Consider the following 72089-nt stretch of genomic DNA (forward strand, 5'->3'; position numbering starts at 1 on the left):
TGCTCTTTCACAATGCCGACATATCAAACACACTCTTCCTTCCTTCCTCTCTAGCACGCTCCACATGATCGGGTAGTGGTTCCGGTTGTTTGAAAAACAATGGTGGATCGATACACGGTGCGGGTGGTTCAACATACTCTGCCTCGTCATGAAAAGATGAGGCATAGTTAATATAATCAACAGGTTCATAATAAGGGGTAGCCGTGCGTCCGTTCATCACATCGTCATATTGCCGCCTACGGTTATCCCGTACATAATCCCGTTGCCTATAATACTCGGTTAAATAAAGTTGAGCTCGGGCGGTCTCAAGAGCTTTAATACTATTTTCTTCCATTCGAACCAACCTTTCCTCATCAACCATCACATACCGCCTTCTTCCCCTACTAGTACCTTCCTCATTCGGGTTGTAATCCTCGTCACTAAAATCATCCGCCCTCCTAATACCTTCCTCAATACACTCATCCGTATCCATCGAACGTGCTTCCTCTTCATCCGGACCTAGAACATAATCATCATCTAACCCATGTAGATGAATTTCCTCATTTTCCCTATCTTCTATCGAATACACGTTACCTTGACGATTAAAGGTCAATCCAATAACGTTATCTTTCATTCCATATATCTTTGCATTAAGCGGTATTGTATTTGCCGGAACTCCTGAATTTCTAAACAAGAAATACGACAAAAACTGGGCATATGGAAGAATAGACCTCGTCTTTACCAAATCTCGACATTCTCAAATCCAATACATCATTAATAATCTCAAATATGGCACCATAGAATTAGTAACCATGGCATATAACAATGGAAGCTCATAGATTCGGACCTCGGTCAAATCACTCCTCTGAGGCAATATGTTGCTCGTGATCACTTGCAAAAGAAGCTTTGGCACTATCTTCAACCTCTTCCTTTCTAGAGTGAACCTATGAATTGACGCATCATTTGGAACATGAAACAATTCCCGGACAATCTCTTCATACTTATCCTCCAGAGGCTCAAACAACTCTTGCCTTGTCGGGTAGTCGTGCATGGTTCGGTTGCGCAAGTCAATAGCCGTATCATATTGAAAATTCGGATTTGCCAAGTGATTAAATGTTTCCATTGTTAACGGAATTTCCTTACCATTTACCTTTCCTACTAACCTCAGTGTTTCCGGAAAGTCATCACCTTCTTCCCACTTTAAAGTCGACATCCACTTCAAAATGTCGATGTGATGACCCGAAAAATTCTGACCAAATTTAAACTTAATCTTTAACGTTTTCGACACGATAAGCAAAGTCTATGAAGTTGAATCTCAAAATTTTGAACTATTCAATTACCTTTCGATTCTTCTCAACGATTCGCGAACAATTATATGTAAATAGATACATATACTATAACTTGAAAACGTAACAAAGTGTTAAGTAAATGATACTGTGCATTAAACTTATTGGTTTGATTATCTGATTAATATATTTAACTACAAAGTTAAAAGATTATGCTAAACGATTGAATTAAAAGATATTTACTGAGTCCCTTAATGATTATAATATTATTACGGGTCTCTGTTGTAAGGTCCACGTTGATTTGGAAAATCATTCATGTTTAACGGTATTCGGAATTAATGGTAAAGTGTTTGTTTAAATAACGTAATTTGGACACATACAATAATAAGGAATATTAACTGTTAGAATTAGATATATGAATAACTTGCAAAGTATATTTAAAACGTGTTTATATATATATTAGATATATTTGATTTCAAATTAATTAAGTAAACGATTGTTACGCTCTCTTATGGATTCGATTGAAATTTAGATATGTCATATAGTACATAAAGAAGTAATAAACGCTAGTACATAAATGAACTACCTAGTTAAGTTTTAAAATAAAAACGTCATATGATATAATAAATTTGAGATTAATTTAATTATAAAACGTTTTGAGTAAAAAGGATACTATTATATATATATATATATATATATATATATATATATATATATATATATATATATATATATATGTATGTATGTATGTATAACGAGGCGATAATTTATAGAAGTAAATGACCAAAACACTCGAAAGTTTAAGATATACTCTGAGTGGTATAGTTTATGAATAACTTAAGGCTATATTTTGACAAAGGTACGTGACACGAAACGTAAAATGCAAGTTTTCTAAATGTATGAAAGAATGTTCAAAAAACTGGAACTGGGACATAAGTCGAGTGATGACGTACGACTTATCGGAACTAAAATTACAAATCAACTATGCACGTGAATTCAATATAATATATAATTAATTATTTAAATTATATATATTATATATTTATTTATTATGTCGACAAGCTAGATTACAAAAACAATTTGAGCTGGCAATTGATCTCATGCGATCGCATGAGTATTGCACTACAGAGTCATGTTATCGCATGACTACAGGGATCAGCAAACATCTATAAATTCGAGCGAGTTCAGGCTTAATCACACACACATATATTCATTTTTACTCCGTATGTATTTATTAATTATATTATTATTATTATTATTATTATTATTATTATTATTATTATTATTATTATTATTATTATTATTATTATTATTATTATTAATATTATTAGTAGTATTATACATAAAATATTACGACAAGGTCATGAGCGTGTCACTTTCAAAATGAGTTTTGAGCGGGATAGAGCTAAGGAAATTATGGGTATTGTTCACAAGTCAAACCAAGTGTTTATCATCTCCATTGCGTCTACGTACTTTCCTGCAATATTGAATCACAATATTGATACGTTGAGATCTACGGTTATTTGGTATTCCGAGTTTCGGTCATATTTCGGTGAACGACTTTATGTGCTACTAAGTTGAGTTTCATTTGCTCCCTTTTTAATTGTTTTTGCAATCTATATTTTTGTGCTGAGAATACATGCACTTTATTTTAAACGCAATGGATACAAGTACATACTAAATTCTACACTGAGTGTGAACCGAAAATCCCTTAGCTTTGGTAACTAGTAACTACCAGTTATAAGAACTGGTGGGCGCGAGTAGTTATATATGGATCCATAGGGCTTGATATCCCCGTCTATTCCAGGTATAGAAACCCTAGCCTGAACTATAAAACAGACGTATGCTATTTGAGGTTAGTACACGTTGGTTTGCGTGTATTGTACATGTTGGTTGCATGTATGTTAAAACAGGGGTACTTATTATATAGACGTTAAAGTTTAGTTACCAGGATGCTCAATCTTGTAGAATATTTTGATAAACGTTTCTGGATGAAACAACTGAAATCTTGTGATCCACCTTTATATACAGATTATTAGAAACATTAAAAATATGAACTCACCAACCTTTGTGTTGACACTTGTTATCATGTTTATTCTCGGGTTCCCTAGAAGTCTTCCGCTGTTTGCTTAAATGTTATACAAGATATGTGCATGGAGTCATACATGCTTTATTCGAGAAAACGTTGCATTTACAAATCATCACCATCTATCTTATTTTGACTGTATTGTCAACAGAAGTATTATTGTAAACTATTATATTACAGTGATTCTCTATATGTAGAAATCATTAGATGTCGAAAACCTTTGATTTAAATATTCATTTATGGTGTGCCTTTTCAAAAGAATGCAATGTTTACAAAACGTATCATATAGAGGTCAAATACCTCGCAATGAAATCGATGAATGACGTGTTCGTCCAAGTGGATTTGGAGCGATCGTCACAGTTGGTATCAGAGCGTTGGTCCTAGCGAACCAGGTCTTGCATGATTGTGTCTAACTGATAGTTGTTAGGATGCATTAGTAAGTCTGGACTTCGACTGTGTCTGCATGTTAAAATTTTTGCTTATCATTTCTTGTCGAAAATTACATGCTTATCATTCTTAAGTTTAGACACGTTTTCCTGCATTTATTGCATAAATAGTGTATAGACAAAAATTCATATCTTAGCGTATCTGTTACTGTAAACTTTTCCTGACATCTTTCAAAAATTTCTCCGTGATTTATGAAATTTGGTATTATATATACATATGTAAATTATGTATTGAAGAATACCAAACTAAATTCTATAATCTAATTCATATCAAAAATCATCTCCCTAATTATACAAGATGGATCTCGTATCTAGTTCAAATTCCTTAAACTCTGACAGCTATTCCGATATGGATATTCACCTGAATTTCGAAGACAGTGTAATCGGAATGGATCAACCAATCAGCCATCACCTATTCTGGATGAATTGGGGATGGGTTCGTAGCCTATTTAATCATTGGAGACAAGAAGAAGGTGATCCCTTCCATCCACCACATTCCTCTCTTGGCGAAGAACCTGAAGCACTTACCGGCGAACCTGTTCGAGACACCATTTTCTCTCTCATTTACAGAGTATCTCGTCACGATAATATACTATCTCAAATTCCAAATCTCATTCACCCGCTCGTCCGAACCGACAATCATCCCGGTGTAATAGAAGAAGTCAACGAGCTTCGCGCTTGGGTAGTGGCTTTGGAGAACATGGTGCAAAGGTTACAAGCACCAGCACCAGCAGCAACAGTACCACCATCAGCAACACCAACAGTACCATCACCACCACCAACAACAACATCTGCATCCCACACCTCAACATCACAATCTGTACCTCGAACGTCAATGTCATACGCACTATAGGTACCAAGGAGTACCAACAACAATAAACGATGAAGTATTGATTCATAACTTCATCGGAGAAATATTCTACGGCGATTAGGTAATCTCTAAAATCTTAGAGATTATTTATCCCAGTTCTAACCGTAAATGAATAGAGATGAAAGAAGGAAGAATAGAAACCCTGACAAGAATGGTGCGTAAGGTACAAGCTAGACTTGTTTTACCAACAGCATCAATAGTACCCTTAGCCTCACCAGCACAGTCAGTGCTGTCAACATCGCCTCTAACATCACAAGCTCCGCCAGTTCAAGAAAGCACCGTGGACATTATTACGAGTCAACAACGAGTTTATTGTATCAATGAGTTATGAAGTAATAACTCAATTCCTCTAAAGAATTTATATGTATATCTTATATATATAAATTTTAAAACCATCATAAATCTTTTCGTACTAAGCTATTATGTATGAATTGAAAAAGGGTAAATATTACTCGGATAATTCATATTACTAATATGCTATGATGTACATTCTTCGTTAACGACTTAACCATCGTTAACTACAATCTCTGTTTCAACTCAATGAATTCCATTTCATAATAAATCAAGTGTATTATTCAATTACATAATTGATTTTACATTTTCATTTTCGATATACTCGAAACTTTCTGGAAAATATCATATGTGCCTTGCAAAGTTCATAAGAATTCCACGAGCACTAATATCATTCAACGAGGAAATATCAATAAAAATGAATAACGAAGTATTGATTCATAATTTCATTTGCGTTGAAGAGATAATCCACGAAGATTACGAAATTTCTAAAGTTTTAGAGATTATTCATTTCTAGTTCCAGCTGAAAATCAAATGAGTTTAATATGATATTAACTCATTAAATCTGTATTACATTTAAAGAAAATATACATACTAATATTTTCATAAAAATTGTAATAAAATTCTCTAGTACAAAATATTATTGTGAAACTTTTAACGGGTAGGTAATACCCAAAAGATATATAAATTCACAAATAATATGTTACATTCTTCGATTTTGATTCAAAAAATCATCAACTATACTCACTACTTTCTCAACGATATACATTCTTTCCTAGAAATCAAAACAACCATTCGCATTCAAATTTGATTACATATTCTGATTTTGAAAAATCAGAATCCAAGTCAAGATTTAACAGAAAACATCACTCTTAGATCTCTACATCTTTCAAATCTATACTTTGACTTCAAAACTGTGCAAGATCCTTTAGCGTTGTTTTTATCGAAAATAACCTTGCAATTTCTTTTTCAAAGTATCCAGTTTTACCCCACTTCCAATCAGTCAATTTCGACTTTTTATATTAGCCTTATTATAACCTTGACATATACATTTTTGTTACCGGGGAACCTTTTATGTTCCACCACATTAGCAGTAAATTTACCAACAACTTCATTGATCCTTGACCTTCTGAAAAATCCTTATACTCATTGAAACCCTATCATGTACTCATCCACATCTTGTAACGGTAATTGCCATACCAACTACCGGGAATTAGCAATCAGTATTTTGAATCTCGCAACATTTTCTACGACAACAGTTATATATAGATAACATCTATCTTCTAGACTTACATACTTCGAATGTGAAGTTTCTGAAAAACATCCCAAACTATGAACTAGTTCTCTGAAATTGGAACAATGATGATGAAGCAGCAAAAACGGTAAACGACCTTAACAATCAAAAGTTTGATGATAAAGAATAGTATGGTGGTAAAGCTGAGAAAAAGAGAAGGTTTGGAACTGAAAAACGGATTGAGCAGACCATGAAGGAGGCTGTGGACAAATCATAAAGACTAAATCTACCTTCAAAGAATCCAAATGATTCAGTGTCTGCTGAAATTATTAGCGAATACCTTGCTCCTTACTCTAAAACCTTTGCGGACAATATTCTTCATCATCATCTTATCTTAAATATTCTAAGATATCATCGTATCTCCCATTATAAATATCCTCCATATTTCTGAAGATATTTTTCGAAACCATTCTTATCTGAAATCATTACCTCTTCAAGCTATCTGTGTTACATCATAAAAGAAACTATTTTAGTTTCTAAAATCTGAAAAATTCGAAAAAATGGATGTTTTGAAGTAATGTTGGGAACTGAAGCATGAGTTAGTATAATATAATGACACTTGATCAACGTGATTATATTACAGTAAGTCATGTTGAGTTTCTAATGGAACGTGAAAAAGGTTCACAGATCACACCCTCATCATGAACCATGTTACATAACTCTTTCATTCTATATAATCTCCAAATATATCAAGAAAATATATTTCTTGATGATTCGGTCTTTTTCGGATATTCTGGTAATTTGACAAATCAAGATCGTGTCATTTCAATTTCTTTCTTAGAACATTAACTATGTTCATTCCGAAATCCATACCTACGAATTCTGGACCATTATTCGCTTGACTTAAAATGGGTAAGAGAAATCGAAAGCATGTAGCTCTGAAATATAAAAGAGAATATAAGCCCGATAACAACCCCGAAATTTACAAATCGTGTATATCAATGCGTATAGCAATATAAAGACACGAGAGAATGAAAAACACTATAACCCCAAGGTAATGGTAGAAGAAAATAACTTTCTCTGGCAGTAGATGAAAAAGAAGAATGACAGATATGAAAGTTAGGAGTATATCAAGAATCAGAACTGGGTGAAGCATTTCACAATATTTTGGAAGTATGAAATGAGGAAGAAGATATAGGAGTGGTGAAAATAATGAAACGAAAGAGGTCAATTTATAGCGAAAAATCAGACATAGCAATCGAGGAAGATTACACATTTAATCAAAGAAAATCCTAATTTCCACAAATTCCGGAGAATCAAATCTTATTTAGATTATGAAGATTTTCTATTCCTTAAATTCCGGAAATCAATCGTTAATACGTCAAAAGTTAAAATGAATCTCTATTCCCTCATTTCACTCTTTTATGATAACTTCTCTCATACGCTTCGAGTAATTGGATTGTTTTATCCTTATTATTCAACGGTAATAAAACTCTATTTATCAACTCATGTCCGTCATGAAAACATTTTTATTGTTAGCCACGACGACCTCACACAAATTTCTGGACGAAATTTCTTTAACGGGGAGGTACTGTGATGACCCGGAAATTTCTGACCAAATTTAAACTTAATCTTTAACGTTTCCAACACGATAAGCAAAGTCTATGAAGTTGAATCTCAAAATTTCGAACTATTCAATTACCTTTCGATTGTTCTCAACGATTCACGAACAATTATATGTAAATAAATACATATACTATAACTTGAAAACGTAACACAGTGTTAAGTAAATGATACTGTGCATTAAACTTATTGGTTTGATTATCTGATTAATATATTTAACTACAAAGTTAAAAGATTATGCTAAATGATTGAATTAAAAGATATTTACTAAGTCCCTTAATGATTATAATATTATTACGGGTCTCTGTTGTAAGGTCCACGTTGATTGGGAAATCATTCATGTTTAACGGTATTCGGAATTAATGGTAAAGTGTTTGTTTAAATAACGTAATTTGGACACATACAATAATAAGGAATATTAACTGTTAGAATTAGATATATGAATAACTTGCAAAGTGTATTTAAAACGTGTTTATATATATATTAGATATATTTGATTTCAAATTAATTAAGTAAACGATTGTTACGCTCTCTTATGGATTCGATTGAAATTTAGATATGTCATATAGTACATAAAGAAGTAATAAACGCTAGTACATAAATGAACTACTTAGTTAAGTTTTAAAATAAAAACGTCATATGATATAATAAATTTGAGATTAATTTAATTATAAAACGTTTTGAGTAAAAAGGATACTATTATATATATATATATATATATATATATATATATATATATATATATATATATATATATATATATATATATATATATATATATGTATATATATATATATGTATATATATATATATATATATATATGTATATATATATATATATGTATATATATATGTATATATATATATATATATATGTATATGTAACGAGGCGATAATTTATAGAAGTAAATGACCAAAACACTCGAAAGTTTAAGATATACTTTGAGTGGTATAGTTTATGAATAACTTAAGGCTATATTTTGACAAAGGTACGTGACACGAAACGTAAAATGCAAGTTTTCTAAATGTACGAAAGAACGTTCGAAAAATCGGAACTGGGACATAAGTCGAGTGATGACGTACGACTTATCGGAATTAAAATTATAAATCAACTATGCACGTGAATTTAATATAATATATAATTAATTATTTAAATTATATAAATTATATATTTATTTATTATGTCGACAAGCTAGATTACAAAAACAATTTGAGCTGGCAATTGATCTCATGCGATCGCATGAGTATTGCACTCCAGAGTCATGCGATCGCATGACCATAGGGATCAGCAAACATCTATAAATTCGAGCGAGTTCAGGCTTAATCACATACACATATATTCATTTTTACTCCGTATGTATTTATTAATTATATTATTATTATTATTATTATTATTATTATTATTATTATTATTTTTAATATTAATATTATTAGTAGTATTATACATAAAATATTACGACAAGGTCATGAGCGTGTCACTTTCAAAACGAGTTTTGAGCGGGATAGAGCTAAGGAAATTATGGGTATTGTTCACAAGTTAAACCTAGTGTTTATCATCTCCGTTGCGTCTACGTACTTTCCTGCAATATTGAATCACAATATTGATACGTTGAGATCTACAGTTATTTGGTATTCCGAGTTTCGGTCATATTTCGATAAACGACTTTATGTGCTGCTAAGATGAGTTTCATTTGCTCCCTTTTTAATTGCTTTTGCAATCTATATTTTTGGGCTGAGAATACATGCACTTTATTTTAAACGCAATGGATACAAGTACATACTAAATTCTACACTGAGTTTGAACCGAAAATCCCTTAGCTTTGGTAACTAGTAACTGTCAGTTATAAGAACTGGTGGGCACGAGTAGTTATATATGGATCCATAGGGCTTGACATCCCCGTCTGTTCCAGGTATAGAAACCCTAGCCTGAACTATAAAACAGACGTATGATATTTGAGGTTAGTACACGTTGGTTTGCATGTATTGTACATGTTGGTTGCATGTATGTTAAAACAGGGGTACTTATTATATAGACGTTAAAGTTTAGTTACCAGGATGCTCAATCTTGTAGAATATTTTGATAAACGTTTCTGGATGAAACAACTGAAATCTTGTGATCCACCTTTATATACAGATTATTAGAAACATTAAAAATATGAACTCACCAACCTTTGTGTTGACACTTGTTAGCATGTTTATTCTCAGGTTCCCTAGAAGTCTTCCGCTGTTTGCTTAAATGTTATACAAGATATGTGCATGGAGTCATACATGCTTTATTCGAGAAAACATTGCATTCACAAATCATCACCATCTATCTTATTTTGACTGTATTGTCAACAGAAGTATTATTGTAAACTATTATATTATGGTGATTGTCTATATGTAGAAATCATCAGATGTCGAAAACCTTTGATTTAAATATTCATTTATGGTGTGCCTTTTCAAAAGAATGCAATGTTTACAAAGCTTATCATATAGAGGTCAAATACCTCGCAATGAAATCGATGAATGACGTGTTCATCCAAGTGGATTTGGAGCGATCGTCACAGTTGATATCAGAGCGTTGGTCCTAGCAATCCAGGTATTGCATGAGTGTGTCTAACTGATAGTTGTTAGGATGCATTAGTAAGTCTGGACTTCGACCGTGTCTGCATGTTAAAAGTTTTGCTTATCATTTCTTGTCGGAAATTACATGCTTATTATTCTTAATTTTAGACACGATTTCCTGCATTTATTGCATAAATAGTTTATAGACAAAAATTCATATCTTAGCGTATCTGTTACTGTAAACTTTTTCTGACATCTTTCAAAAATTTCTCCGTGATTTATGGAATTTGGTATTATATATACATATGTAAATTATGTATTGAAGAATACCAAACTAAATTCTATAATCTAATTCATATCAAAAATCATCTCCCTAATTATACAAGATGGATCCCGTATCTAGTTCAAATTCCTTAAACTCTGACAGCTATTCCGATATGAATATTCACCTGAATTCCTAAGACAGTGTAATCGGAATGGATCAACCAATCAGCCATCACCTATTCTGGATGAATTGGGGATGGGTTCGTAGCCTACTTAATCATTGGAGACAAGAAGAAGGTGATCCCTTCCATCCACCACATTCCCCTCTTGGCGAAGAACCTGAAGCACTTACCGGCGAACCTGTTCGAGACACCATTTTCACTCCCATTTCCAGAGTATCTTGACACGATAATATACTATCTCACATTCTAAATCTCATTCACCCGCTCGTCCGAACCGACAATCATCCCGGTGTAATAGAAGAAGTCAACGAGCTTCGCGCTCGGGTAGTGGCTTTGGAGAACATGGTGCAAAGGTTACAAGCACCAGCAGCAGCACCGGCTGCAACAGTACCACCATCAGCAACACTAACAGTACCATCACCACCACCAACAACAACATCCGCATCCCACACCTCAACATCACAATCTGTACCTTGAACATCAACGTCATACGCACCATAGATACCAAGGAGTACTAACAACAATAAACGATGAAGTATTGATTCATAACTTCATCGGAGAAATATTCTACGGCGATTAGGTAATCTCAAAAATCTTAGAGATTATTTATCCCAGTTCTAACCGTAAATGAATAGAGATGAAAGAAGGAAGAATAGAAACCCTGACAAGAATGGTGCGTAAGGTACAAGCTAGACTTGTTTTACCAACAGCATCAATAGTACCCTTAGCCTCACCAGCACAGTCAGTGCTGTCAACATCGCCTCTAACATCACAAGCCCCGCCAGTTAAAGAAAGCACTGTGGACATTATTACAAGTCAACAATGAGTATATTGTATCAATGAGTTATGAAGTAATAACTCAATTCCTCTAAAGAATTTATATGTATATCTTATATATATAAATTTTAAAACCATCATAAATCTTTTCGTACTAAGCTATTATGTATGAATTGAAAAAGGGTAAATATTACTCGGATAATTCGTATTACTAATATGCTATGATGTACATCCTTCGTTAACAAATTAACCATCGTTAACTACAATCTCTGTTTCAACTCAATGAATTCCATTTCATAATAAACCAAGTGTATTATTCAATTACATAATTGATTTTACATTTTCATTTTTAATATACTCGAAACTTTCCAGAAAATATCATCTGTGCCTTGCAAAGTTCATAAGAATTCCACGAGCACTAATATCATTCACCGAGGAAATATCAATAAAAATGAATAACGAAGTATTGATTCATAATTTCATTTACGTTGAAGAGATAATCCACGAAGATTACGAAATTTCTAAAGTTTTAGAGATTATTCATTTCTAGTTCCAGCTGAAAATCAAATGAGCTTAATATGATATTAACTCATAAAATCTGTATTACATTTGAAGAAAATATACATACTAATATTTTCATAAAAATTGTAATAAAATTCTCTTGTACAAAATATTATTGTGAAACTTTTAACGGGTAGGTAATACCCAAAAGATATATAAATTCACAAATAATATGTTACATTCTTCGATTCTGATTCAACAAATCATCAACTATACTCACTACTTTCACAATGATATACATTCTTTCATAGAAATCAAAACAACCATTCGCATTCAAATTTGATTACATATTCTGATTTTGAAAAATCAGAATCCAAGTCAAGATTTAACAGAAAACATCAATCTTAGATCTCTACATCTTTCAAATCTATACTTTGGTGCAAGATCCTTTAGCGTTGTTTTTATCAAAAATAACCTTGAAATTTCTTTTTCAAAGTATCTAGTTTTACCCCACTTCCAATCAGTCAATTTCGACTTTTCAGATTAGCCTTATTATAACCTTGACATATACATTTTTGTTACCGGGGAACCTTTTATGTTCCACCACATTAGCAGTAAATTTACCAACAACTTCATTGATCCTCGACCTTTCGAAAAATCCTTATACTCATTGAAACCCTATCATGTACTCATCCACATCTTGTAACGGTAATTGCCATACCAACTACCGGGAATTAGCAATCAGTATTTTGAATCTCGCAGCATTTTCTACGACAACAGTTATATATAGATAACATCTATCTTCTAGACTTACATACTTCGAATGTGAAGTTTCTGAAAAACATCCCAAACTATGAACTAGTTCTCTGAAATTAGAACAATGCTGATGAAGCAGCAAAAATGGTAAATGACCTTAGCAGTCAAAAGTTTGATGATAAAGAATAGTATGGTGGTAAAGCTGAGAAAAAGAGAAGGTTTGGAACTGAAAAACGGATTGAGCAGACCATGAAGGAGGCTGTGGACAAATCATAAAGACTAAATCTACCTTCAAAGAATCCAAATGATTCAGTGTCTGCTGAAATCATTAGCGAATACCTTGCTCCTTACTCTAAAACCTTTGCGGATAATATTCTTCATCATCATCTTATCTTAAATATTCTAAGATATTATCGTATCTCCCATTATAAATATCCTCCATATTTCTGAAGATATTTTTCGAAACCATTCTTATCTGAAATCATTACCTCTTCGCGCTATCTGTGTTACATCATAAAAGAAACTATTTTAGTTTCTAAAATCTGAAAAATTCGAAAAAATGGATGTTTTGAAGTAATGTTGGGAACTGAAGCATGAGTTAGTATAATATAATGACACTTGATCAACGTGATTATATTACAGTAAGTCATGTTGAGTTTCTAATGGAACGTGATACATGTTCATAGATCACACCCTCATCATGAACCATGTTACATAACTCTTTCATTCTATATAATCTCTAAATATATCAAGAAAATATATTTCTTGATGATTCGGTCTTTTTCGGATATTCTGGTAATTTGACAAATCAAGATCGTGTCATTTCAATTTCTTTCTTAGAACATTAACTATGTTCATTCCGAAATCCATACCTACGAATTCTGGACCATTATTCGCTTGACTTAAAATCGGGAAGAGAAATCGAAAGCATGGAGCTCTGAAATATAAAGGAGAATATAAGCCCAATAACAACCCCGAAATTTACAAAACGTGTATATCAATGCGTATAGCAATATAAAGACACGGGAGAATGAAAAACACTATAACCCCAAGGTAATGGTAGAAGAAAATAACTTCCTATGGCGGTAGATGAAAAAGAAGAATGACAGATATGAAAGTTAGGAGTATATCAAGAATCAGAAGTGGATGAAGCATTTCACAATCTTTTGGAAGTATGAAATGAGGAAGAAGATATAGGAGTGGTGAAAATAATGAAACGAAAGAGGTCAATTTATAGCGAAATATCAGACATAGCAATCGAGGTAGATTACGCATTTAATCAAAGAAAATCCTAATTTCTACAAATTCCGAAGAATCAAATCTTATTTAGATTATGAAGATTTTCTATTCCTTAAATTCCGAAAATCAATCGTTAATACGTCAAAAGTTAAAATGAATCTCTATTCCCTCATTTCACTATTTTACGATAACTTCTCTCATACGCTTCGAGTAATTGGATTGTTTTATCCATATTATTCAACGGTAATAAAACTCTATTTATCAACTCATGTACGTCATGAAAACATTTTTATTTTTAGCCATGACGAGCTCACACAAATTTCGGGACGAAATGTCTTTAACGGGGAGGTACTGTGATGACCCGGAAATTTCTGACCAAATTTAAACTTAATCTTTAACGTTTCTGACACGATAAGCAAAGTCTATGAAGTTGAATCTCAAAATTTTGAACTATTCAATTACCTTTCAATTGTTCTCAACGATTCGCGAAATAATTATATGTAAATAGATACATATACTATAACTTGAAAACGTAACAAAGTGTTAAGTAAATAATACTGTGCATTAAACTTATTGGTTTGATTATCTGATTAATATATTTAACTACAAAGTTAAAAGATTATGCTAAACGATTGAATTAAAAGATATTTACCGAGTCCCTTAATGATTATAATATTATTACGGGTCTCTGTTGTAAGGTCCACGTTGATTTGGGAAATCATTCATGTTTAACGGTATTCGGAATTAATGGTAAAGTGTTTGTTTAAATAACTTAATTTGGACACATACAATAATAAGGAATATTAACTGTTAGAATTAGATATATGAATAACTTGCAAAGTGTATTTAAAACGTGTTTATATATATATATTAGATATATTTGATTTCAAATTAATTACGTAAACGATTGTTACGCTCTCTTATGGATTCGATTGAAATTTAGATATGTCATATAGTACATAAAGAAGTAATAAACGCTAGTACATAAATGAACTACTTAGTTAAGTTTTAAAATAAAAACATCATATGATATAATAAATTTGAGATTAATTTAATTATAAAACGTTTTGAGTAGAAAGGATACTATTATATATATATATATATATATATATATATATATATATATATATATATATATATATATATATAACGAGGCGATAATTTATAGAAGTAAATGACCAAAACACTCGAAAGTTTAAGATATACTTTGAGTGGTATAGTTTATGAATAACTTAAAGCTATATTTTGACAAAGGTACGTGACACGAAACGTAAAATGCAAGTTTTCTAAATGTACAAAAGAACGTTCGAAAAACCGGAACCGGGACATAAGTCGAGTGATGACGTACGACTTATCGGAACTAAAATTACAAATCAACTATCCACGTGAATTTAATATAATATATAATTAAATATTTAAATTATATATATTATATATTTATTTATTATGTCGACAAGCTAGATTACAAAAATAATTTGAGCTGGCAATTGATCTCATGTGATCGCATGAGTATTGCACTCGAGAGTCATGCGATCGCATGACCACAGGGGTCAGCAAACATCTATAAATTCCAGCGAGTTCAGGCTTAATCACACACACATATATTCATTTTTACTCCGTATGTATTTATTAATTATATTATTATTATTATTATTATTATTATTATTATTATTATTATTATTATTATTATTATTATTATTATTATTATTATTATTATTATTATTATTATTATTATTATTATTAATATTAATATTATTATTAGTAGTATTATACATAAAATATTACGACAAGGACATGAGCGTGTCACTTTGAAAACGAGTTTTGAGCGGGATAGAGCTAAGGAAATTATGAGTATTGTTCACAAGTTAAACCTAGTGTTTATCATCTCCGTTGCGTCTGCGTACTTCCCTGCAATATTGAATCACAATATTGATACGTTGAGATCTATGGTTATTTGGTATTTCGAGTTTCGGTCATATTTCGGTGAACGACTTTATGTGCTGCTAAGGTGAGTTTCATTTGCTCCCTTTTTAATTGTTTTTGCAATCTATATTTTTGGGCTAAGAATACATGCACTTTATTTTAAACACAATGGATACAAGTACATACTAAATTCTACATTGAGTTTGAACCGAAAATCCCTTAGCTTTGGTAACTAGTAACTGCCAGTTATAAGAACTGGTGGGCGCGAGTAGTTATATATGGATCCATAGGGTTTGACATCCCCATCTGTTCCAGGTATAGAAACCCCAGCCTGAACTATAAAAACAGACGTATGCTATTTGAGGTTAGTACACGTTGGTTTGCGTGTATTGTACATGTTGGTTGCATGTATGTTAAAACAGAGTTACTTATTATATAGACGTTAAAGTTTAGTTACCAGGGTGCTCAATCTTGTAGAATATTTTGATAAACGTTTCTGGATGAAACAACTGAAATCTTGTGATCCACCTTTATATACAGATTATACGAAACATTAAAACTATGAACTCACCAACCTTTGTGTTGACACTTGTTAGCATGTTTATTCTCAGGTTCCCTAGAAGTCTTCCACTATTTGCTTAAATGTTATACAAGATATGTGCATGGAGTCATACATGCTTTATTCGAGAAAACGTTGCATTCACAAATCATCATCATCTATCTTATTTTGACTGTATTGTCAATAGAAGTATTATTGTAAACTATTATATTACGGCGATTGTCTATATGTAGAAATCATTAGATGTCGAAAACCTTTGATTTAAATATTCATTTATGGTGTGTCTTTTCAAAAGAATGCAATGTTTACAAAACGTATCATATAGAGGTCAAATACCTCGCAATGAAATCGATGAATGACGTGTTCGTCCAAGTGGATTTGGAGCGATCGTCACAGTTGACTTCAAAACTTGGTTCGGATAGCTTATAGTGTAACTACATGGTATTTTCCAAGAAACTGTCGGGACTAATTAATTTCTTGATCCCCTCCCACACTTAGAGCAAAGCATTGTCCTCAATGCTCTAAAATAGAGATAGTCCATAAGTTTAACCCGACTCCCTCATAAATGTGGTCCTTTTTCCACCCGTATGTACAAAAAAAAAAAAAAAAAAAAAAAAGCTTACAAACTTTACAAGCGGGTGCGGTATTTATTTCCAAGTCGCCCACTCGACTCATCTTCCACTATTTAGCAATCGTCGGGGTCCTCGACTCCGATGGTGCTAGATCCGAATCCATCTTCCATATGGAGAGTGATCATGTTATCTTCATCTTTAATTATCAATGTCCCCGTATCAAAATCTATTGACATCCTCGCGGTTGCAAGAAATCCACGTCCCAACACAATTGGAGTGTTTTTATCCGGTTCACAATCCATACTGAAGAAATCTTCTTTATAACCAATGTCTTGGATAATAAAAAGGACATCTACCGCAACCCCGATTGGGTTATCAACGGTTTGATTTCCAAATCGGATACTCGTATTAGTTCGAACCAACTCTCGAATGCATATTGATTTTGAAACTTGGGCCGGCATCATATTAACACTTGAACCCGAGTCTAACAACGCCAAGTAAGTCTTCTTCTTTTTAAATTGACACATAACCGAAAACTCACCCGGATCTCTATATTTTATACGAGGCTTGAATTCACATTGTGGTTTAGACTTAACGTACTCAACTTCAATTGTCCAACCCTCATCATCAACAAAAGACATTTTGGTGTTGTTCATGAACTTTTCCATGTTTTCTTTACCCCACATACTCTCAAGTGTCTTACGAATCTCTTCTACATCCACATCCGGTTCTTTTTCTAATTCGGGTGCTTCCTTAACCATGTTAACACAAATGGTTTCAACTTTGCTTGAATTCTCATCACTCTTCTTCTTCTTCAATTATCTTTCCAAGTAGAGGTGGAATGACTTTTCTTCTTCAATAATCTCTAGAAGTACATCACGTTCTTCTGGTCTTAACTCGAACAACATCTTCTCAGTTACCTTGTGGTCACCCCTAGCTTTCTTGAACTCTTTATACTTTCATTTCATGGAATCATACAAAATTTCAGCTTTTTCATCTTCACTCAACTCGGAGTCTAAGCGTTGATCGAGGCGAATACCCCCGCACTCAACACTTTGATAGATCTCGTCCATGTCTATAGTATCCTCTGCCATTTCTTCACTAACCACTTCATTCGTGTCAACCTCTTGTACCCCAAGCATCATGCAATAGTCATCATCAAAATCTCTCTCAACTATATATGCCGAGGGAAACCGCATGTTTTTCGAATTACAAAATCTAAAAGTTCCGTTCCCTCCTTCAAACGTGATAGCACCCGCCCCCGGGTCTATTTTACCACCCGCGGTTGCAATGAATCCACGTCCTACTAACAATGGAACATCTTCATCCATTGGCATATCAAAAATGGTGAAGGGTACCTCAAGGAAAATACCTTTCACACTAACCATCACATTACGAAGTACCCCAAGTGCCCTACACTTAGTATTGTTGCCAAGTGTGATTACCGCATCGGATATAATCAACGAAACATAATGTGCACTTGCCATGAAATAATCGCTTGTACGTCACGTATGACATGATATTAATTGAAGATCTCGTATCGACAATCACCTTAAATTCACGATGATCGTTAGCAAAGTTGGGTAAGACCCCAATGAAACTTAATTCGAACAATACTTCACCCGGATCTTCTTCTTGGCGAAGGATCTCCGGCCTTCCCTTAGCATCTTCTTCCAATGATAACTTTTCATTAAACTCATCAAAACATTCATCCGAAATAACCTCGGACAGCGCGCCATCCGTTGCATCATCAAATCGCCCATCATCATCCCAAGCGTCACAATTGGGCGTACGACTAATAATAACATTTTGATCAAGCCACGCATCAATGCTCTCTTTACTAACATGATTTCTTGATTCCTTCACCCGAATTGTTCTAAGTTGATAGACTTTCATGGAACCATTTCAACTACCTTGGAATCTTCAAGTGATGAATTTAGAGCAATTTTCAACCGTTGCCCATTAACCAAAAATGGTTCTCCGCCTTTTAGATCTTGTATTTCAATTGCCCCATGTGGAGTAACCTTGGTGACAACGTATGGCCCGTTCCATTTACTCTTCAATTTTCCCGCAAATAACTTCAACCTTGAATTAAATAACCACACACTTTGTCCTACCACAAACGTTCGCCTTACGATTTGCTTATCATGAAACGCTTTCGTTTTCTCTTTGTAGATTTTTGAACTTTCATAAGCACCGCATCTAACTCATCTAACGCCGATAGTTCTAACTTTCTTGCTTTTCCCGCATCATCCATGTTCATGTTCACCTGTTTAATAGCCCACTCTGCACGATGCTCAATTTCAACAGGTAAGGGACATGCCTTCCCATATACAAGTCGGTAAGGTGAAGTACTAATAGGGGTTTTATAAGCTGTCCGGTAAGCCCAAAGTGCATCATCTAGTCTTAATGACCAATCTTTGCGATTAGGATTTACGATTTTTTCTAAAATCCTTTTTAATTCCCTATTAGATACTTCCACTTGCCCACTTGTTTGGGGATGGTAAGGCATAGCAATTCGGTGATTTACCCCATAATCCCTTAAGAGTTTAGCAAAATGGGAGTTCTTAAAGTATGAACCCCCATCACTAATTATGGCCTTAGGTACACCATGACGACATAAAATATTTTTCTTAACAAACTTAAGGACAACTTTGTGGTCATTGGTCCGAGTAACCTCAGCCTCCACCCATTTGGAGACATAATCAACGGCCACTAATATGTACTCGAACCCGAAAGATGATGGAAAAGGTCCCATAAAGTATATGCCCCAAACATCAAAAATTTCACAAATCAAAATTGGGTTCATGGGCATTTCATTACGTTTATAAATTCCCCCCATCCATTGACACATAGCAGAATTTTTAACATAGTCACATGCATCTTTGAAAATAGTAGGCCAAAAGAAACCTAAGTCGAGTACTTTGCACCCGGTTTTCTTTATTCCATAATGCCCTCCACATGCAAAAGTATGGAAATGAGCTAGTATGTCTTTATGCTCGTATTCCGCTACACATCTCCTTATAATTTGGTCGGGTCCAATTCGGTAAAGAACCGGGTCCTCCTAAATGTAATGCTTAACCTGTGAGAAAAAGTAATCCTTCTTTTGCTTGTTCCAATGCTCCGGCACTTTTTTAGTCACCAAGTAATTAACAATATGCGCAAACCACGGAACCTGCACAACACTAAACAAACACTCGTCCGGGAAATTTTCCTGGATCGGTTTAGCAGGGTCAAAAGGTGGCGGGGGTATCCTAGATAAATGGTCCGCCACCACATTCTCTATTCCCTTCTTATCCCTATTTCCAAATCAAATTCTTGCAACAACAAGATCCACCTAATTAATCTAGGCTTGGTCTCCTTTTTCTCTAACAAATGTCTCAATGCACTATGGTCCGAGAAAACAACTACCTTAGATCCCCACAAATATGATCTAAACTTGTCTAAGGCAAATACTACCGCTAATAATTTCTTTTCGGTTGTGGTGTAATTCACTTGGGTTTCCGAAAAAGTCTTACTAGCATAGTATATAACTACCAGTTTCCTATCAACCCTTTATCCTAAAACAGCCCCAGCTGCGTAGTCACTTGCATCACACATGATTTCAAACGGTTTGGTCAAATCAGGTGATTGCAAAATGGGTGCCTCGGTTAACTTACGCTTAAGGGTGCTAAAGGCCTCCTTACATTGGTCATCAAAGTCAAACGGTGCATCTTTTAACAACAAGTTGCACAATGGTTTAGAAATCGCACTAAAATCTTTGATAAACCTACGATAGAACCCCGCATGTCCCAAAAATGACCTTACCCCTTGACATTGGTCGATGGTGGCAACGTTGAAATTAGTTGCACCTTGGCCCTATCTACTTCAAATACCCGTTCTGACACAATGTGTCCCAAAACCACCCATTCCCTTACCATAAAATGGCTCTTTTCCAAACTAAGGACGAGATTGGTCTCGGTACACCGTTTTAAAACCTTTTCCAACATTTTTAGACACGATTCAAAAGATTTGCCAAATATTGAGAAATCACCCATGAAAATTTCTAAAGACTCGCCTATTAATTCTGAAAAAATACTCATCATACACCTTTGAAAAGTAGCAGGTGCATTACACAAACCAAAAGGCATTCATCTAAAAGCGTAAGTTCCATATGGACAAGTAAAAGTTGTTTTTTCTTGGTCATTAGGATGGATAGGTATTTGGTTGTATCCCGAATACCCATCCAAGAAACAGTAAAACTTTTGACCTGACAACTTCTCAATTATTTGGTCAATAAAAGGCAAGGGAAAGTGGTCTTTTGATGTCGCGGCATTTAACTTCCTATAATCAATACATACCCGCCAACCTGTCACGGGAGGAGTTGTGATCTTTTCTCCTTCCTCGGTTTCCATGACCGTGTTTCCAGCTTTTTTGCACTGTTTGATTGGGACTCACCCACTGGCTATCTGAAATAGGGAAGATAATCATAGCATCCAACCACTTAAGTACCTCTTTCTTTACAACCTCCTGCATGTTCGGGTTTAACCTTCGTTGAGTGTTACGAGAAGGTTTAACCTCAGGATCTGTCACTATAAGATGCATACACACTGAGGGACTTATCCCTTTTAAATCAGCTATTGTCCATCCCAATGCAGCTTTATACTTATTGAGCACCTCCATTAAAGCTTGTTCCTGCACACCTGTCAAATCTGAAGCAATAATAACTGGCAAAGTGCCATTAGTACCCAAGAATGCATACTTTAAATGGGACGGTAACGGTTTAAGCTCAAGGGACGGTGGTGACTCTAACGAAGGTTTTGTGTTGGTATCTATGGACTTGGGTAATGGCTCATATTTATGAGTCTAAGGTGGTAACCTAGAGTCCATTGTACTTGCTATGGCCAAATCAACCGCCTTAACTTCCTCACACTCAATGTTATCCTCATCTCCTAAGCAAAATACTTCCACCACATCATTTATTATCAAATGGGAGGTATGTTTTTCCACCTCCTCATCAACTATGTCTACTTAGTAGCATTCATGGACATATGGGACATGAAGAGGATTAAAGATATTAATCCTCATTTTCCTATTTCCGAATGATATGTCCATGGCACACATTCTACATTTTATATGGGCATTTATAGTGGCCAAAAATGGGCGCCCCAAGATTATCATGGGTTGGGCATCTCTATTCCTAGGTTCAATATCCATCACTACAAAGTCAACCGGGTAATAGAAATCCTTCACTTTTACTATCACATCTTCTAATATACCCCTGGGCGTTTTGATTGATTGGTCTACTAGTTGAATAATTATGTCAGTTCTTTTCATCAATCCTAATTCAAATTGGTCAACTAGGCAAAAGGATAAGATATTAATGCTAACTCGTAGCTCCAATAACGCATTTTTCACATTTATGTTTCCTACGGTCACCGCTATCAATGGAGTCCCCGGGTCCTTAAACTTAGGTGGGAGTGTACCCTAGATAACCGCACTTAGGTGCTCGGTTAGCTCCACCTTCTTGGGTAAAGTCACCCTTTGCTTCCTCTTTTGGGTGCAAAGGTCTTTCAAAAACTTAGTGTAGGACAGGACTTGCTTAATAGCATCTAGAAGGGGCAAATTAATCTTAACCTATTTAAATGTTTCCCATCTGTCTTCTGGTTGTGGTCCCTTCTTCCCATAAGGAAATTGGTTCGGGGACTCTAAGGCCTTGGGAAATGGGACGAGTTTTGGTTCCGTACTCGATTTCCCAATTTCCTCAATGACGGGTTCTTTATTTTCCACCCCCTTCCAAGGTCATTATTTTCACTTACCTCGTCCTCCTCATCAAGGACGATAGGAGGTTTACGTGCATTTCATTGAGCTACCTCTTTCTCATCAACCTTGTTGTCATACTTCTTTCCACTTCGCAAGGTGCCTACCATATTCACACTATGCCCTTTGCCCGAGTCCTTATGATTTGGATTTAACACTGTATAACTCGGGATGGTACTCGGCTCCTGATTTCCTTTACTTTCCGCTACATTACCAATTTCTTTAGCCAATGCACCAATTGACTTGTTTTGCACCTCCACTATTTTTCGCATTTCGGAAATAAACGTGTCTATCTTGGCATCCGAGCTTGATGGTTGATTGGGTGGAGAATTGTTTTGATTTTGGTTTTGGTTTTGACCTTGGCTTTGATTTGGGTAATTGTTTTGGTTTTGGTTTTGGTTCCGGTTATTGGGATAAGGGTTTTGGTAATTTCTTTGGTAGTTCCCTTGGTTTTGAAAGTTGTTTTGGCTTTTGAAGTTGTTTTGAGGTCTTGGTTGGGTTCCTTGATTTTTAGCATTTAAAGCGTTGTTGTTGCTCCAACTAAAGTTTGGATGATTTCTCCATCCCAGATTATACGTGTTGGAGTATGGATCAAATCTCCTTCCCTGAACCTCCTTCCCTGAACCTCGTTAATATGTTCTTCCATTATCTGTTGATTCACCGGTGGAATCCCATTCCGACACTCGTGTGCGAAATGAGAGGGATCTCCACATATCTCACAAAATTCCTGAACCTGCTAAACATTACAAGCAAGACCCTGGTTTGGATTGTTAAATATAATCATTTTCAAATCATCTAATTCTTGCTCTAAATTCCTAGATGAACCACCCAAGTCGAAAACATGATTCACTCAGGAAGTACTAGGTTGTTTTCGATTGACTGAAGCTTGGGTTTTCGAACCCTTGCTTAATTGCTCAAAGAAGGTCCATTCGTCATCACTAGATCGAGTTAAAAATGCCCCACCACTAGCCACCAAAAGAAATTGCCTATTTTAGGAATCCAAACTATCATAGAAAACTTTAACTAATTCCGACTTTGGTATCTCATGGTGTGGGCATGCCCTAAGTGATTTCTTCAGACGTTCGTACGCTTCATGAAAAAGTTCACCAGGCAATTACCTAAAATATTTTATTTGCATACGCATGTCTGAGGTCTTAATTATCGGGTAAAACTCCTCTAAATTTTTTTTTTCATTTCCTCCCAAGTATTAATACTCCGGCCGGGTAAAGAGAGAAACCATCGTTTTGACTTATCTTTTAATGAATAAGGAAATAAGCGAAGGCGTACCTCATCATCAGTGAAACCGTTTCCCTGATTAGTAGCACATATTTCATTAAACTCAGTGATGTGTTCATATAGTTCCTCGTTGGCCATACCTCGGTAGGTTGGCAAGATCGATATGAGTTGAGGTCAAACCTCAAATCTTCGTGTGTTTCCTCCTGCCGGTGCATGAAAAACAATGGGTGAATGATCAGCAAAATCACCCAGTTGGAAGTAGGAGTCTACTCCTCTTTCACGGTTAACCATTTCGGTTTGTTGAACAAAAACTTCCTCCTCGACGTCGGAGTCTGATTTAGGAGAATTTGGTTGAACGATAGGATGTAACTCTGGTGGTGGTTGTGTTGATGCTGAAGCCACCGTCGAGTTTTTCAGAGTCCTTGTAGCTTTTCGATTAGCTTTTGCAGATTTCTCGATTTCCGAATTTAAAGGCTCAAGATTTGATCTCCTGAACTCCAAGTTTGCATACATTAACCTGCACTTCAATAAAAACAAGAATACCGAGCGTAAAATTGACAAACAAAATAAAAGAAACAATATTTTTGGAATTTTTATGTTTAATAATTTTTATGATTTTTCTAATTTAACAAGGAAGCAATTAAAATAAAAGCTTGCAATCAAGCGCACACCTCCCCGGCAGCGGCGCCAAAATTTGATCAGTGTCGCAGGGCCGGTGAAAAATAGCCTAATTACTCTACTTTAGATAGGGTAAGCAGGATTCGTTCCACGGGAAGTTATGGTTAACTAGTAAGCAATTTCAAGATTGGTTTGTTTGTGATTACCTAAAATTAACTAAAGTAATGACTAGACTAACAATTACTAAGCAAATGTAAACTTCGAGTATTTAAGAGCATAAACAATGAACTAAATGAAAAGGTTGTAATCAAATGGATAAAAGCCTTTATTCCTTTACAATCCCAATTATGCATGCACTAGTTCAACAAATCCTTATGCAATCAAATTATCAACTAAACCTCATAGACAAGACTTCTTCAGTTTTTCAATTTATGATTATCTTGGGCACAAACAATGCTACTTACACACGTTGTCTTTATCCCTATGCTAATTATAACTAGGTTGGATTAAGCACAAGATGTTAAATAACAATCACTTGTCTTGCAACAATCAATAACTTTCAAACTTGCATTAATTGATAATTCAAAAGATTCAATGAAATTATAAACCAAAAGACATAAGGATTACAAAGTCAAGAATCACATAAATAAATGAAGAACTAAGCATACAATAATTGTTCATGCAAAGAATAAAGTAAAAGAGACTAGCCAAGCATGTTGGTGATGATGATCATGGTTGCTTCTTGAAGTTGCATGATGAACACTCCTTGAATCCTAGCTTGAATCTTTTATTAATGATGATGATGAATGATGTGATTTTGTATGTTTTTGGCTCTCAAAACTGATGAAAAAGGTATCAAATTCGTAGCCTAGGGTTTCATATATATAGGGATGAAGTAGGGTGTTTCCCAAGTTGCAAATCCCTCAAATTTGGCCTCAAATTCTATCCAAAAATAGCTCCAGCCTCAAATTGCGCCTCCTAACCGCAATTTGCAGCCGAACCGCAAAAATATCCACAAAAATGCGCCCATATTGGCCTTGTTCCACTTCGAAATCACCCAGCCGCAAAAACAACCGCAAAAACATCCGCAATTTGCAGTCGGACCGCAAAACCAGCCGCAATTTGTACCCGTGACTGATTTTTCATCTTTTCTCGTTTAAACCTCGTATTTCGCGTTTTCGATCCAAATCGTTACCCGTTATAAAAACCTCATGAGAAAGCATTTTATACCTCAAATATACACATAAAATTCATCTCTTAATATCGAACATGATCGACATTTATGAACCGATCAGGCACCAAGCCAAAACATCTTTTGAAATCTTCTAAAGTTGTGGCTATGAAATGAACCGATTCTGTATTAGCAAAGGAAAATAAAAACAAGTCAAAACATAAGTTAATGATCTCAAGTTTTTCGCATTTCTGGCGAAAACGAAAAGATTGACACTCAACAATTCCACGGTTTAGCATCAATGATAACACCTCCATGACATGAGTAAATAGATAAGGAGATAACGGATCTCCTTGTCTAAGCCCTCGGCTACCTTTAAAATACCCATTAAAATATCCATTTATACACATTGAAAATGAAGTGGATGAAACAAATGCCATGATCCAACTAATAATCTGTGAATGAAAGTAAAATTCTTTAATATAACTTCCACAAATTCCCAATCAACTGTATCATAAGCTTTTTGGATATCCATCTTCAATGCACAACACGGTAAATCGTTATTCAAATGATAGTTCTTCATCAATTCTTATGTAAGAAGAATATTATCCGAAATGCGTCATCTAGGAATAAAAGCTGATTGATTCCCACTTACAAAATCATCAAGGCTATCCTTAATACGATTGATAATAACCTTGCTAATATACTTGTAAATCACATTACAACACGATATAGGATGAAAGTCGATAACATTACTCGGAGACTTAACCTTTGGTAAAAGAACCAGGATCGTATGATTTATTTCGGATAACAACTTACCATTCTGAAAAAGTTCCAAAAAAGCAGTTGTGACCACCTCTCCCCCTCATCCCAAGCAGCTCAAGACAATTCTGCCGTAAAACCATCGGGACCAGGAGACTTATCAAGCCATGAATCGAAAACCACTTTCTTAACTTCAACGACGTCAACCTCCATGACCGTAAATGATGCTTTAGCATCACTATCTTCTTCATAAATAGCTCATCCAGACGAATTATGGGGTCAACAGTACATGCAGACCTAATAAAATTTTTATAATGATTGACGATAAATACACAACCTGAGGACCCTCAATAAGTTTCCCCAAGTCATTATCAATCACTTAAATTTGGCTTTTATGAGTTCTCGATTTAACAACATTATGGTTAGGACTAGAAGACTTGATTTGAATCGTAGGACCCTCTTTCTCCTCCTCTTCGTCATCTGAATTAATACTTGCAGAGTAAGAACTTAACAACTCCTCAGCATCATTCATACTCGCAACCATTGACTAAACAGGTTCATCAACTTTAGGATTTTCAAAATTTTCGATCACATCGACCCTTCCTTTACGTTGATCAGCACATGTATCATCAATGATCTTAACCTTAGACGTAACTTCGTCGTCATTACTATCACTGTGCTTGAACCTTATCCTCTATTCCAATCGTTCTACTTCTTAAAACCCTAGACGAAGATTGTTATGACCCATTTCTCTTTCATCACGTCGATGTTTCTCCTATCTCCAACACCCACAAGAAGAACCGGTTACGCTAGTAGCCACAAATCACCAGAAAACGACGGTAGAATTTGATCAAAAATCTTAGCGTCGTGATCAACCCATTCTGTTTGGAGGAACTAGGGTTTTTCTTAGTCTTAATTATCATTTTATACTAATTTAAATCACATTTAAAACGTAGACTATATTTAGATAAGTTTCATTATCATTATATATTATATAAAACAAACAAAAATATCTAAAGTCAAAGTTGTGAAAAAACTTTTAAAATTTAAAGTTGTGAAATTTTTTTTAAAAATCAAATATGACAGTTATTTTTGGACGGAAGGTAGTAATATTAATTAGTTTGAAATGATGATTATTATGAATTTATATATCCATTTTTTTGACAAAAAATTAATAAATTAACTTAGAGAGATCAAAACCATTTAATAAATTAAAAGTAATTCAAACTTCGATGTATGTTTAAATAGATCTAACAGTCTAATAGAAACTGCCATTTGACCTAATTGAAAAAAAACCATATAGTTATTAAAAACAAAGCCAAACAAACTCACTCCATCACCAATAAAATAACTGATAACTACTAAATCCGCATCAATTATCAATAAGGTCCGAGTGACTCAGCATAAAATTTAACGACTTACACTTGATGGGCTAAATATGTGACGATCAATAGTCCGTCGTGTTTTCTTACTTAAAATTTTTCGTGATTTTTCGTGATTTAAGTTGTGAACTGCTCGAGTGGCCTGCTTGTTTCTTTGTATTAGCAGTTGGTGACTACATTTGTGAACTTGTGTAACTACATTTGTGGGAATAAAAATTTTCCGCTTTTAATAAATAAAAAAACTAAAGATTGAAGCAACCCCAAATCCCCAAGAACTCCTAACAACCAGAAGACCAATAAAGCAATAAACCAAACACCTAAGCACTAAAATTCGAACTTTAACCTTGAAGACAATGAAAACAATTACATCCCAAACAAGTTATATCATAAGAGACGTATTCACATGGAAAAAAGTTAAAGCTCTTAAAAGAAGTGATAAGTTCCAGCCGTAATCTAGTATCTTCTAGATGCCGCTAGATGTCTCCATTCTAGCGCCATCTAGAAGATACTAGATACTCAAAGTTGCCAATTTTGACTATGGATATGAAAGTAGCAAAATTGAATTCAATGACGGCTAGCCACTTGTTTTTCCGTTCACACCATAAGGAAGTAGCAAAATTGGAAACAGTTACAGCTAGCCACCATTTTTTATGTTCACACTATCTCCGTTCACACCATTCCACCTCCTCAAAATTTCCTATAAATAGAGGTGCTAAGCTCCATTGTAATTCATTCAAAAAAGTGTAATCACACATAGTTAGTGTGTGAGTTAAAGTGTAATCCTAACCAAGAGTGAATACATCCCTAGAGATTGGTGAGATTCCTAGTGTGTTAGTTTGAGAATTTTTGTTTTTGAGTTTTGTAATACTCTGTAATCTATTCTTGTGAGTAATAGAGTTATTTTCTCTCAAAATTTGTGTGTACCAATGTCCAGTCGATCCCCTCTTAATCACAACAAGTGGTATCAGAGCCAGGTTAGAGACGTTGGTCAAGTTTTTGAGTTTTCTGAAGTTTTCAACCCCGTTTGTGTTGAAAAATTATTTGTAAGGTGATAATGTCCACGGAAGAGTCAGAATCATCTTTCGGAGCCATGATTATGCTCACTGCCACCAACTGCACGCTATGAAAACCTCGGATGGAAGATCACCTCAGCTGTAAGGATTTGTTTGACCCTATTGAATTAAAGGGTATAAATCCTGATTCCGCCAAAGAGAATGAGTGGAAGAAGTTAAACCGAAAAACTATTGGTCAGATCTGTCAATGGATCGATCATAATGTCTTCCACCATGTTCTACAAGAGACAGACGCATATGTCCTCTAGAAAAAGTTGGAGGACATGTACCAGGCCAAGACTGCTCGGAATAAAGCCCCGTTGATGAGGCGTTTAGTCAACATGAAGCTTAAAAGTGGAACTTCAGTTGCCGAGCATACCAGTGAATTCCAGAGCTTGGTCAACCAGCTATCGTCTGTAGAGATGCCTCTTGGCGATGAAGTGCAGGAACTACTGCTACTTAGTTCTCTTCCCGATAGTTGGGAGACGCTGGTAGTAACACTCAGCAACTCAGCCCCGAATGGCAAACTTACCATGTCAATGGTCAAGGATGCCCTATCCAGTGAAGAGGCAAGGAGAAAGGACATGAGCACAGATCAGACCCATGCCTTTGTCACAGAGAATCGGGGGAGACAACAAATAAGTAGCAAAAATAAATGGAGAGGCAGAAGTAAGAGCAGGGGCAGGTCCTCTGATAGCAGAAAATCAACATATAAATGCTATCATTGTGGATTAGAGGAACATATGAAGAAGAACTGCTACCGATTGAAAGAAGAACAAGGTCAGAGCAGTTCACAATCGAAGAATAAGGGTAGAGAAACATTAGTTACTTTCACTGGTGATGTAGCTTATTGTTCAACCCATGATGAGACATGCCTTCACGTCTCACGAGAAGATACGGAATGGGTGGTAGATACTGCAGCATCCTACCACGTGACTCCATACAAGGAATACTTCACAACATACAAAGCTGGTGATTTTGGAGCTGTGAAAATGGAAAATTCCAGTTCCGCTGAGATTGTCAGAATTGGAGATGTCACAATAAAGACAAGTTCCGGGAGCACAATCACTCTGAAGGATGTCTTCCATGTGCCAAATCTTCGACTGAATCTACTTTCTGGAGTAGCTCTAGACAAACAGGGCTATGATAGTCATTTCAGTAGAGGAACATGGAAATTATCAAGAGGCGCTATGATAGTCGCTCGAGGACACATTTGTGGCACACTATACAAAACTCATGTGAAGATCTGTACATACGGCCTTAATGTTGCAGAAAAAGAGGCGTCACAAAATTTATGGAACCAGAGACTCGGTCACATGAGTGAAAAAGGGTTGTCTACCCTAATAAAGAAAGAGTTTATCAATGTAGACAAGGACGATGCACTAAATCCTTGCAATCATTGTCTGTTTGGTAAGCAGCATAGAGTCTCGTTTAATTCCTCTTCAACGAGAAGATCAGAGTTACTCAGTATGGTGCACTCTGATGTTTGCGGTCCCTTGGAGGTTGAATCAATTGGCGACAACCGATACTTTCTAACATTTATCGATGATGCTTCTCGAAAGGTGTGGGTATATTTCTTGCGGACGAAGGACCAAGTTCTCGATTACTTCAAACAGTTTCATGTCATGGTAGAACGTGAGACAGGAAAGAATTTAAAGTGTCTTCGATTCGACAATGGCGGTGAATACTCTTCCAGGCAGTTCGATGCCTATTGCAGATCATATGGCATCCGACATGAGAAGACAGTTCCACGTACCCCTCAACACAATGGTATAGCGGAAAGAATGAACCAAACAATCATGAAACGTGTTCGGAGCATGCTCAGTATGGCTAAGCTGCCAAAGCCATTCTGGGGAGAAGCAGTCAGAGCCGCATGTTACTTGATCAACCGATCTCCATCAGTACCACTAAATTTTGAAGTATCAGAGAAACTTTGGTCTGGAAAGGATCCATCATACTCTCACTTAAAAGTATTTGGATGTTTGGCGTACGCACATGTATCCAAGGAGCTCAGACAGAAGCTGGATGTAAAAACTACTCCATGCATATTCATAGGCTATGGAGATGAAGAATTTGGATACAGATTATGGGATCCAAAGGAGAAAAGGTGATCAGAAGTAGGGACGTGGTGTTCCATGAAAGCCAGACAATAGAAGATATTGAAAAGCCCACAATATCTCAAAAATCAAATGTTGTCACTCAGGTGCCAGAGGTAACAACAGAATCATTTATGAGAAATGAACATGCAGTGCAAGATGAAATACCGGAAGTAGAAGATAATGAGGAAAATGATGGTGCTGAGCAGGGTGTCATACCCCGTCCTAATCCATCTGGACGAAGTCACCAACATCTGGTCTCATTGCGATGATCGACTCCAAATAATGTCTTTAAAATGAGCAAATGCACAGCGGAAGATTTCTTTCATACTTGAGAATAAACATGCTTTCAAGTGTCAACCAAAAGGTTGGTGAGTTCGTAGGTTTATCATAAAACAATAAAAATTCATCATTTTAATAGAACACAAGATTTAAATGCTACATGGTACAAATGGGCCCGAATCCTATACACACCTGTAATGTACATGCGATATCTTTTAAATACAGTACACCTTTCTCGTGTACGAAATCATCTTTCATAAATCTTAGTAACCGTACACATATCTCGTGCACAAAAATATCATACACATAACCTGTGTATAAAATCATTCTCTCGATACATAACATTCACATCAATTGGTGGCAATTATCATGTCCACATAATTCAACGGTGGCAATTATCATATCCACATAATTCAATAATATTCCGCAGAACTTCTGTCTGCATAATAATTCATTCGAGGAATGTTTTACTTGTGTCTATCTCGTCAAACATTTATAAAAGCAATTCATGTATTCGCAGTTCAAAATATATTTCAAAAGCATTTAATAAAGTAGTTGTAAAAACAGCACATGTATTCTCAGTCCCAAAAATGTAAAGAGTAAAAGGAAATCAAATTAACTCACAATACTGTATTTTGTAGTAAAAATACATATGACGACATTGAACAATGCAGGGTTGGCCTCGGATTCACGAACCTATATCATTTATATATTTATTAACACGTATAATTGTGATCGAACAAACTTAACTATCATTATTAATAATATAGCTTTTATATTAATAACTTATATTCATTTTATATATAAAAATATTACTATTGTTAAGTTATATGTATTGAGTATAGTTTTTAATAGCTGTTTGATAAATTAAATAAAAAGTGATATTATCTTTTACTAATAATCATAGTAAGTGCTTTTAATAATAATAATAATTATAGTAATAATAACCATGATAATAATAAAGTTAATAATATTAAGTTGTATTATTTTCATAATATTAGATTTTAATAACTACTTATAAAATAATAATTTTAATAATGATAAAATGAAATTTTTATAATAATGAAAATGTTAAAAATAATAATAATGTTAATAAAAATGAAAATACTTATAATTCTAATAATGATAATAATAATTCTACCTTAAGAGAATTGATAATCTTAAAAAAAAATGAAACTGTCACTCCATAGAATTGAACCCGCGACCTCTCGAAACCCAAACAACCCTCTCAACCCTTCCACCACTTCAGCTTTTCTGTTATTATTTGTAACCCATATTTATTTAACCCGTTTTCTGCCTCGTCCAGATTTAATTATGGCCCAACACAATAATCCTAACCGGCCCAAATACTTCTATTTTTAATGATTAGTTAAAAGCCCAATCCAATCAACGAAACAAGCCTACTAAATCTATAACAAACCAATTAAATGATTTGTTATATGCTGGATTAAAAGAACCGATGATCAAACGAAGAAAAAAATAGCAGTTTTGTTGTATCTTCATTAATTCATCATACGTATACCATCATCATCTTTATCTTAAATTAGCGTATAGTATCACCACTTCACAAACGACCTCTTTCATAATCATAAACAGAAAATTCGAAGCAACAACTACAGTTCTGGGTTCTTCTATCTGAAACAGTGATCGACGGTGGTGGCATGCTTTAATGGTGGTTTCTTACAGACAACCAAAGCTAGAATAGCCTCTTTAACAGCAGCAACAATGAGTAACAAAAGGTGAGTTGGATTGTTCGATTGTAAAGTTGTTGTACATTATCATAAACAGAAGAAAAAAAAATAAGGATCAAACAAGCATCATGGTAGAGGTTTGCAAATTGATTGGTGGCGGATCTTGGATATTTAGTTATTGTGGTGGTTTGCAAATTGATTGGTGGCGGATCTTGGATGTTTAGTTCTTGTTTGGTTTTAAAAAAAATAACAAAACTTCAGTTGTAAATAAATGGGGTTCGTGGGAGGTTTCACCGAACAGAAATATGAGAGAGACAGGATGAGAGAGATAGAGAAAGAGAGGGAAAAGAGGAATTGATAGAGCTTTAAGGTGGTGTTTCGTGGTGACGGGTTTGAGTTGTAGGGTGGCGGTGGAGTTTGAATGGATGGGTTGCTCATGGAGAAGAAAATGAAATGTCCCGTTCTTATTGATTAAAAACGTTCCATATTAATTGATTTCGTTGCGAGGTTTTGACCTCTATATGAGACGTTTTTCAAAGACTGCATTCATTTTTAAAACAAACCATAACCTTTATTTCATAAATAAAGGTTTAAAAAGCTTTACGTAGAAACATGGACTCCAAATCTTGTCCTTATTTTAGTATGCAACAGCGGAAGCTCTTAATATTCACCTGAGAATAAACATGCTTTAAACGTCAACAAAAATGTTGGTGAGTTATAGGTTTAACCTATATATATATCAAATCGTAACAATAGACCACAAGATTTCATATTTCAATACACATCCCATACATAGAGATAAAAATCATTCATATGGTGAACACCTGGTAACCGACATTAACAAGATGCATATATAAGAATATCCCCATCATTCCGGGACACCCTTCGGATATGATATAAATTTCGAAGTACTAAAGCATCCGGTACTTTGGATGGGGTTTGTTAAGCCCAATAGATCTATCTTTAGGATTCGCGTCAATTAGGGTATCTGTTCCCTAATTCTTAGATTACCAGACTTAATAAAAAGGGGCATATTCGATTTCGATAATTCAACCATAGAATGTAGTTTCACGTACTTGTGTCTATTTTGTAAATCATTTATAAAACCTGCATGTATTCTCATCCCAAAAATATTAGATTTTAAAAGTGGGACTATAACTCACTTTCACAGATTTTTACTTCGTCGGGAAGTAAGACTTGGCCACTGGTTGATTCACGAACCTATAACAATATATACATATATATCAAAGTATGTTCAAAATATATTTACAACACTTTTAGTATATTTTGATGTTTTAAGTTTATTAAGTCAGCTGTCCTCGTTAGTAACCTACAACTAGTTGTCCACAGTTAGATGTACAGAAATAAATCGATAAATATTATCTTGAATCAATCCACGACCCAGTGTATACGTATCTCAGTATTGATCACAACTCAAACTATATATATTTTGGAATCAACCTCAACCCTGTATAGCTAACTCCAACATTCACATATAGAGTGTCTATGGTTGTTCCGAAATATATATAGATGTGTCGACATGATAGGTCGAAACATTGTATACGTGTCTATGGTATCTCAAGATTACATAATATATAATACAAGTTGATTAAGTTATGGTTGGAATAGATTTGTTACCAATTTTCACGTAGCTAAAATGAGAAAAATTATCCAATCTTGTTTTACCCATAACTTCTTCATTTTAAATCCGTTTTGAGTGAATCAAATTGCTATGGTTTCATATTGAACTCTATTTTATGAATCTAATCAAAAAAAGTATAGGTTTCTAGTCGGAAAAATAAGTTACAAGTCGTTTTTGTAAAGGTAGTCATTTCAGTCGAAAGAACGACGTCTAGATGACCATTTTAGAAAACATACTTCCACTTTGAGTTTAACCATAATTTTTGGATATAGTTTCATGTTCATAATAAAAATCATTTTCTCAGAATAACAACTTTTAAATCAAAGTTTATCATAGTTTTTAATTAACTAACCCAAAACAGCCCGCGGTGTTACTACGACGGCGTAAATCCGGTTTTACGGTGTTTTTCGTGTTTCCAGGTTTTAAATCATTAAGTTAGCATATCATATAGATATAGAATATGTGTTTAGTTGATTTTAAAAGTCAAGTTAGAAGGATTAACTTTTGTTTGCGAACAAGTTTAGAATTAACTAAACTATGTTCTAGTGATTACAAGTTTAAACCTTCGAATAAGATAGCTTTATATGTATGAATCGAATGATGTTATGAACATCATTACTACCTTAAGTTCCTTGGATGAACCTACTGGAAAAGAGAAAAATGGATCTAGCTTCAATGGATCCTTGGATGGCTCAAAGTTCTTGAAGCAAAATCATGACACGAAAACAAGTTCAAGTAAGATCATCACTTGAAATAAGATTGTTATAGTTATAGAAATTGAACCAAAGTTTGAATATGATTATTACCTTGTATTAGAATGATAACCTACTGTAAGAAACAAAGATTTCTTGAGGTTGGATGATCACCTTACAAGATTGGAAGTGAGCTAGCAAACTTGAAAGTATTCTTGATTTTATGAAACTAGAACTTTTGGAATTTATGAAGAACACTTAGAACTTGAAGATAGAACTTGAGAGAATTCAATTAGATGAAGAAAATTGAAGAATGAAAGTGTTTGTAGGTGTTTTTGGTCGTTGGTGTATGGATTAGATATAAAGGATATGTAATTTTGTTTTCATGTAAATAAGTCATGAATGATTACTCATATTTTTGTAATCTTATGAGATATTTCATGCTAGTTGCCAAATGATGGTTCCCACATGTGTTAGGTGACTCACATGGGCTGCTAAGAGCTGATCATTGGAGTGTATATACCAATAGTACATACATCTAAAAGCTGTGTATTGTACGAGTACGAATACGGGTGCATACGAGTAGAATTGTTAATGAAACTGAACGAGAATGTAATTGTAAGCATTTTTGTTAAGTAGAAGTATTTTGATAAGTGTATTGAAGTCTTTCAAAAGTGTATAAATACATATTAAAACACTACATGTATATACATTTTAACTGAGTCGTTAAGTCATCGTTAGTCGTTACATGTAAGTGTTGTTTTGAAACCTTTAGGTTAACGATCTTGTTAAATGTTGTTAACCCAATGTTTATAATATCAAAAGAGATTTTAAATTATTATATTATCATGATATTATGATGTACGAATATCTCTTAATATGATATATATACATTAAATGTCGTTACAACGATAAACGTTACATATATGTCTCGTTTCAAAATCATTAAGTTAGTAGTCTTGTTTTTACATATGTAGTTCATTGTTAATATAATTAATGATATGTTTACTTATCATAATATCATGTTAACTATATATATAACCATATATATGTCATCATATAGTTTTTTTACAAGTTTTAACGTTCGTGAATCACCGGTCAACTTGGGTGGTCAATTGTCTATATGAAACCTATTTCAATTAATCAAGTCTTAACAAGTTTGATTGCTTAACATGTTGGAAACATTTAATCATGTAAATATCAATCTCAATTAATATATATAAACATGGAAAAGTTCGGGTCACTACAGTACCTACCCGTTAAATAAATTTCGTCCCGAAATTTTAAGCTGTTGAAGGTGTTGACGAATCTTCTGGAAATAGATGCGGGTATTTCTTCTTCATCTGATCTTCCCGCTCCCAGGTGAACTCGGGTCCTCTACGAGCATTCCATCGAACCTTAACAATTGGTATCTTGTTTTGCTTAAGTCTTTTAACCTCACGATCCATTATTTCGACGGGTTCTTCGATGAATTGAAGTTTTTCGTTGATTTGGATTTCATCCAACGGAATAGTGAGATCTTCTTTAGCAAAACATTTCTTTAAATTCGAGACGTGGAAAGTGTTATGTACAGCCGCGAGTTGTTGAGGTAACTCTAGTCGATAAGCTACTGGTCCGACACGATCAATAATCTTGAATGGTCCAATATACCTTGGATTTAATTTCCCTCGTTTACCAAATCGAACAACGCCTTTCCAAGGTGCAACTTTAAGCATGACCATCTCTCCAATTTCAAATTCTATATCTTTTCTTTTAATGTCAGCGTAGCTCTTTTGTCGACTTTGGGCGGTTTTCAACCGTTGTTGAATTTGGATGATCTTCTCGGTAGTTTCTTGTATAATCTCCGGACCCGTAATCTGTCTATCCCCCACTTCACTCCAACAAATCGGAGACCTGCACTTTCTACCATAAAGTGCTTCAAACGGCGCCATCTCAATGCTTGAATGGTAGCTGTTGTTGTAGGAAAATTCTGCTAACGGTAGATGTCGATCCCAACTGTTTCCGAAATCAATAACACATGCTCGTAGCATGTCTTCAAGCGTTTGTATCGTTCTTTCGCTCTGCCCATCAGTTTGTGGATGATAGGCAGTACTCATGTCTAGACGAGTTCCTAATGCTTGCTGCAATGTCTGCCAGAATCTTGAAATAAATCTGCCATCCCTATCAGAGATAATAGAGATTGGTATTCCATGTCTGGAGACGACTTCCTTCAAATACAGTCGTGCTAACTTCTCCATCTTATCATCTTCTCTTATTGGCAGGAAGTGTGCTGATTTGGTGAGACGATCAACTATTACCCAAATAGTATCAAAACCACTTGCAGTCCTTGGCAATTTAGTGATGAAATCCATGGTAATGTTTTCCCATTTCCATTCCGGGATTTCGGGTTGTTGAAGTAGACCTGATGGTTTCTGATGCTCAGCTTTGACCTTAGAACACGTCAAACATTCTCCTACGTATTTAGCAACATCGGCTTTCATACCCGGCCACCAAAAATGTTTCTTGAGATCCTTGTACATCTTCCCCGTTCCAGGATGTATTGAGTATCTGGTTTTATGAGCTTCTCTAAGTACCATTTCTCTCATATCTCCAAATTTTGGTACCCAAATCCTTTCATCCCTATACCGGGTTCCATCTTCCCGAATATTAAGATGCTTCTCCGATCCTTTGGGTATTTCATCCTTTAAATTTCCCTCTTTTAAAACTCCTTGTTGCGCCTCCTTTATTTGAGTAGTAATGTTATTATGAATCATTATATTCATAGATTTTACTCGAATGGGTTCTCTGTCCTTCCTGCTCAAGGCATCGGCTACCACATTTGCCTTCCCCGGGTGGTAACGAATCTCAAAGTCGTAATCATTCAACAATTCAATCCACCTACGCTGCCTCATATTCAGTTGTTTCTGATTAAATATGTGTTGAAGACTTTTGTGGTCAGTATATATAATACTTTTGACCCCATATAAGTAGTGCCTCCAAGTCTTTAATGCAAAAACAACCGCGCCTAATTCCAAATCATGCGTCGTATAATTTTGCTCGTGAATCTTCAATTGTCTAGATGCATAAGCAATCACCTTCGTTCGTTGCATTAATACACAACCGAGACCTTGCTTTGATGCGTCACAATAAATCACAAAATCATCATTCCCTTCAGGCAATGACAATATAGGTGCCGTAGTTAGCTTTTTCTTCAATAACTGAAACGCTTTCTCTTGTTCATCCTTCCATTCAAATTTCTTCCCTTTATGCGTTAATGCAGTCAAGGGTTTTGCTATTCTGGAAAAGTCTTGGATGAACCTTCTGTAGTAAACAGCTAGTCCTAAAAACTGGCGTATGTGTTTCGGAGTTTTCGGGGTTTCCCACTTTTCAACAGTTTCTATCTTTGCCGGATCCACCTTAATACCTTCTTTGTTCACTATGTGACCGAGGAATTGAACTTCTTCCAACCAAAATGCACACTTTGAAAACTTAGCGTACAATTCTTCCTTCCTCAATACTTCTAACACCTTTCTCAAATGTTCACTGTGTTCTTGGTCATTCTTTGAGTAAATAAGTATGTCATCAATGAAAACAATGACAAACTTGTCAAGGTATGGTCCACACACTCGGTTCATAAGGTCCATGAACACAGCTGGTGCATTAGTTAAACCAAACGGCATGACCATAAACTCGTAATGACCGTAACGTGTTCTGAAAGCAGTCTTTGGAATATCATCTTCTTTCACCCGCATTTGATGATATCCGGAACGTAAGTCAATCTTTGAATAAACAGACGAGCCTTGTAGTTGATCAAATAAGTCGTCAATTCTCGGTAGTGGGTAGCGGTTCTTGATGGTAAGTTTGTTCAACTCTCGGTAGTCGATACACAACCTGAATGTACCATCTTTCTTCTTGACAAACAAAACAGGAGCTCCCCACGGTGATGTGCTTGGTCGAATGAAACCACGCTCTAAAAGTTCTTGTAATTGGCTTTGCAGTTCTTTCATCTCGCTGGGTGCGAGTCTGTAAGGAGCACGAGCTATTGGTGCAGCTCCTGGTACAAGATCTATTTGAAATTCAACGGATCGATGTGGGGGTAATCCCGGTAATTCTTTCGGAAATACATCGGGAAATTCTTTTGCAATGGGAACATCATTGATGCTCTTTTCTTCAGTTTGTACTTTCTCGACGTGTGCTAAAACAGCATAGCAACCTTTTCTTATTAGTTTTTGTGCCTTCAAATTACTAATAAGATGTAGCTTCGTGTTGCCCTTTTCTCCGTACACCATTAAGGGTTTTCCTTTTTCTCGTATAATGCGAATTGCATTTTTGTAACAAACGATCTCCGCTTTCACTTCTTTCAACCAGTCCATACCGATTATCACATCAAAACTCCCTAACTCTACTGGTATCAAATCAATCTTAAATGTTTCGCTAACCAGTTTAATTTCTCGATTCCGACATATATTATCTGCTGAAATTAATTTACCATTTGCTAATTCGAGTAAAAATTTACTATCCAAAGGCGTCAATGGACAACTTAATTTAGCACAAAAATCTCTACTCATATAGCTTCTATCCGCACCCGAATCAAATAAAACGTAAGCAGATTTATTGTCAATAAGAAACGTACCCGTAACAAGTTCCGGGTCTTCCTGTGCCTCTGCCGCATTAATATTGAAAACTCTTCCACGGCCTTGTCCATTCGTGTTCTCCTGGTTCGGGCAATTTCTAATAATGTGGCCCGGTTTTCCACATTTATAACAAACTACATTGGCATAACTTGCTCCGACACTACTTGCTCCGCCATTACTCGTTCCGACACCATTTGTTCCTTTCGTTCTATTAACCCCTGGTCCGTAGACCTCACACTTCGCCGCGCTATGACCATTTCTTTTACACTTGTTGCAAAATTTAGTGCAGAACCCCGAGTAATTCTTTTCACACCTTTGGCATAGCTGCTTCTGATTGTTGTTGTTGTTGCGGTTATTATTGTTGTTGGGATGATTGTTGTAGTTGCTGTTGTTGTTGTTGTTGTTGTTGTTGTTGGGCCGTTTGTTGTAGTTGCGATTGATGTTGCGATTGTTGGGATAATTGTTGCGATTATTGTTGTAATTGCTGTTGTTGTTGTATTGGTGATTCTTATCACCGTTTTCCTCCCACTTTCTTTTGACTTGCTTCACATTGGCCTCTTCAGCAGTCTGTTCTTTAATTCTTTCTTCAATTTGGTTCACAAGTTTGTGAGCCATTCTACATGCCTGTTGTATGGAGGTGGGCTCGTGTGAACTTATATCTTCTTGGATTCTTTCCGGTAATCCTTTCACAAACGCGTCGATCTTCTCTTCCTCATCTTCGAATGCTCCCGGACACAATAGGCACAATTCTGTGAATCGTCTTTCGTACGTGGTAATATCAAATCCTTGGGTTCGTAACCCTCTAAGTTCTGTCTTGAGCTTATTGACCTCGGTTCTGGGACGGTACTTCTCGTTCATCAAGTGCTTGAATGCTGACCACGGTAGTGCGTACGCATCGTCTTGTCCCACTTGCTCTAGATAGGTATTCCACCATGTTAACGCAGAACCTGTGAAGGTATGCGTAGCGTACTTTACTTTGTCCTCTTCAGTACACTTACTTATAGCAAACACCGATTCGACCTTCTCGGTCCACCGTTTCAATCCGATCGGCCCTTCGGTTCCATCAAATTCCAAAGGTTTGCAGGCAGTGAATTCTTTGTAGGTGCATCCTACACGATTTCCTGTACTGCTAGATCCAAGGTTATTGTTGGTATGTAGCGCAGCCTGTACTGCGGCTATGTTTGAAGCTAGAAAAGTACGGAATTCCTCTTCATTCATATTCACGGTGTGTCGAGTAGTCGGTGCCATTTCCTTCAAAATAGTTAAATGGAACAAGTTAATCATACAGAATATTAAGAGTAGTTAATAGTATTTCGTAGCATAATATGAACTCATTTATAAAAGCTTTTTCTTCATATTAGCGTTTTATAAGTTTAAATTCGGGTAGTACCTACCCGTTAAGTTCATACTTAGTAGCTAATATACAATTCAACTACTACAATTCTATATGAAAAACTGATTATAATAATATTTCGCGTTCAAACTTTTATACAATATTTTACAAACTTACAATACCGCTTATTTTACATAAAGCATGAAATATAGCACACAATAACTTTGATACAAGATAGTTGTGAAGACAATTCTAGCTAGTACACAAGTCGTTCAGCAAAGGCAATAAAGACACGTAATTCATACGTCCAGAAACAAGTCATGCATTCTGGTTTTACTAGGACTACTTCCCATCCTTGGTCTTGTGCAACATAACCGTTATGGCCGTTGATAAGACAGCGTGTTGTAACGTCATCAAAGGGACGAGGGTTACGTAATGTCCAACAGTCCCGTAATAATCTAAAAACCTCATTTCTTACCCCAATTACCGACTCCGTCACTTGTGGAAACGTTTTGTTTAATAGTTGTAGCCCGATGTTCTTGTTCTCACTTTGGTGAGAAGCGAACATTACTAATCCGTAAGCATAACATGCTTCTTTATGTTGCATGTTAGCCGCTTTTTCTAAATCACGAAGTCCAATATTCGGATATATTGAGTCAAAATAATTTCTTAACCCGTTGCGTAAAATAGCATTTGGGTTCCCCGCAATATATGCGTCAAAGTAAACACATCGTAACTTATGGGTTTCCCAATGTGATATCCCCCATCTTTCAAACGAAAGTCTCTTATAAACCAAGACATTCTTGGAACGTTCTTCGAATGTCTTACAAACTGATCTCGCCTTAAATAGTTGTGCCGAAGAATTCTGGCCGACTCTAGACAAGATTTCATCAATCATGTCTCCGGGTAGGTCTCTTAAAATATTGGGTTGTCTATCCATTTTGTGTTTTTAAACTGTAAAATAGACAAGAGTTAGATTCATAAAAAAAATACTTATTAATACAAGCAATTTTTACATATATCATCAACCATAATAACACTATATTCCATATATTACACCACACGAATACAACTATCTTATTCCGACTCGCTCGTTTCTTCTTCTTCGGTTTTGGTTCGTTTTGCCAAGTTTCTAGGGATATATGATGTTCCCCTAATACGAGCCGTCGTTGTCCACATTGGTTTAGAAAAACCTGGTGGTTTAGAGGTTCCCGGGTCATTGTTACAACTTAAGGACTTCGGGGGTTGACGATACATATAAAGTTCATCGGGGTTGGAATTAGATTTCTCTATTTTTATGCCCTTTCCCTTATTATTTTCTTTTGCCTTTTTAAATTCAGTTGGGGTAATTTCTATAACATCATCGGAATTCTCGTCGGAATCCGATTCATCGGAGAATTGGTAATCCTCCCAATATTTTGCTTCCTTGGCAGAAACACCATTGACCATAATTAACTTTGGTCGGTTGGTTGAGGATTTTCTTTTACTTAACCGTTTTATTATTTCCCCCACCAGTTCTATTTCTTCATCCGGTTCCGATTCTTCTTCCGGTTCCGATTCTTCTTCCGGTTCCGACTCTTCTTCCGGTTCCTCTTCGGGAACTTGTGAATCAGTCCACAAATCATTCCAATTTACATTTGACTCTTCATTATTATTAGGTGAGTCAATGGGACTTGTTCTAGAGGTAGACATCTATCACATAATATCAAACACGTTAAGAGATTAATATATCACATAATATTCATATGTTAAAAATATATAGTTTCCAACAAAAATGTTAAGCAATCATTTTTAAAGAAAACACGGTCGAAGTCCAGACTCACTAATGCATCCTAACAAACTCGATAAGACACACTAATGCAAATTTTCTGGTTCTCTAAGACCAACGCTCTGATACCAACTGAAATGTCCCGTTCTTATTGATTAAAAACGTTCCATATTAATTGATTTCGTTGCGAGGTTTTGACCTCTATATGAGACGTTTTTCAAAGACTGCATTCATTTTTAAAACAAACCATAACCTTTATTTCATAAATAAAGGTTTAAAAAGCTTTACGTAGATTATCAAATAATGATAATCTAAAATATCCTGTTTACACACGACCATTACATAATGGTTTACAATACAAATATGTTACATCGAAATCAGTTTCTTGAATGCAGTTTTTACACAATATCATACAAACATGGACTCCAAATCTTGTCCTTATTTTAGTATGCAACAGCGGAAGCTCTTAATATTCACCTGAGAATAAACATGCTTTAAACGTCAACAAAAATGTTGGTGAGTTATAGGTTTAACCTATATATATATCAAATCGTAACAATAGACCACAAGATTTCATATTTCAATACACATCCCATACATAGAGATAAAAATAATTCATATGGTGAACACCTGGTAACCGACATTAACAAGATGCATATATAAGAATATCCCCATCATTCCGGGACACCCTTCGGATATGATATAAATTTCGAAGTACTAAAGCATCCGGTACTTTGGATGGGGTTTGTTAAGCCCAATAGATCTATCTTTAGGATTCGCGTCAATTAGGGTATCTGTTCCCTAATTCTTAGATTACCAGACTTAATAAAAAGGGGCATATTCGATTTCGATAATTCAACCATAGAATGTAGTTTCACGTACTTGTGTCTATTTTGTAAATCATTTATAAAACCTGCATGTATTCTCATCCCAAAAATATTAGATTTTAAAAGTGGGACTATAACTCACTTTCACAGATTTTTACTTCGTCGGGAAGTAAGACTTGGCCACTGGTTGATTCACGAACCTATAACAATATATACATATATATCAAAGTATGTTCAAAATATATTTACAACACTTTTAGTATATTTTGATGTTTTAAGTTTATTAAGTCAGCTGTCCTCGTTAGTAACCTACAACTAGTTGTCCACAGTTAGATGTACAGAAATAAATCGATAAATATTATCTTGAATCAATCCACGACCCAGTGTATACGTATCTCAGTATTGATCACAACTCAAACTATATATATTTTGGAATCAACCTCAACCCTGTATAGCTAACTCCAACATTCACATATAGAGTGTCTATGGTTGTTCCGAAATATATATAGATGTGTCGACATGATAGGTCGAAACATTGTATACGTGTCTATGGTATCTCAAGATTACATAATATATAATACAAGTTGATTAAGTTATGGTTGGAATAGATTTGTTACCAATTTTCACGTAGCTAAAATGAGAAAAATTATCCAATCTTGTTTTACCCATAACTTCTTCATTTTAAATCCGTTTTGAGTGAATCAAATTGCTATGGTTTCATATTGAACTCTATTTTATGAATCTAATCAAAAAAAGTATAGGTTTCTAGTCGGAAAAATAAGTTACAAGTCGTTTTTGTAAAGGTAGTCATTTCAGTCGAAAGAACGACGTCTAGATGACCATTTTAGAAAACATACTTCCACTTTGAGTTTAACCATAATTTTTGGATATAGTTTCATGTTCATAATAAAAATCATTTTCTCAGAATAACAACTTTTAAATCAAAGTTTATCATAGTTTTTAATTAACTAACCCAAAACAGCCCGCGGTGTTACTACGACGGCGTAAATCCGGTTTTACGGTGTTTTTCGTGTTTCCAGGTTTTAAATCATTAAGTTAGCATATCATATAGATATAGAACATGTGTTTAGTTGATTTTAAAAGTCAAGTTAGAAGGATTAACTTTTGTTTGCGAACAAGTTTAGAATTAACTAAACTATGTTCTAGTGATTACAAGTTTAAACCTTCGAATAAGATAGCTTTATATGTATGAATCGAATGATGTTATGAACATCATTACTACCTTAAGTTCCTTGGATGAACCTACTGGAAAAGAGAAAAATGGATCTAGCTTCAATGGATCCTTGGATGGCTCAAAGTTCTTGAAGCAAAATCATGACACGAAAACAAGTTCAAGTAAGATCATCACTTGAAATAAGATTGTTATAGTTATAGAAATTGAACCAAAGTTTGAATATGATTATTACCTTGTATTAGAATGATAACCTACTGTAAGAAACAAAGATTTCTTGAGGTTGGATGATCACCTTACAAGATTGGAAGTGAGCTAGCAAACTTGAAAGTATTCTTGATTTTATGAAACTAGAACTTTTGGAATTTATGAAGAACACTTAGAACTTGAAGATAGAACTTGAGAGAATTCAATTAGATGAAGAAAATTGAAGAATGAAAGTGTTTGTAGGTGTTTTTGGTCGTTGGTGTATGGATTAGATATAAAGGATATGTAATTTTGTTTTCATGTAAATAAGTCATGAATGATTACTCATATTTTTGTAATCTTATGAGATATTTCATGCTAGTTGCCAAATGATGGTTCCCACATGTGTTAGGTGACTCACATGGGCTGCTAAGAGCTGATCATTGGAGTGTATATACCAATAGTACATACATCTAAAAGCTGTGTATTGTACGAGTACGAATACGGGTGCATACGAGTAGAATTGTTAATGAAACTGAACGAGAATGTAATTGTAAGCATTTTTGTTAAGTAGAAGTATTTTGATAAGTGTATTGAAGTCTTTCAAAAGTGTATAAATACATATTAAAACACTACATGTATATACATTTTAACTGAGTCGTTAAGTCATCGTTAGTCGTTACATGTAAGTGTTGTTTTGAAACCTTTAGGTTAACGATCTTGTTAAATGTTGTTAACCCAATGTTTATAATATCAAAAGAGATTTTAAATTATTATATTATCATGATATTATGATGTACGAATATCTCTTAATATGATATATATACATTAAATGTCGTTACAACGATAAACGTTACATATATGTCTCGTTTCAAAATCATTAAGTTAGTAGTCTTGTTTTTACATATGTAGTTCATTGTTAATATAATTAATGATATGTTTACTTATCATAATATCATGTTAACTATATATATAACCATATATATGTCATCATATAGTTTTTTTACAAGTTTTAACGTTCGTGAATCACCGGTCAACTTGGGTGGTCAATTGTCTATATGAAACCTATTTCAATTAATCAAGTCTTAACAAGTTTGATTGCTTAACATGTTGGAAACATTTAATCATGTAAATATCAATCTCAATTAATATATATAAACATGGAAAAGTTCGGGTCACTACAGAAAAGGAGGAGGAAGAGTGGTGGTTTGAAAGATGGTTAAATGGTGATGACTTTACAAAAGAAAGATAGCAAAATGGGTGATGGTAGTTCCAATACAAAGATGATGGGTGTAGTGGTGTTCTTGATAATGAAACAAAGACTCAAGGTGGTTGTGAAAGTATGAATGTACATATATATATATATATATATATATATATATATATATATATATATATATATATATATATATATATATATATATATATATATATATATATATATATATATATATATATATATATATATGTATATATATATATATGTATATATATATATATGTATATATATATATATATGTATATATATATATGTATATATATATATGTATATATATGTATATATATATATATATATATATACATATATATATATATATATAAGATGATATGCTAATGAAACAATAGAAAGTGGCGTTTGATTAAACAAAGAAAGAAAGGAAAAGATGGATTAAGTGGTGGTTGTTTGAACTTGTTGAGCATAGGATTCACTTTTGTATACGTAGTTGCTTAAAATTACTTTGTTGATGTTTGAATCCTATGGGGTAGTTTAGATGTCGATTTCAAAAAAATAGAAAACAAATGGGTTGATTAGCTATATGTATATCTATGCCTTTCATATGTTCTTATTATATATTATAATATAACTTAATAATTGATAATAATAATTATAATATAAATAATTTAATAAAAACGTGCAAGTCACTAAATTACTAGCCGCCCTTGAATTATTAATTTAGATGTCATTTGCGGACTGGATTTCGTACTCCGCTGTTAATTAGTAGCGGATAAAAAGTGTTCAGAAAAATTCCATATTTTTAAATTAACTATATTTATTTATTTTGTTCATTATGGTATAAATTCGATCATTAATTTATTACATAAAAATTACATCAACTGTCCCTCTCATTTATGGGTGAAATATAAAAAGTGTTGAAATTTATTAATTAGCTTCTAAATATATTTTTAATAAGCTTAAAATTTATATAGCTCATTTTCGGATCACTGTTTATTTTAAAATTACATATGTTTGAATTTAACTTGCTTAATATTAATCGGAACATCAGACGAGTATTACAATCATTTAATATTTATTTTTAATATACTTTATATACATATAGATTCAAATTTTATTATATAATTAAATACATTAATATATGTTTTCAAATAAATAAATTTAATATTTAATCTTATATATATTTACAATTAATATTCATGTATATATATATATATATATATATATATATATATATATATATACATACTTAATTATATATGAATCTATTTACAAAATAGTTATTCGTGAATCGTTGAGAACAGTCGAAGGTCAATTGAATATATAAACATAGTTTCAAAATTTTCGACACTCAACATTAGAGACTTTGCTTATCGTATCGAAATCATATGAAGATTAAGTTTAAATTTGGTTAGAAATTCCCGGGTCGTCACAGTACCTACGCGTTAAAGAAATTTCGTCCCGAAATTTGATTGAGATGGTCATTGCAAACAATAAAAATGTTTTCATGACGAATATGAGTTGATAAATAGAGTTTTATTACCATAGAGTAATATTGATAAAATAATTCGATTACGCGAAGAGTACGAATGAAGCTATCACAAAAGATTGAGATAGAGATTTAGCATTTTGACGTAGTCGCGATTGAATTTAGAAAATAAGGTGCGTCTTAAATTTTGACGTTGTCTTGGTTGAATTCCGAAATTCAAGGGATTTAAAGAAAACCTTCGAAATCTAAAAGATTTGATTCTTCGGCGAGTAAGGAAATTAAGATCTCTATAATTGAATACGGTGATCTCCCTCGATTACTCTGTCTAATATTTCCATTATCAATTAAGCTTTTCCGTTCCATTAGTTTTCACCATTCCTATACTTTATTTCTTAGTTCATACATCCAAAAGATTGTGAAAATGCTTAATTCAGTTCTAATCCTTGTCCTGATCCTGACTATCACCACAATCATTCTCCTTTTCCAACTTCCACCGGAGGAATCTGTTTTCTTCTACTTCGCCCTTGGGGTTATAGTATTTTTAATTCTCTCGTGTCTTTATGTTACAATAAACATTGACATACATGGATTGTAATTTACGTGTTGTTATCGAGCTTTATATCCTCCTTTATATTTCGGAGCTCCATGTTTTTGTTTTCTCTTCCCGACCTCAAGTCAAGCGAATAATGGTCCAGAATTTGTAGATATAGAGTTTCGAATGATTATAATGTTCTAGGCAGGAAGGAACGTAATAGCACGATTTGATTTTCAAATTTATCAACATCACGGAAGATAGAACCATCAAGAATATATATATATATATATATATATATATATATATATATATATATATATATATATTTTATATGTTCAGGAGTTAAGTAGAATGAAAACATTATGTAACATGACACATGATGATGGTATGATCTACTGTGAACCATCATAACGTTTCATTATAAACTTAGCATGACTTACTGTAATATAATCACGTTGATCAAGTGTCATTATATTATACTAACTCATGCTTTAGTTCCTAACATTACTTCAATAACATTCATATTTTAAGCTTGAAAGTTTACAGAATATAGAAACTAACAGTTTCTATATGATGTAACACTGATAGCACGAAGAGATTAATGATTTCAGATAAGAATAGTTATGAAAATATCTTCAGAAATATGGAGGATATTTATAATGAAAGATACGATGATATCTTGAAATTTCTAATATCAAAGGATGGTGAAGAAAATTTGCCCTCAAGAGTTTAGAGTCAGAAGCAAGGTATTCGCTAAAGATTTTATCAGAAACAGAATCATCAGGATTCTTAATGTACAAGTTTAGTCCTTGTGATTTGTTCAGAGACTCCTTCATAGTTTGCTCAATCCGTTTTTCAGTTTCAAACTTTTTCTGAGCGTTATCAACACACTATTCTTCATCATCAAACTTGTGGCTGTTGAGGTCGTTTACAGTTTTTGTTGCTTTATTCAACTTTTCAAAATTCAGAGTATTAATTCGCAGACTGGATGCTTTTCAGAATTTCAGAATGGATGATCATAGTTCTAAGAGATAAATGTTATATGGATACATATAACTGTAGATGTAGAAACGTTGCAAGACTCACCATACAGATTTGTTGATTCCCGGTAATTGGTATGACAATTCTTGTTACAAGATGCAGATGAGTACATGATGAGACTTCAATAGATAAATATAGTGATTTGTCAGAGAGATTTAAACCAAGGAGCGACGAGGTTGCTGGTACATCTGCTGGTAATATGGTGGAATATAAAAGGTTTCCCGGTAACAATAAAAGAGCATACATATAAATCAAGATGATAATAAGGTTGTTACGAACGAAAAGTCGAAGTTGACTTGCTGAAGCTGTGACAAAATTTTCTACTTTGAAAGGGATCGCAAAGTTATTTTCGGTAATAACAACGTCAAAGGAATTAGCACAGCTACATGTTAAACTTTTACTCAGGTTCCGAGTGTTTTCAGGTGTATAGCTATATGTATAAATTTTCTTCTCTTAGATATCGTGTGGTTAAATCATCCTCTCGATTGAGGTGTTTTCAAGAATTATGAAAGGTTTGAACGCAGATTGTAATCGTCAAAATACCAATAAGGTTTAAGATGAAATCAAGTGGCAAACTTGAAGAACTGTTTAGTTTCATATGTTATAATCAATATTTTAATTCATTTTAATTGTCCATTGATGGTAGTCCTCAGTTGATAGTCCACAGTTAGTAATATATAATATTCAAATTTATTAATATGTATCGTGACCCGTGTACATGTCTCAGACTTGATCACAACTCAAACTATATATATTATTGTAGAATTAACCTCAACCATGTATAGAGAACTCGATCATTACTGCATATAGAATGTCTATGGTTATTCCAAATAATATATATAGATGCGTCGATATGATATGTCAAAACTTTGTATACGTGTCCCGATATTTAAAGTGCATAAATAAATAACAGAATTTAAATGACGATAAATAAAATTGCGAGAATTAAAATTGCGATAAATAAATTTCCATAAATAAATTGCCATAAATAAAAATGTAACCAATTAGCTAGGAACAGTTAGCTAGGAACAGTTAGCGTGGATTCTTAACAAAATTTTCTTCATAGTTAATTTGTTTGTTTCTAATAAATTTTATTTTGTCCAATGTTTCTTCATTATGCCACTTGTTGAATTCTGATAGGTAAAAATTCAAATATGAAATGGAATGAAAATGGTTATTCTACGATGAATGGATACGTATATCTGTGGATGTAAGTAGGATAATAAATGACTGTTGAATTAGATTCGAAGAAGGTACAATGTAACTTATTAATGTGAAATCTAAATATTCCTCGGGTATTACCTACCCGTTAAAATATTTTCATCATTAACAGTTTGTACAAAAGAATTTATAATTACAATCCTTATGAAAACATATATACATATATATTTTCTTCAGATGTAGTCGGGGATTTTAATGAGTCAATATGATATTAGACTCATTTGATTTACTGTTAGAATAAGAATATATAATCTCTAAAACATTAGAGATTACATAATCGCCATGTCGAACGAAGATAAATGATGTAGAATGATTCGTAGAATGATAATTTATGCTCGAGATATAGAATGAGATGTTGAGGCATGAATTGTTGATGGTACTGGTGCTGTTACTGATGGTACTGCTGGTGCCGGTGATGTTGCTGAAGCTGGTACATTTTGCAACATATTCTCCAAATTGATTACTCGAGCGTGAAGTTCGTTGACTTCTTGTATTACTCCGGGATGATTGTCGGTCGGAACGAGCGGATGAATAAGGTTTCGAATTTTGAGATATTATATAATCATGGCGAGATATTTAGAAAATGATGGTGAAAATGGTGTTTTGGACTGGTTCGCCGGTAAGTGCTTCAGGTTCTTTGCCAATAGGTGAATTCGGTTGGTGGAAGGGATCGCCTCCTTCGAGTCTCCATTGATTACGTCGACTACGAACCCATTAGATGAATTGGTTGATTCATTCTGGTGACGCTACTTTTGGAGCTTAGGTGAACATCCATGTCGGAATAGCTGTCGGAATAACTATCGAAATAGCTATCGAAATCTGAGGGACTCGAACTGGTTGAGGGATTCATCTCGTACGATCAGATGAAGGATTTTCGATAAGAAATAGATTATAGGATGTAGATTAGTACCCTGCAATACATAATTTACATATGCATATATAATACTAAAATCCCATAAGTTACGGAGGAATCTACGGAATATGTCAGGCAAAGTTACAGTAACAGATACGCTAAGATATGAAGTAGCAGATACGCTAAGATATGAATTTTGTCTATACACTATTCATGCAATCCAGGCAGTAAGATATGTCTAGATTAAGAATGATAAGCAAGTGATTCTCTAAGAATGATAAGCAGGTAATTTTCGACACGAAATGATAAGCAAAACTTTTGACATGCAGACACTGTCGAAGTCCAGACTCACTAATGCATCCTAACGACTATTAGTTAGACACACTAATGCAAGACCTGGTTCGCTAAGACCACCGCTCTGATACCACATGTCATACCCCGTCCTAATCCATCTGGACGAAGTCACCAACATCTGGTCTCATTGCGATGATCGATTCCAAATAATGTCTTTAAAATGAGCAAATGCACAACGGAAGATTTCTTTCATACTCGAGAATAAACATGCTTTCAAGTATCAACCAAAAGGTTGGTGAGTTCATAGGTTTATCATAAAACAATAAAAATTCATCATTTTGATAGACCACAAGATTTAAATGCTGCATGGTACAAATGGGCCCGAATCCTATACCCACCTGTAATGTACATGCGATATCTTTTAAATACAGTACACCTTTCTCGTGTACGAAATCATCTTTCATAAATCTTAGTAACCGTACACATATCTCGTGCACAAAAATATCATACACATAACCTGTGTATAAAATCATTCTCTCGATACATAACATTCACATCAATTGGTGGCAATTATCATGTCCACATAATTCAATGGTGGCAATTATCATGTCCACATAATTCAACGGTGGCAATTATCATATCCACATAATTCAATAATATTCCGCAGAACTTCTGTCTGCATAATAATTCATTCGAGGAATGTTTTGCTTGTGTCTATCTCATCAAACATTTATAAAAGCAATTCATGTATTCACAGTTCAAAATATATTTCAAAAGCATTTAATAAAGCAGTTGTAAAAACAGCGCATGTATTCTCAGTCCCAAAAATGTAAAGAGTAAAAGGGAATCAAATTAACTCACAATACTGTATTTTGTAGTAAAAATACATATGACGACATTGAACAATGCAGGGTTGGCCTCGGATTCACGAACCTATATCATTTACATATTTATTAACACGTATAATCGTGATCGAACAAAATTAACTATCATTATTAATAATATAGCTTTTATATTAATAACTTATATTCATTTTATATATAAAAATATTACTATTGTTAAGTTATATGTATTGAGTATAGTTTTTAATAACTGTTTGATAAATTAAATAAAAAGTGATATTATCTTTTACTAATAATCATAGTAAGTGCTTTTAATAATAATAATAATTATAGTAATAATAACCATGATAATAATAAAGTTAATAATATTAAGTTGTATTATTTTCATAATATTAGATTTTAATAACTACTTATAAAATAATAATTTTAATAATGATAAAATGAAATTTTAATAATGTTGAAAATGTTAAAAATAATAATAATGTTAATAAAGATGAAAATACTTATAATTCTAATAATGATAATAATAATTCTACCTTAAGAGAATTGATAATCTTCAAAAAAAAAAAAATGAAACTGTCACTCCCTAGAATTGAACCTGCGACCTCTCGAAACCCAAACAACCCTCTCAACCCTTCCACCACTTCAGCTTTTCTGTTATTATTTGTAACCCATATTTATTTAACCCATTTTCTGCCTCGTCCAGATTTAATTATGGCCCAACACAATAATCCTAACCGGCCCAAATACTTCTATTTTTAATGATTCGTTAACAGCCCAATCCAATCAACGAAACAAGCCTACTAAATCTATAACAAACCTATTAAATGATTTGTTATATGCTAGATTAAAAGAACCGATGATCAAACGAAGAAAAAAAATAGCAGTTTTGTTGTATCTTCATTAATTCATCATACGTATACCATCATCATCTTTATCTTAAATTATCGTATAGTATCATCACTTCACAAACGACCTCTTTCATAATCATAAACAGAAAATTCGAAGCAACAACTACAGTTCTGGGTTCTTCTATCAGAAACAGTGATCGACGGTGGTGGCATGCTTTAATGGTGGTTTCTAACAGACAACCGAAGCTGGAACAGCCTCTTTAACAGTAGCAAGAATGAGTAACAAAAGGTGAGTTGGATTGTTCGATTGTAAAGTTGTTGTACATTATCATAAACAGAAAAAAAAAATAATGATCAAACAAGCATCGTGGTAGAGGTTTGTGATAGTGTTGTAGTGATGAAGATGGTGATCACGAAAAGAAGTTGTAACCGTAGTTGGTAGTGATGCTTTTTGGTTCAACTTGAAACGGAAACAGGAAACAGGAAACACGATGGTAGTTATTGTGGTGGTTTGCAAATTGATTGGTGGTGGATCTTGGATGTTTAGTTCTTGTTTGGTTTTAAAAAAAATAACAAAACTTCAGTTGTAAATAAATGGGGTTCGTGGGAGGTTTCACCGAACAGAAATATGAGAGAGACAGGATGAGAGAGATAGAGAAAGAGAGGGTAAAGAGGAATTGATAGAGCTTTAAGGTGGTGTTTGGTGGTGACGGGTTTGAGTTGTAGGGTGGCGGTGGAGTTTGAATGGATGGGTTGCTCATGGAGAAGAAAAGGAGGAGGAAGAGTAGTGGTTTGAAAGATGGTTAAATGGTGATGACTTTACAAAAGAAAGATAGCAAAATGGGTGATGGTGGTTCGAATACAAAGATGATGGGTGTAGTGGTGTTCTTAATAATGAAACAAAGACTCAAGGTGGTTGTGAAAGTATGAATGTATATATATAAACAAAGAAAGAAAGGAAAAGATGGATTAAGTGGTGGTTGTTTGAACTTGTTGAGCATAGGATTCACTTTTGAATATGTAGTTTCTTAAAATTAATTTGTTGATGTTTGAATTCTATGGAGTAGTTTAGATGTCGATTTAAAAAAAAAATAGAAAAAAAATGGGTTGATTAGTTGTATGTATATCTACGCCTTTCATATGTTCTTATTATATATTATAATATAACTTAATAATTGATAATAATAATTATAATATAAATAATTTAATAAAAACGTGCAAGTCACTAAATCACTAGCCGCCCTTGAATTATTAATTTAGATGTCATTTGCGGACTGGATTCCGTACTCCGCTGTTAATTAGTAGCGGATAAAAAGTGTTCAGAAAAATTCCATATTTTTAAATTAACTATATTTATTTATTTTAGTCATTATGGTATAAATTCGATCATTAATTTATTACATAAAAATTACATCAACTGTCCCTCTCATTTATGGGTGAAATATACAAAGTGTTGAAATTTATTAATTAGCTTCTAAATATATTTTTAATAAGCCTAAAATTTATATAGCTCATTTTCAGATCACTGTTTATTTTAAAATTACATATGTTTGAATTTAACTTGCTTAATATCAATCGGAACATCAGACGAGTATTACAATCATTTAATATTTATTTTTAATATACTTTATATATATATAGATTCAAATTTTATTATATAATTAAATACATTAATATATGTTTTCAAATAAATAAATTTAATATTTAATCTTATATATATTTACAATTAATATTCATGTACATATATATATATATATATATATATATATATATATATATATATATATATATATATATATATATATATATATATATATATATATATATATATATATATATATATATATATATATATATATATATATATATATATATACATACATACTTAATTATATATGAATCTATTTACAAAATAGTTGTTCGTGAATCGTTGGGAACAGTCGAAGGTCAATTGAATATATAAACATAGTTTCAAAATTTTCGAGACTCAACATTACAGACTTTGCTTATCGTATCGAAATCATATGAAGATTAACTTTAAATTTGGTCGGAAATTCCCGGGTCGTCACAAGGGGGAGCCACAACCCCATCTGCCAGACGTTTCAGGACCATCACAAGGTGAAGATGATGGTGGATCTCCTCAGTATATTCCAGAAGTTCGAAGATCTGAACGAGGTCGGATTCCATCGAGTAGATATCCGAAATCCGAGTACCTTCTACTTATTGAAGATGGAGAACTAGAGAGTTTTCATGAAGTAGTATCTCATAAGGACAAAGAAAAATGATTGGTCGCAATGCAGGATCAGTTGGATTCTCTGCAGAAAAATCAGACTTATGAGATCGTAGAACTTCCACAAGGGAAGAAGGCACTGAAAAACAAATGGGTGTTCAAGCTGAAAAAGGATGGCACCGGAAAAGTGGTGAAATACAAAGCACGGGTTGTAGTCAAAGGATTCCAACAGAAGAAAGGGATTGATTTTGACGAGATATTTTCACCAGTAGTCAAGATGACTTCAATTAGAGTCATACTTGGATTGGTCGCTGATAATGCTAAAAACGAACATATATTTCATAGCATTATCCCTCAAGAAAGACAAGCTTTTAGTTGCAATTGTTCTATTTACAAGTGATATTGGTTTAAATAATAAAAGGTGAAGACAAAAGACAGATTAGATGAAAGTACAAAATACAATCAAAGTGGTTCCAATTATTGATGAGAAACGTCTCAAAATTACAAGAGTACAAGAAACGAAACGCAAAGTACAAGATATTAAATTATACGCAAGGACGTTCGAAAATACGGAACCGGGACCAGAGTCAACTCTCAACGCTCGACGCAACAGACTAAAAATTACAAGTCAACTATGCACATGAATATAATATAATATATAATTAATTCTTAAAATTAATATATATATCATATTATTTTATAAAACCGTCGGCAAGCTAGGAGCCAAGCTTGTGTGAGCTGGAATCCACAGCTCCGCACTCGCGGAGCTTATAAAGGCAAAAACCTCCGCACTCGCGGAGGTCAAATAGTATTACGTGGGCCTATAAAAGGCCGAGCATTCGGCCGAAATTTACACATCTTTTTCTTCTTCATTCATACGTAAGATATATATATATATATATATATATATATATATATATATATATATATATATATATATATATATATATATATATATATATATATATATATATATATATATTTATATTTTAATTTTAATTTTAATTTCTAATAATAAGGGTTTGTTAGCGAATATTGTAATGGTGTAAGTCGAAATTCTGTCCGTGTAACGCTACGCTATTTTTAATTATTGTAAGTTATGTTCAACCTTTTTAATTTAATGTCTCATAGCTAAGTTATTATTATGCTTATTTAAAACGAAGTAATCATGATGTTGGGCTAAATACTAAAATTGGGTAATTGGGCTTTGTACCATAATTGGGGTTTGGACAAAAGAACGACACTTGTGAAAATTAGACTATGGGCTATTAATGGGCTTTATATTTATTTAACTAAATGATAGTTTGTTAATTTTAATATAAAGATTTACAATTGGACGTACCTATAAATAACCATATACACTCGATCAGACACGATGGGCGGGATATTTATATGTACGAATAATCGTTCATTTAACCGGACACGGGAATGGATTAATAGTTAATAGATTTATTAAAACAAGGGTGAAATTATGTACAAGGACACTTGGCGTAATTGTTAACAAAGTATTAAAACCTTGGGTTACACGCAGTCGATATCCTGGTGTAATTATTAAACAAAGTATTAAAACCTTGTTACAGTTTAAGTCCCCAATTAGTTGGAATATTTGACTTCAGGTATAAGGATAATTTGACGAGGATACTCGCACTTTATATTTATGACTGATGGACTGTTATGGACAAAAACCAGACGGACAAATTGAATAATCCAGGACAAAGAACAATTAACCCATGGGAATAAACTAAAATCAACACGTCAAACATCATGATTACAGAAGTTTAAATAAGCATAATTCCTTTATTTTCATATTTAATTGCACTTCTAATTATTGCACTTTTATTTATTGTTATTGTATTTAATTGCACTTTTAATTTTCGTACTCTTTAATTATCGTAATTTTATTTTATCGCACTTTTATTTATTCGCAATTTCATTATCGTTATTTACTTTACGCTTTAAATTAAGTCTTTTATTTATTTAATATTTTACATTAGGTTTTAACTGCGACTAAAGTTTTAAAAATTGACAAACCGGTCATTAAACGATAAACCCCCCCCCCCCTTTATAATAATAATATTACTTATATATATTTGTATTTTTATAAATTAAAACTAATATAGCGTTAAGCTTTGTTTAAAAGATTCCCTATGGAACGAACCGGACTTACTAAAAACTACACTACTGTACGATTAGGTACACTGCCTATAAGTGTTGTAGCAAGGTTTTGGTATATCCATTCTATAAATAAATAAATATCTTGTGTAAAATTGTATCGTATTTAATAGTATTTCCTAGTAAAAATAAAGCTATTTCACATACACCTCGCATAACATCAAGTAATTTTTGGCGCCGCTGCCGGGGAACTTAAACGCCGAAAGCGCAACGCTAATGATATAAAAAAATAATAATAATAATAATAATATAATTTTGTAAAAGTTTTTATTAAGTCCTTCGTATAAAAATATAAGTTTTTTTAAAATATAAAAATATAAAAATACAAAAAGAGTTTGTTAAAAAAATATATAAAGTTTAAAAAAAAGTATTTTTACTTTTGAGTTTAAAAATAAGTATTTTATTATTTTATAAAAATATTTAGTTATATTTATATTTTATATATATTTGATAAAACAGAAAAACATAAAAAAAATAAAAAGAAAAAAACTGAACCTGTGCAAAAACGAACCCCTTTTCAGCCTAAATTTGACCCTCCGCGACTCGCGGAGCTTTTGAACTGGACCTAACCGCACTCGCGGAGGTCAATCTGACAGGTCAACCTAGGACTGCAATTAATACGAAATTAGGGTTTAATTAATTTAATTATTTAGTTTTTAGGGTTTTATTTAATTAATTAGTTTAGTTATTTATTTAATTTGTATTATTAAGTTATAATTAGTTTAATTAATTTATAAAATTAATAGTTTTATTAAATAAATAATATAAAAATAATATTTTTATAAAAATTGTACTTTTTACAACTTTAAGTATATTTTTATATTTTGTACTTTTTTTTATTCGTTTTAGCGTAATATTTGTATTTTTCGCTCGTATTTAGTTTAAAAACATAGTATTTGCCATAGTTATTTTTATTTCTAGATTTTTAGGCTTTGCCGTAAAATCCCTTAAGTGCTTTTTCTTTAGACTAAGATTTAGGTGCTTTAGAATTTTGCGACGCTGTTCTAAGTTTTTAGTACCTTTTTAAGATATTGCCATTTGGGATATAGAATTCCTTGTAAGCTTTAATATTTTTAGACGCAACTTCTAATTCTTAGTTTTTAGTTCCTTTTTAAGTTTCGACGCGCTACTTTTTTATTTTTTATTTTTCGACGCCTATTATTTTTCAATCTTTTATTTTTCGACGTTTTTCGACGCGCTCTTTTTCTCTCTTATTTCTCGCCATTCTAGTTTTTAGGACTTGGAATTTTCTCTATTTCTTATCTAATATTTCTTTAAATTTCAAACGAAAAATTGTTTTAAGTGGTTAAATTGATAGACATCAAAATTTTCTGGTTCGTAGTAATAGTTGGATTTGTACGTGGACCGGGTTATTGGAGCCAAACAGTACTCAATTATATTGAGACCAAACGAATCCTGCCCCTCTGCTGCATCTTTTGGCTATTCGAAACGTGGGCAAAATCAGAAAAGTCTATTAATTGGATAAATTATATAATTTTTCTTTCTTTTTAAAAAACTAATAGGATATTCAGTGAATGCACCGAGCAAAACGTTTACCACCTTTTGTACGTTCACCACCTGTAACTCGATCAAGACATCTAGCAAATATTGTCGCCGTTGATTTTTCTTTAGAATCGTCATCCAGTCGACCAAGTACTCCAATTCAAATTTCCGATAATCCATTTTTTGAACCCGACCTCACAATTGAGAATCCGGAGAATATTCAGGGACGATTTCGAGATCCTGAACCATTAATTTTTCCTCCGGAACCACCAATCATTCAAACAGAGATTGTTGAGGAACGAACCATTAAATCAGAATTCTCTAGTGATTTAGATTCAACAAATTCAATCATGGAAAATCTGGAACCTTTAAGTATGGAAGACCGAATGAGAGCTAAACGTACTGGCCAAGGTCACGCAATTACTCATCCAGACATTAATGAGCCAGATTATAAAATCAAAGGACAAATTCTACACATGGTAACTAATCAATGCCAATTTAGTGGTGCGCCGAAGGAAGATCCAAATGAACATCTTCGTACCTTTAATAGGATCTGCACTCTATTTAAAATAAGAGAAGTGGAGGATGAACAGATATATCTCATGTTATTTCACTGGACTTTAAAGGGAGAAGCCAAAGATTGGTTAGAATCGTTACCTGAAGGGGCGATTGATAAATGGGACGTTTTAGTTGAAAATTTTCTTAAAAAATTCTTTCCGGCATCTAAAGCCGTAAGACTTCAAGGAGAAATTGTTACGTTCACACAAAAGCCAAATGAAACTCTATAGAGGCATGGACAAGATTTGAAAAGTTATTGAGAGGATGTCCGCAACATGGTTTAGACACTTGTCAAATAGTACAAATATTCTACCAAGGATGCGACATCACTGCAAGGAAAGACATCGATATAGCAGCTGGTGGTTCCATTATGAAGAAAACAGAAACTGATGCTTACGAAATTATTGATAACACTGCTTCCCACTCACATGAGTGGCACCAAGAAAAAGATATCGTTAGATCATCTAAAGCAGCTAGAGCCAATTCTAGTCATGACTTAGATTCTATTTCTGCAAAGATAGATGCTGTCGAGAGACGAATGGAAAAGATGACTAAAGATATACACTCAATACGAATTAGTTGTGAGCAGTGTGGAGGACCACATTTGACAAAAGATTGTCTCAGTATTGAACTAACAATGGAACAAAGAGATAATGTTTCATACATAAACCAAAGGCCTGGAAATAATTATCAAAATAATTATCAACCTCCAAGACCAATTTACAACCAAAACCAGAATTATAATCGCAATGTTCCATACAACAACCAGCAAGATCCTAGTAATCAACAAGTATCCAATAATACTTACAATCAGCAAAGACCTAATTTTCAAAACAAACCACCACAAACCGATGATAAAAAGCCGAATTTAGAAGATATGATGACAAAGCTAGTTGAATCTCAAACGCAATTTTTCATATCTCAGAAACAAACAAATGAACAAAATGCTCAAGCATTTAGAAATCAACAAGCTTCTATTCAAAATCTGGAACAAGAAGTAAGTAACCTAGCAAGGTTAATAGGTGAAAGAAAACCGGGAAGTTTACCTAGTGATACAAATGCTAACCCTCGGAATGAAACAGCTAAAGCCATTACCACAAGAAGTGGTATTACACTTAAACCACCTGAAATACCTGTAATTTCTGATGAAGCTATTCCTACTCCACAAGAACCACAACCTGAACAAGATAAGGAAAAAGAACCGGTAGTTGAAAAAGTTAATGAAGATAATACAGTTAAGGCAAAACCTTATGTTAAACCATACCAACCACCACTTCCTTACCCGAGTAAAATGAGAAAGGAGAGACTTGAAGCCGAGCAATCCAAATTCTTGGATATGTTTAAACAGATAAATGTAAATCTTCCTTTCATTGATGTGATTTCAGGAATGCCTAGGTATGCTAAATTTCTGAAAGATCTAATCTCAAATAGAAAGAAAATGGAAGAACTCTCGGATGTTACTATGAATGCTAATTGTTCAGCAGTGCTGTTGAATAAGATACCAGAAAAACTATCTGATCCAGGAAGTTTCACAATTCCATGTTTTCTGGGTAGTCTTAGTTCAATAGAAGCATTGGCAGACTTAGGTGCTAGTATAAATTTAATGCCGTATTCACTATACACTAAACTAGACCTTGGAGAATTGAAACCAACAAGAATAAGCATACAACTAGCCGATAGATCAGTAAAATATCCTAGAGGGATAATGGAGAACATGCTAGTTAAAGTTGGTACTTTAGTATTTCCAGTAGATTTTGTTGTTCTGGACATGGAATAAGATTCTCAAGTTCCTCTCATATTAGGAAGACCATTTTTAAACACGGCTAAAGCAATGATAGACGTGTTTGGTAAGAAACTAACCCTAAGTATAGAGGACGAGAGTGTTACCTTTTCAGTTGATAGAGCAATGCAACAACCGCAATCTGCAGATGATACATGTTATTATATTCAAACTATAGAATCACATGCAGAATTGTTAGAAGAATTTCCAGAATTACAAGGAACATGAGAATGTTCTTTAGGAGAAGGTACTGAACCAATTGATGAAACTGAAATGTTAGCCACACTTATGGCTAATGGATATGAACCAACAACAAAAGAAATTCAAATGCTAAAAGAAGAAGACAGATATCGATATAAATCATCGATAGAAGAACCACCAAAATTAGAGTTAAAGCCACTTCCAAACCATTTGGAATACGCTTATTTACATGGTGAATCTGAATTACCTGTAATAATATCGTCTTCTCTTACTGAAAATGAAAAATCTCAACTCATTTCTGTGTTAAAAGCTCATAAACCAGCTATTGCATGGAAGATTCATGATATTAAAGGAATAAGTCCTTCGTATTGCACACATAAAATCCTTATGGAAGAAGGTCATAAAACGTATGTGCAACGCCAACGAAGACTAAATCCTAATATGCAAGATGTTGTTAAGAAAGAAATTATTAAACTGCTAGATGCAGGTTTAATTTATCCAATTTCTGATAGTCCATGAGTAAGCCCAGTTCAATGCGTGCCTAAGAAGGGTGGCATGACTGTCATTACAAATGAGAAAAATGAGCTTATTCCTACTAGGACTGTAACAGGATGGCGTGTATGTATTGATTATAGAAAATTAAATGACGCCACCAGAAAAGATCACTTTCCCTTACCTTTTATTGATCAAATGTTGGAAAGATTAGCCGAAAATAGTTACTATTGTTTTCTTGATGGTTTTTCCGGATACTTACAAATTCCAATAGCACCTGAAGACCAAGAGAAAACCAAATTCACGTGCCCTTATGGTACTTTTACTTACAAACGTATGCCATTTGGACTTTGCAACGCCCCTGCAACCTTTCAAAGGTGTATGATGGCGATTTTTCACGACATGATAGAAGAATGCATGGAAGTTTTCATGGATGACTTTTCAGTCTTAGGTGATACTTTTGAATCATGTTTAGTTAATCTTGAACGAATGCTTATTAGATGGAACAATCAAATCTAGTTCTTAATTGGGAGAAATGCCATTTCATGGTTAAAGAAGGCATCGTTCTTGGTCATAAAATTTCAAAGGAAGGAATAGAAGTGGATAGAGCTAAAGTAGATGTAATTGCTAAACTTCCACATCCTACCAATGTTAGAGGAGTTAGGAGTTTTCTAGGGCATGCCGGTTTTTACCGACATTTCATAAAAGATTTTTCTAAAATTGCCACTCCTATGAATAAACTCCTAGAAAAGGATGCTCCATTCATCTTTTCAGATGAATGTATCAAATCTTTTAATATTCTTAAAGATAAACTCACTAATGCGCCGATCATGATAACTCCAAATTGGAATCTACCGTTTGAACTAATGTGCGATGCAAGTGATTTTGCAATGGGAGCCGTTTTAGGACAAAGGATTGAAAAACGATTTCAACCTATATATTATGCTAGTAAGACGTTACAAGGAGCACAAACAAATTACACAACTACTGAAAAAGAACTCTTTGCTATTGTCTTTGCTTTTGACAAATTTCGTTCATATCTCGTTCTAGCTAAAACGGTGGTCTATACTGACCATTCTGCTCTTAGATACCTATTTTCGAAACAAGATGCTAAACCACGATTAATCCGTTGGATCTTACTCTTACAAGAGTTTGATATTGAAATCCGAGATAAAAAGGGAGCATAAAATCTCGCCGCTGATCATCTTTCTCGTCTTGAAAATCCCGAATTAGAAGTTCTAAATGAATCGGCCATACAAGACAACTTTCCTGATGAATATCTATTGAAGATAGATTATAATGAAATTCCATGGTTTGCAGACTATGCAAACTACTTAGTATGTAGATTCCTTGAAAAAGGATTGTCGTACCAAAAATGAAAGAAATTTCTTTAGTGATACAAAACACTATTTCTGAGAAGATCCACATTTGTTTAAAAGTTGTCCAGATGGAATAATACGCCGATGTGTATTCAGAGATGAAGCTAGTAAAATCTTAAACCATTGTCACACAGGACCAACAGGAGGGCATTATGGGCCTCAACTAACAGCAAGAAAAGTTTACGATGCTGGATTCTATTAGCCTACAATTTACAAAGATGCACACCTTCTTTGCAAATCCTGTGATGCTTGTCAAAGGGCCGGAAAAATAAGTCAACGTGATGAAATGCACAAAATGTCATTCAAGTATGTGAAGTATTTGACATTTGGGGTATTGACTTTATGGGTCCATTTCCAAAATTTCATAATAATCTATATATTCTCGTTGCCATTGATTATGTATCTAAATGGGCGGAAGCACAAGCTCTCCCAACTAACGATGCACGAGTTGTAGTCAACTTTTTAAAACGTCTTTTTGCAAGATTTGGAACACCGAAAGCTTTAATAAGTGATCGGGGTACTCATTTCTGTAATAATCAACTTGAGAAAGTTCTCAAAAGATATGGAGTAACTCATAAAATCTCCACTGCTTATCATCCACAGACTAGTGGACAAGTTGAAAATACCAACCGAGCTTTAAAACGTATTTTACAGAAAACCGTAGGATCAAATTCGAAGGAATGGTCCATTAAATTGGAGGATGTACTCTGGGCTTTTAGAACAGCCTACAAAACTCCAATTGGAACCACACCTTTTAAACTCGTTTACGGAAAAGCATGTCATCTTCCAGTAGAAATTGAACACAAAGCATTTTAGGCTTTGAAGACATGTAATCTTAATTTACATGAAGCTGGACGTCTACGATTAAGTCAACTAAATGAATTAGAAGAATTAAGACAAGAAGCATACGAAAATTCGCTAACCTATAAGGAAAGAACGAAGAAATGGCATGATAAAAGAATCAGAAGTTCAAAAGAATTTAAAGAAGGAGATATAGTTCTTCTTTTCAATTCAAGATTCAAGCTATTTCCTGGAAAATTGAAATCAAGATGGTCTGGACCATTCATAGTCAAAAGAGTTTTCCCATACGGCACAGTAGAATTAATAAATTCAAATGGAATTGAATTTAAGGTTAATGGTCACAGAGTTAAACATTACATAGATAGTCCGATGGAAGTCGACAACGAAGTTAATCACAATTTCGATACCACAGCTAACTAAGTGTGGGGAGAATCAAGTCTTTAAAGGATAATATGTATTTCTGTTAAAGGTAGATTTTTTTGTTTTCGTGTAGTTCTCGAAAATGGAACCCGAATGGTCTTTCCCTAGCAGACCCTAAAGAACTAGTCTTCTCCCCCCATTCTGAATTTTTATTTTTTTAGGTTTTACGAAATGAAGACTTCCTGTGAATTAAACCATGGTCTAATGCTACATGCTTTGATCACTAAAGGTAATAATGACACCCTTCCAAGTGAAATAGTATCAGTAATCAGAGAAAAATTGGACGGAGTAAGAAAAGAATCCAGATGCGAAGATAATAAGTTACAATTTGGTAAAGGAAAATCAAAATCCGCCACAAAAAGGAGAGCACGACACCTTGAAAGATGTCACAAATGCGGAAAATGGTCACACGAAGGTAAATGTTCAAATAATCAAACCTATTCAAATACCGAATTTGTTACTCTATGCAGAGATGGACCGTTCATATGTTTAGAAGAAAAAACGTTAAATGCTCGAGGTTACGCCTATGTAGCCATGGAAAATCAATTAGTCCGACTATCTTATGAGTGGGCTAGAGCATATCACTAAGAATACTATCTCACAGGTAAGTCTGTACAGTTTTTATTTTTATTTTTTTTTTAACCTTTTGATAATAAACGCTAATTTGTTCGCTATAAAGTATTAAATTGGTATTCAATAAAATTAGGTCTTGCGACCGAAATTATTGATATCATACAAAAATTTATTACATCACTGCGAAATTTAACGTTTATTCTTAAGGTATAAATATCTTTAATCAATCAACCAAAAATATTTCAAAAATTCGTCATGAGTTAAACTAGGTCGTTGAACCAAAATTACTTTACCAAAAAGAGGGGCGCATATTTTTGATAATATTTGATTGATTAAAGTGGGATAAAAGCCAAAAAGATTTTTAATTTTATTTTTACCATGTTTTTGAAATTAATATATAAATATTAAATTAATATTGTGAATTTTTTTTTAAAATCAATATATTTAAGTTTGTAAATATTTGAAAATTTTAATATTTTTAATAAAAGTTTGTATGTATAAAAACAAAAATATAATATAAGTTTGGTGTGAATTTTTAATTATTAATATGAATTTTCAATTTTATGCATTTTAAATTTCAGTTTGGTGTGAATTTAAAAACAAAAATTTACTTTATTTCGCTAAGTTAAAAATATGATTTTTAAAATTCGTCGTGAGTTGAAGACTAGGTCGTTGAACCGAAATTGCTTTACCCGAGGGAGGGACGAGAACTTTTATTATCATTATTTTTAATCTTATTGAATTAAAGTATGCCAAAAACATTAAAAAAAAAACCCAAAAATCTTTGCTTTTAAAACCGCGCTTAAAAATGACAAATTTTAAAATTTTTGTCGAGGGACGGACTAGGACATCGATCCGAAAAGCCCTCATCCTAAAAAGAAACAAAATTTTAATTTTTAAATTAATTTTATGTTTTATAAAGTTATAAGGTTTTATAAAAAAAATAATAATAATAATATCGCCGCGACTCGCGGTGCTTTGTGGGTTCCCACCACCGCACTCGCGGAGCATCAAAAATCCAGAAAAAAATATAACTGGTCGAACAGACTAGTTTGTACACTCACACCCATTTTTCTGCGAAAAAACACACAAAAAAATCGCCCAAATTCGTATTTTTCACCATTTTTCATCAAATCTTTCATAAAATCACAATGAGGAGACTATTATCAAGGAATTACTCAAGGAAATCGGTAAATTTCTACACCTAAACACCATTTAATCCGAATTTTTAGTGTTCTTGAACAATTTTATGCCTAATTCGATTTTGATGCTTTCTAATGTAATAATGCTTCAATTGTTTGTGTATTATGCTTGTATAACCTAGATTGATGCTATTTAACATGATTAAAAGCTTTGAACTTCAATTTTTGAATAATCTAGGGTTTGTGTTCTTGAGCAAAATTAGGGCTTTTTGATATAAACAGGTTATGGCCGAATTTTGTTGTTAGTTTATGCTAAATTGAGTAGTGTAACATGTTTAGGTTGCTAAATGATCAAAACATTGATCCTAAACATGATTTATGAAGATTAAAGTGGAGTTTTTGAATCAAAATTGCATAAACTTGATTTAATTGATATGAATGCCATGAGGAACTTGTTTAATTGTTATAATGATTGATTTTGACATGTTTTAAAAGATAAATGCGAAGAAACTTTGTGTACATTTTTGTAAAAGAATATTTGTAAAAGTGTGAAATTGTTAATATTTTGAAAATGTGTATAGAGTTTAATATGGATTAAACATGTCATTGTAATTGTTTAGATTTATGATTTTGCTAAAACTAATGCATATTTGGATGCACAAAAATTGTGTTTATTTTGCAGACTGAAAGGGGTGAATCTTCATCCCAGGCTCGCAATGCTCCTCCGGAATATGCAGATCAACAGGAAATTAATAACCAATACCGACAAGATATGCCTCACCCAATTGTTTCATATTCAAACATTCATGAGGCAGATTTACATCCGAATTTGAGATTTGATAGATATTGGATAGACTATCTAAAATATCAAAAGAACCTGCACAACCTTGTGTCTAATAATGTTGAGGTACCCAGAGTTATAGATTGGGAGCCATTAGAGGTAGTGAAATTGGCCGAGCCAATCAGGGAATTACTTACTCAAAGGTATGGTAATTCTACTTTTAGTGATTGGGTACATTTATTCAACATGCGTAGACCTGTATATAGAGAATGGTGTATAGAGTTATTGTGTACTATTGAAATAAATGATCGGGTATATACTTTAACCGATCGTAGTTTTATTAGATTTTTATTAGGAGGGGAGATGCACCATATGTCCTTACTAGACATGGCTCGGGCTTTAGGTATATATACGCCCGAGGAGCTAGCATCTTATGATTGCCAGAGGTTAATAGTTTATGGTAGGAGGGTGGATGAGAATTTTGATACAAATGACGTATGGAGTAGGATGACTAGCCATCGCCGATTCCAGGGGGGATTATACTATTATCTTGATATTGATAGAGCTGAATTAAGAGTAATCCATAGGTTTTTAGCCAATTCGATTACACAACGAGGTAAGAATAAGGAAAAGGTAAATGAACAGGATTTGTTTTACCACATGTGTATTAGAGACCCACATAGCGCTGTAAGTATACCTTTTTGTGTGAGTTATTATTTATTGACTATGATTAGGGGTATGAGGCGTGGTAGCATGATAGGAGGTGGTATATTTATTACTTTAATTGCTGAATATCTCGGTGTGGATAGAAGTCGGGGGGGATTATTAATGGCAGAACCAGAACCCCGCGATAGAATAGATTTGCATGTTTATCATGGTGCTAAGGTCTTAAAGAAACGAAACAACGCGGCAGTACGTTATGATGGCAGGCATCTACAGGTTGAGAGAGATCAACAGCAAGGTCAACCGGGAGGGGGTAATCCAATGACGGAAATGCAAATTTTTATGGCTCGACACGAGTATGAAATGGCTAGACAAAAAGCATTTCAAGATTGGCAGTATCATCAAAGCCAAATCATAAGTCATTGTACACACGTAGGTAGAGACTACATTCCTACCGTTATGCCCGAATTTGCTCCTTGGACTATAGAGAGCCGACCACCATATCCTACATATGACCTTGCCCAAGCATTTTACAGCATCTATGGATACGCTTGGGACCCATACTGGAACCATCCTCCTCATCCGTAATTTTCTTATTTTATATTTTTGTTTATTTTATTGTAATGTTACTAATTCTTAATTTTCTTATTTCTTATTTCTTATTTTATTATTATAATAGCTTTTATAATTTTCTAACTTTATTAGATTTTAATAATTTTTGAATGTGTTGTGAAAACCCAATTTCAAAAATATGTATATATATATGTTTGTAGTTTATCTCATGTACAAAACAGGGTAAAACAGCGCATTTTCAAAGACTGGCATTAAGTTCAGCAAAAGCTATTAATTTTGACGACAAAACGAAAAACAAATGTGATGTACCAACAGACGGAATGAACAAATGATGTGCACCATTTATCATTCAGCAAACAAACGCCAATATGTTTGGAAACTTTGGTAAAATGTAATCATTTTTCTACGCTAATCACCCTCAATAATTTAAATTGTTACTGATTTCTTGCAAATGAGGGCATTGCAAGATCTTAAGTGTGGGAAGGGGTTAAATTCTTTCGGATTTTTAAAATTTTTAACTTAAACACTTGGTTACCATTAAAAATACTAGTAACGTAGTAGTTGTATTAGAATCTAGTGCTCTCTGATAACAAAGAACAGCCCTAGTCTTATATACTGACTACCCACTTCTAGTAAAAATTTTCAAAATTTTCAATTAAATGAACTCAAAATCATGTTTATACATATTTATGAACGATAAAACTAGGTGTTAACACCGAAATTATTGTTACCTCGGAAAGGACATAAATTGAGAAACAAACCAAAATGTTAGAATTCATTTAAAATGGAATAGAGGACAATAAAAAGGCAAATAAAAGAAAATAAAAGCCAAGTGTGGGAAAATTTACCAAGTTATCTTAAACATATGTCACATATTTCTGTAACAAATAATTGAAGATACTTTTGCTTTGGACTAAACTAAACAGTTTTACCCGATTTACTGTAAGAAAGATGGATCTACACGATGAATCAATTCCATCACTTAAAGGAAGTAAAGTCTTCCGAAAAAGAAACACGCTTCTTGATTTAGGTCATGAAGTTGTCGTCCAGACCAGCTGTAGGTTGACGAAAAATCTAGAAAAGTCATCACTAAAATCAGCAGGAAATCCACGGACCTCAGCATCAAACAGGGTCGCCAAGTGGTCAGACTTATCCTAACCATGAGAGGATCTGTCTTGTAAAATGGGGAGGACGCCATGCAAATTAGCTGGATAAGAATAATGAATCAGACTCCCAGAAAGGATAATCTCCTTAAAAGATCAAAAATCAGCTTTTAAGCCTGATATTACTCAATCCTAGAGATTGATCTTAAAGATTGAGAATTACAAACTCATGGAATTCGATGATATCTAAACTCGAGCTTGAACGAGAAAATATTTTGATCAAAATTACAAACCGATTTGTTTTCTGAAAACCCATTTTCAATGCGTTCATTACCATTGAACGTAAAATCCTAGGAATTCACCTAGAATTCATTAGGTCACCTGAACCAAATCGGGTGTCAACCGTAAGAACGGTGGTTGCATAGCATGGTCAAAGACAGGACCTTGTGCCAGACCAGAAAATTATAAGGGTGAGCTTTACTATTGCTCCTACAAAGGATAGTAATTGCATCCGACATGTTATTGACCATAATTAAAAGCATGTCAGGGGACATTGCCTTTACAGTTGCTTGTTCAACGCTTTCCTTTACAACCGGACGGTAGTTTATCGAAAGGTAATATTTGGAGCAAGTATACTGGATGTGTTGCTTTCCCAATACAAGGTTAGCAAGTGGGTGACACAAAACCACAAGTTTTGAGCTAAAATTTTCAAATCTGAAACCCACCAAACCCACAAAAATATTTTGCAAACATCGGTGAAGGGTTATTCCGGAAAACTTATCTAGGGTAAAAGCTAGATTTAATTTTCAAAAGATCAAATGTTTTCATAAAGATCCAATTTCCTTAAAGGATCTAAATTTTCATAGTCATGTGGGACTGTAAACCACATCGTTACTACCATTGTTCATACCGCCGTATAGAAATCACTGATGTACAAAGTGTGAATAATAAAGAAGTGATTCTAGTATATTTCTAGACTATATTGCTTGAGGACAAGCAACGCTCAAGTGTGGGAATATTTGATAACGCTAAAAACGAACATATATTTCATAGCATTATCCCTCAAGAAAGACAAGATTTTAGTTGCAATTGTTCTATTTACAAGTGATATTCGTTTAAATAATAAAAGGTGAAGATAAAAGACAGATTCGACGAATTGAAGACGCAAACGACCAAAAAGCTCAAAAATACAAAATACAATCAAAGTGGTTCCAATTATTGATGAGAAACGTCTCAAAATTACAAGAGTACAAGATGCGAAATGCAAAGTACAAGATATTAAATTATACGCAAGGACGTTCGAAAATACGGAACCGGGACCAGAGTCAACTCTCAACGCTCGACGCAACGGACTAAAAATTACAAGTCAACTATGCACATGAATATAATATAATATATAATTAATTCTTAAAATTAATATATATATTATATTATATTATAAAACCATCGGCAAGCTAGGAGCCAAGCTTGTGTGAGCTGGAATCCACAGCTCCGCACTCGCGGAGCTTATAAAGGCAAAAACCTCCGCACTCGCGGAGGTCAAATAGTATTACGTGGGCCTATAAAAGGCCGAGCATTCAGCCGAAATTTACACATCTTTTTCTTCTTCATTCATACGTAAGATATATATATATATATATATATTTATATTTTAATTTTAATTTTAATTTCTAATAATAAGGGTATGTTAGCGAATATTGTAAGGGTGTAAGTCGAAATTTTGTCCGTGTAACGCTACGTTATTTTTAATTATTGTAAGTTATGTTCAACCTTTTTAATTTAATATCTCATAGCTAAGTTATTATTATGCTTATTTAAAACGAAGTAATCATGATGTTGGGCTAAATACTAAAATTGGGTAATTGGGCTTTGTACCATAA

The sequence above is a fragment of the Rutidosis leptorrhynchoides genome, chromosome 5, assembly GCF_046630445.1.
Source record: "Rutidosis leptorrhynchoides isolate AG116_Rl617_1_P2 chromosome 5, CSIRO_AGI_Rlap_v1, whole genome shotgun sequence".
In the NCBI taxonomy this organism is placed as follows: domain Eukaryota; kingdom Viridiplantae; phylum Streptophyta; class Magnoliopsida; order Asterales; family Asteraceae; genus Rutidosis; species Rutidosis leptorrhynchoides.